The sequence below is a fragment of the Clinocottus analis genome, unplaced genomic scaffold, assembly GCF_023055335.1.
Source record: "Clinocottus analis isolate CAN_PGR_092001 unplaced genomic scaffold, fCliAna1.0.p SCAF_13, whole genome shotgun sequence".
Taxonomy (NCBI): domain Eukaryota; kingdom Metazoa; phylum Chordata; class Actinopteri; order Perciformes; family Cottidae; genus Clinocottus; species Clinocottus analis.
In genome coordinates this window covers 2,347,296-2,406,071 of record NW_027175854.1, presented here as the reverse complement: position 1 = coordinate 2,406,071, position 58,776 = coordinate 2,347,296, and the positions used below count along the sequence as shown (strand labels likewise).

The 58,776-nt window shown below is 42.5% G+C and overlaps 5 protein-coding genes across 7 annotated transcripts; 3 read left to right on the top strand and 2 right to left on the bottom strand.

The window, feature by feature from the left end:
• Nucleotides 1–2,245: 2,245 nt before the first annotated feature.
• mtfp1 (mitochondrial fission process 1) lies at nucleotides 2,246–7,527 on the bottom strand. The gene is made up of 4 exons (XM_068574313.1): nucleotides 7,421–7,527; nucleotides 6,055–6,182; nucleotides 5,540–5,772; nucleotides 2,246–4,350 (listed from the first exon to the last, which is right to left on the bottom strand). The coding sequence occupies exons 1-4, from the start codon at nucleotides 7,488–7,490 to the stop codon at nucleotides 4,284–4,286; spliced, it is 498 nt and encodes a 165-aa protein (XP_068430414.1). The 5' UTR covers nucleotides 7,491–7,527; the 3' UTR covers nucleotides 2,246–4,283.
• A 919-nt stretch (nucleotides 7,528–8,446) lies between these two features.
• lman2la (lectin, mannose-binding 2-like a) lies at nucleotides 8,447–14,371 on the top strand. Its single transcript, XM_068573798.1, has 9 exons — nucleotides 8,447–8,636; nucleotides 9,313–9,431; nucleotides 10,248–10,365; nucleotides 10,442–10,524; nucleotides 10,662–10,694; nucleotides 11,139–11,300; nucleotides 11,800–11,914; nucleotides 12,089–12,214; nucleotides 12,382–14,371. The coding sequence occupies exons 1-9, from the start codon at nucleotides 8,447–8,449 to the stop codon at nucleotides 12,522–12,524; spliced, it is 1,089 nt and encodes a 362-aa protein (XP_068429899.1). The 3' UTR covers nucleotides 12,525–14,371.
• A 994-nt stretch (nucleotides 14,372–15,365) lies between these two features.
• wbp1 (WW domain binding protein 1) lies at nucleotides 15,366–21,812 on the bottom strand. Its single transcript, XM_068573799.1, has 4 exons — nucleotides 21,607–21,812; nucleotides 20,755–20,857; nucleotides 20,281–20,448; nucleotides 15,366–19,270 (listed from the first exon to the last, which is right to left on the bottom strand). Exons 1-4 carry the CDS (start codon nucleotides 21,667–21,669, stop codon nucleotides 18,714–18,716), a joined length of 891 nt encoding a protein of 296 aa, XP_068429900.1. The 5' UTR covers nucleotides 21,670–21,812; the 3' UTR covers nucleotides 15,366–18,713.
• A 661-nt stretch (nucleotides 21,813–22,473) lies between these two features.
• On the top strand, nucleotides 22,474–25,790 carry LOC137783854 (ADP-ribosylation factor-like protein 3). The gene is made up of 6 exons (XM_068574191.1): nucleotides 22,474–22,502; nucleotides 23,682–23,825; nucleotides 23,947–24,063; nucleotides 24,185–24,235; nucleotides 24,465–24,650; nucleotides 25,684–25,790. Exons 1-6 carry the CDS (start codon nucleotides 22,500–22,502, stop codon nucleotides 25,729–25,731), a joined length of 549 nt encoding a protein of 182 aa, XP_068430292.1. The 5' UTR covers nucleotides 22,474–22,499; the 3' UTR covers nucleotides 25,732–25,790.
• Nucleotides 25,791–43,006: 17,216 nt separating this feature from the next.
• pax8 (paired box 8) lies at nucleotides 43,007–52,379 on the top strand. Of its 3 annotated transcripts, none has more exons than XM_068573973.1 (11): nucleotides 43,007–43,028; nucleotides 45,998–46,163; nucleotides 46,293–46,490; nucleotides 46,712–46,788; nucleotides 47,007–47,132; nucleotides 47,790–47,965; nucleotides 48,216–48,336; nucleotides 48,573–48,830; nucleotides 49,177–49,278; nucleotides 50,560–50,646; nucleotides 51,625–52,379. In XM_068573973.1, exons 1-11 carry the CDS (start codon nucleotides 43,007–43,009, stop codon nucleotides 51,693–51,695), a joined length of 1,404 nt encoding a protein of 467 aa, XP_068430074.1. In that variant the 3' UTR covers nucleotides 51,696–52,379. The 3 variants fall into 3 exon arrangements, with proteins under 3 accessions (XP_068430074.1, XP_068430076.1, XP_068430075.1); XM_068573975.1 differs by having other exon boundaries at nucleotides 49,177–49,286; nucleotides 50,571–50,646; XM_068573974.1 differs by having other exon boundaries at nucleotides 48,573–48,839.
• Nucleotides 52,380–58,776: the final 6,397 nt, after the last annotated feature.

The window sequence follows — 58,776 nt, the reverse complement described above, 5'->3', positions numbered from 1 at the left end:
TCCATTTTCCAGCCCCCTGCGAACAGGCCCATCCATCACGGGAGGGGAGATTAATTCAATTCATCAGCTTTTTGTCTCCTTGGGCCCCCTAATGCCACCTGATATTGCTCAAGGGGGACTTATAAATGTTTGTGGATTTGATCTGCGCTTGCTTGCTCGACACTGGATTAAAACATTACTTTACTTTTCACAGTAACGGCTGGTTTGGCCAACAGCCTGGCTGCCAATCCTGATGATGAATTCTTCTGAAGAAAATGTTTGCCAAAGGCGGCGAACAGTAATGTAAACTCAACTTTGCAAAGTGAGAAGAGTTTCGGCTCGTGGGTGAAGAAAAAAACAAGCCGTATAAATGTTTCAAGAGAAAGGTCTTGCCTTGACAAAGCCACAACAACATAAAGGCACAAGACAGTGAGCAGCTTTAGGCCTGATACCATGAGACTGTCACAATGAGTGAACCGAGGCGGGGTCATGAACTTTGTGCTGGAGGCCAAAGTGAAGGATTCAATGAACCGGGGTCACGTTTTATTTTGAGTATGAACTTACTATCCTGAAACAGTTTAAGCTTGAGTTCTGTCTAGAGGACGAAGGCACAAATGTGATTTTAATGACCTCTAGTGGCCATTACTGAGCACAGGATGAGCCTGACAGATTGCTTTCAAGAGAAGCCTTCATACATTTAAGTGTTTCTGAATTTAAAACCAAAACATCCCTTTTATAAAAGTGCTTTATGCATTATGATAAACACTTGACATGCCATGTAAAGCGACAAAGAGGGCTGTCATGTAAAACATGCATTTGGGGTACTTAAAGAGGTTACAAGGACCCAAAAGGTAGAAGTTTGAACAGAGCGCAGGTAAAAGGGTTTTTTTTAACTAAAGGTGATACCAAGTTCAGAAGACACAATTCAAACCATTTATCATTATCTATAAAGAAAAGTAGGCTGCAGCTTTAGCCGGCTATTGTCTTGGCTGAGGACCAAAGAGCACATCAGTAAATATGTGCATTTGATTTACACTCGAATTGATAGCCTGACCAACAGGCAGCTGTTCTGCCTATAGCCATGAATCATCTCAGGATATGCTTATGCAGGCAAGTTGAACTTGTCATGCCCTTTTAAATGCAGTTGAAAAATGAGACTGACAATACTTGACATTATTCACTTTATTTTTTTTAAGCATAATCCGCCTTCTGAGGCTGATAGTGGATCCTGCCTCCTCTCCAGACACACATGTAATAGGCCACGCTCAGAGATCCCACTACAGACACCAGCAAGATGGCCACTACCAGGATGACTTTCCACACTCCCGATCCTTCTCCAGCAGCTGCATCTAACGGGAAAAAAATATAAAAAGAATCACCGAATAGTCTGTAATGAGCCGTTTCCAAAAAGGCACTCGGTCACTCTGGATTATAAATGCACTTCCGTCACCTTGTTCCAGCATAGAATATGGTTTTGGAGTCGTCGGCCAGTCCTGGTACTCCGCCGTCACCAGTTCAACAACTTCTGGTGTGCTGTCGGGCCACAGCCTCTCCTGGATGGTTAGAAACTGTCCATCGCCGTCGTCGTACAGTGGAGTCTCCTCTTTGATGACCCACTGGCCCTGGATGTATTGAGGGATGCCTGTGGGTGTGAAGGTCAGGAGTGCGGGAGACAAAGGAAACACTTTCAGCGAGATCCTTCAAAAGATAAAGTCAGATGATCAAATGACGAGAGGTATTAAAAGTTTCTTTTTACCTGCCCGAGCGGTCGACGACGCCAAAAGCGCAACAAACAGAAAATGAAGAAGCGACATGACTGTGCCTACAGCTGCTCGTGCTTCTTTAGCCCTTTAAGTGGGCTCTTCATTTCCTGAATTGGCATCAGCTGTGGCCTCCTGACTCAATCAAGTTAAATAAGTGCAACCAGCCTCTCAAATCACCGCTGGTCTGATGTGCCTTTGAGTGCTTCCATTTCATTGGTTCAAACAGCTCCTTGGATTGCGTCTCTTTCATCTGAATGTAACGGTTACTCAGGAAGTGGAAAGTGTGTCTGCACTCTGAGCAAGTTGCTGCGCTGCCACTTGAAATCACACTGTGGCAAGGAAATCTCAGAGGAAGGCCTTGAAGCAGACTGCGTGTAGATAACTGAACTGTCAACCATTACCTCTCAAATCTGCAGTGCCTCTGTATTTATTGTTGTCAATATTAAACACAGAGCCAATAGACTTTACAAGAACTCCACACTAAACTATATTATGGTGTTTTAAAGTTTGATTTATTTCAAGACAGATTTCTTTATGTCTCCAGTGTGTCAGAAGGTGTTACAGAGCAGGACTGCTGAATGTTGTCTATCCATTGTAATGAATGTAGCTTCAGCTTTCAACAGCTGCTTTCACATTTGAAAAAAAAAAGTATCACCACATTATTAGTGACCACGGAACAAAGTTTGAGGTTCGATCATTTCTTTCAGTCAAGACTGAAAATGTGACTCAAGAAACCCACTTCTGAAAAACAATGCCACATGAGAAAAACATTGAACCATGTTCAAAAGAAGAGAAACCGTTCATTTTCATTTTTGCGCATGTAACAATAGAAATCAAAGGAAGTCCTGTGTAAAAATTGAACATGAATATATAGTTTTTCACAAGGGATGCACCAATATGCTTATCAAAGTTACATGTAAGGGCACCTGACATGTTATGATACACACTGACTTCTTGGCTTAATGGGGAACTTAAAAAAACAAACATGTGCTTTCTCTGTCAAAATGCCTGACATAAAAAAATGCCTGTACCCTGACGCATACAGAAGGAAAACGTAAACTTGAGTCTTACGCAGACGCGTTACGATCAGTCAAAGCGGCAATACAACCAAAAACATTGTGCATTGTGTCCTAATGGTCAGTAAACATTATTGAACATCAGTAGGTCAAAACATTATCGGTGCACCCGTAGAACAGCAAACAGGATATTGTGGGACACAAAAAAGGTTATTGCTAGAGTTGTACATTGACAAATACAGCATTCCCAATACAGCATGCTCCTCTTTGTGTCATTTTCAAGTTACATTTCGTATCAGCGTTCCCTTCTTATTTCACATCATTGAAGCACATACCTTATTGTTAAAGGACAACAATCCCTGTCATGTGTGAAGCTCACATGTGTACACATCTTGCCAGCTTTCCTTTGCATAGTTCAGCGTGAGATACAGTATATGACTTGGCTCCTCAAATAAAAGCATTGGAAATAATAAATGCTTACAGAATCTGCATATTTCTAAAAGAATCCCTTAAACCCATTTCTGCATAGGCACTGACCTCCACGAGTATTTATAAAGTTCAACACTAAATGAATGTGAATGAATGAAAAAAACCTGTTCAGTCAAACTTACAGATGCTGAACATTTACTCACTAAAGAAGTTCCTGTATTGCACATCAACACAGTTTACATATTGGGGAGAAATAATTAAAATACATGAGGAGTTCTACGTCGTGTGACTACAAATATTTAAAGTTTAAGATAACCATATAGCATTTAGAATAATATAATTTGTAACTGAGGTGTAAAGAACGCTTCCAGTGCAAACATTGACTCCCATCACAATATAAGGTCAAATGAAACAAGGAAAAGTGCATAAGACACTTGAAACACGTATTCAAAGTAACAAGACACTTTGGTTTTCAGAAAGAAACCAGAAATGGTCAAAGACAAACTTTAAGGAAGTGAAGAATAAAAGGAGCATTAAAGCAAACTGGCTCTTTTTTTGGCCTGTCATTATAAAACTACTTAATCTGGCTAATAAACACAACACGTGTGGCTTTGTCTGTAATCTCCTCATCTGGATATGAAGTGAATTAATGACTCGAAACCACGAGGGCAACCTTGGAGGCTTTCTCGAAAAAGGAGGATCACAGGAATATAACAGCACACTGTGTCCCTGCCGAAGAATATTTTAAGAAGAAGGACTTCACTGTGAATATTTAAACATATTGCATACTGTAACATTCCTGTTTCAGCAATTCTTTTTGGTGTCGCTATCCAGATTGCCCTGAGAGGTTCAGATTAAGAATCCCGAGGAGATATTTCATGAAGCAGGAGTTCCCTTTCAACTTACTTACATAAATGACATAATGTTGTCGTAAAATCTATTTTATCATGTATTTGTGACCAACTGTGGAGTCTCGCTTCATGAAATACTTTACCATTTTTTAGGGCTTCACATTGGTGGACCACAAGAACAGATCCACGTCGACTGGAGTGGCGTCTAGCACCAGGACGCGACGCCTGTCCGGCATGATCCGTCCTTATTTATCCTTCTCTTCCTCGTGGTAGATCTTCCGGAGGCTCGAATCGAGCAGGTAATCCACCCCCCTGCAGCGTACGAAAAAGGGAAACGATGTCATGTTGGGACACTTATTAGAGCATTTCTGAATCCGTTCCATAAAAGCAGAAGCGTTCTATAAAAACGTCTTCTCACGCAACAAAAGCAACTGTAGCAATGCTTTTTTAAATGGGTAGAAAGTAACTACTACGTTGTTGTACTTAGTTTGTGGCTCCGTAACGCAGTCATGTGACTGTCACTGCCATTAATTTACTACATTAGAATGAAAAGAGAGGGGGAGTATAATAAAGTCTTTACACTTTCAAAGAGCTTTCTTTTGCTCTCTTTGGCGAGAAGCAGGATAGCAGGTGCGTTATTGGAGCTCACATCCCAGAGATCATAATGTCACCTTTTCCCTAAATGTCTGTAACACTGCAGATGCAAAACCTTCCATATGCAGCCGTAAGATCATTCACCATAGTGCAACCTCATTTGGCAATAGATTGCTACTTAAAAGACATTTACCCATTGAAAATCTTCATGTCTGCTCTTATTCTACATTTTTCTTATCGTCAACGTATTCCATGAAAGGACCAAAACACTCTCCTCAAACTGAGGCACTCAACCCCATTTTTTCCTACTTAAGACATAAAAATGTCTGACAAATACATAGTGTCAGTCATTTCTAAAAACAGCTAGGCACTACAGTTTTTTTTAGCAAACATCCCTCAAACAATATTTTCTGGTAGGCATCCATCAGCCCCACACAGAAATGAGTCATTAACAAGGGTGACGAGTCAGAAGCAAAATGATTGGTACTCAGCAGAAAAATCTGAACTGTACAACAAACGTTGTCAAAAGAAGGCAGAATCCTGGAGACGTGACAGTGAAGTCTTTCTTCCTCTTGCACTTGAATTTAAGTCCCTGCCTTTGCAAAAACTAACACATACTGTGGACATTATCTGCCATTTAACTCATATTGTAAACTTATAATTGTTTTACTTCATCTGCTCACCTTTTTACTGTGTTTTTACTATGTGTGTTTTAATATTGTCTCGCTTGCTCTGTGTTGTTGTTTTTGTTTGTCACTGTAACAATTAAACGTGAAAAAAAAGTAAATAGTGGGGACTATTTTCAGTGGCGGATTAATGCACATTCAGTGCTCTGGCGAGTGTTTTATGAGAAGCCATAACCATCAAAGGAAAATCAAACATGAATACAAAGGGTACTTGTGTGTACCTGTCTATCGGAGTAATGATGAAGGGGATTGTAGAGAGGCCTATAGCTGTTGTGGTCCACTTGCGGACAGGTAGGGGCCACTTTGTGGTTTTTCCCAGCAGGTGCAGTGACGCGGCGCACACTCGGTTAATGGTGAAGCCCGGTATGATGACAGAGGCGAGGGCCTGCCACACAAACGTGTCCACCACTGCCGCCGCTACCCGCGTTGTCTTCCCTGGGTTGTCGCCGTGGGCCTTGAGGAAGAGATGCAGGAGCAAAAGTTCAGCCCTCGCCACAACAATTGCAATGATGTTTTATACACAGTGTTTTCATGAAGTAATATCAAAATGTGTTCATAATTTGAATGTCTTGTTTCTCTGTTCCAGTGTCTATATCCAGGAACCCTGTTTCTATTTGATTATCTAAAACAATGGTTTCCCAATGTGTTTGTTTTGTGATCCCCAAATGTCCATTTGGAAACAAAGTGTGATTTTTCTAACTTAATTTGAATCAAACATACAAATGTTGACTCTTACCACAGCTGCCTTCTTCCCTTTGTCCACAGCATCAGCAGTAACGTACACGGTGGCCACAGCATAGCTGCCCCAGACAAAGCTCACTGGTACCAGAGCACGAAAAGCCTCCCCGACCTCATTGGCATAGCCTGTGGGCACACATGCACAAATGCCAATAAATGCTGCTTTGTTTTAATTATATGCTAAGGCAATAAAATCAAGATGAGATTTTGATTAGTCATTAATGGATTATTAGTGAAAAAGACAACTTTCTGGAGCTCGGCCAGAGCTCTGCTGCAAAGTACCTACTGAATCTGGAGCTTCAAAAGCACTTGTGAGTATAAGCTGATAAGAGCTTCTGGTATAATAAAACATAATAACAACAGCCCAGATAAGATTAGCTTTCAGCAAGGCCTTTGGTTATGAAAACAAAAAACGCCCTGCCCTGGCACAATAGGCTAGGGTCCAATTCTCACCTGATTCACTAGTTAAATGTCTGTGTCAGTGAATATATGGTCTGAGCCTAAAGACGGAGTTAGTTTATTTTAAATAATCCTTCTTTGCAAAATGTACACCGAGTACCAAAAGTAACAATTCCAAATTAGGGAAAAAAATATAATATGCGGTATTATATTAATGTTAAAAATCTCTAAAGTCTAATAATGCTGTGTGAAATGTGACAACTCCATGAATTGAACTATTATTTTCAAATGTCAATGTGCATGGCTCATGTCAACAAAGATGTCGAACTGCACAGACCGGATTAAAGATGTGAGCAAATAGATTATGATTTTATGATGGGGATAAACGTTGCTGGCCAATGTAAATTGCGGAAGAGCAGGAGATTAAAGCATGTTCACCAGGAGAACTGCTGCTGCAGTATTAATGACCTTCAGCTTCTCCTTCTTTGTTTTACTGTACCTGAGCTGTTCAGCTAACAGCTCATTGGATGACAATGGAACCAACGTAAGTAACGACCCCAGTGTTTCAACTAGAGAAGAACAGCCAGGAAAACAGGAAGTTGTACCTTCCACAGGAGTCTGGTCATGTCTACGGGCGTTTCTTTGTGTGAGTCACTTGTCTCAACTTGCGAAATAGCAACATTTACTGAGACAGACCTTTGTTATAGACTATAACGCCACAGATTACAGTTCACATCACGTATGGAAACAAGGCATTGCGTCCTGTGGGAATAAAATGACCGCGCTATAAATAGATTTTCAACAGAGGTTAAGCAGCTCTGCTAACTTCCAGCTAGCTCGCGTCTGACATGCAGCTCCAGGGTCATGACGACCCAAGTAAGTGCAGCGTTAACAGTCCTATACTGTTCATTACAGTCTGTTTACGGAAAGCAGGTGACACGTTATATAAATATACTACAACATACCTAGGAAGCGAACCCACGTATCACGGTATATGTCGACCGTTTTGCTCGTTTTTTCTTCAATGGGATCCATGCTTTCCTTCCTTCAATTCATCCCCCGGTGCTGTACAACATACAGTCGGCAAAAGCAGCGAGAAATCCGACACACGGCGGCGACCGTGAAGGGGGCGTGGTCTTAACTCTACACACACGGACACACCCACACACACAAACAGCATCCGACTGGCAGCGTACCACAAGGTGGCAGCAAAACTACTGCATTACTTTACTGCCCCTCATGGAAAAATGCCTCTATACACTGCAGTTATTACACGTATGTGTTTGGTGTTCTTGGATTGTATTGTATGTATTTATTATTTGATATGGACCCACGTGTCTGAAATAAAGTTGAATTTAAATTTGTTTTCAGTTTCTTTTAAAACACGCACAGTAGTTGAACATAACTACATTTAAAGCAATCTACTAATTTCAAGTGCTTTTACTTTAATCAAGCATTTATATTTTATATTTCTTTATACTACTACATTTCAGAGGGAAATATTCTTGACATATTAACAGCTGGAGACGTTAGTTACTTTACAGATCAAGATTTTTATAAACAAACAAAACACATATGATCAAATTTTGACAAACAGATGGATTATTAAGAGCTAAGAAAGATACATTTACCATGAAGTTATGCTTATTCAAATACTGTAGTGCAGTATAGTTCATGAATGTCCCAGGTATGTATATAAAGAAAGACTTTATTGGTTTCCCAAAGAAGTACCTGAATTGTTAATAAGATTACGATTAGCATAATGTATATTTATATAATTACCGCTGCCGTATACTTCCAATTTAAATAATTAATTGATTGATTAATTCTCACTATTGACACTATTATCTAAAACGACTATAGCACAGTACAGCCAATTAAAAGCGTGCATTTTGATTGAAACTCACACGGACCAATGGGGGCTCGCCATGCAACACAGTCAACCAATGGGAAGGAAGCTCACGAGTTAGTGGGCTTAGTTTTGACCTACGATGGCTACCGCCAGCAGTAGAAATAATTATTGGGAGCCGAAATCACCATTCAGACGGAAAATAATGTCTTTTAAATCATGCTGGACTTTCGCTTTCCTTATTTTTGCCACAAGCCGGTGTTTTGCCGACGATGACCATGAAATGGAAGAGTTTTTGAAGCGGGAGTACTCCCTTTCCAAGCCATACCAAGGTAACGCTATCTCACCCGTTATATATACCGCTCACGCGGGCAGGCTGAGGGACAGATGTTTCCAGAACAACTCATGACCATCTGACTAGCCGCATGTGTTTCTGTCTTTTATTCTGTAAATGTTATTCATTTGTTGTACAATGCTTTTCTTCCTCAGCGGAAGGTTCCTCAGAGGAACCTTGCTGCTGTTGCATTCAGCCTGTTATACTGTCAACACTGGTGTGTGTGTATATATGCATATATGTGTATATGTATATAATACAGCTAATATGTATTTACGTGTATGTATATCTCCATATATATATATATATATATATATATATATATATATATATATATATATATATATATATCGTTACATCTGTGCGTGTGTGTGTATACAGTATGTGTGTATAATATAGCGTTACATAACGTAAGTATGTATATATATATATATATATATATATATATATATATATATATATATATATATATATATATACACACACACACACTATATATAAAATATATTTCTTTTTTTTTCCTTTCATAAAGACCTTTTAGTTCTTACTTTCCTCCCTCAAACAAAAGTTTTAATTCATCACGGAGGGTCACTGATCTCTATTGTGCTGTGTCATCTGTGCTCACGCTATGTGCGTGTGTGTGTGTGTGCGTGTGCGTGTGTGTGTGCTCTCAGGTGTGGGATCCTTTGGCTCCTCGCACTGGGAGCTTATGGGGGATGCCATGGTAACCACAGAGCAGGTGCGGCTCACACCTGACATGCAGAGCCGGCAGGGGGCAGTGTGGAGCCGCCTGGTGAGTCTACACACTGTCTTGTGCTATGCAAGAGTTAAATTACATTCAGAGGCAGTAGACACAGGATGCAGATGAGAGGGAGAGTTAGAGCCCTCAAATACAAGAGGAAGTGAAACAGGCTTGTACACTCAATTGCCACTTTATTATTTGAAGCCAAACTAATGCAGTCTGATAAAACACCCCTGCAGTATATCTTACCCAGATAAAGGCTACACAATTATTTGTGATGCTGCTGAATTGTATTGTGGTAGTCAGAGAGGTGTTTCTAGTATTTAGTCTACCCATATCATGATAAATGCTGATAAACACGGTGCATACCATGCAGTTGTACAGCAGTGGTAGTACTGGCTATCAATGACTGTTAAATCATATTCACTGTATGCGTCACATTACATGTGTTATTATTCGCTAGTAAAAAACAGATTACGTTTGGGTTTGGTGTGGCAGGATGTTTCAGCAGCTGGTTAATGCTTTCAGACAATTTGACATCTTCCTCAATGATGTAACCTGGTTGGACCTCATCACAAAACCACAATAAATATTCTCGTCATCTGCTGACTGCGGTCGGGCGAACCAGCCTCATGTCTCTAATACGCCAACCTGAATGACACTGAACTCAACGTTAGTTTTGTGTTTCCTCTTTCCTCCTTGACCTCAACCCAACCAGGCTAAAGAAAAAACACAAATAAAAGTGATGCCAGGCTTCTATTTATGTTTTGGCCATCAGGTTGTTTTTGGTCTTGTATGTTTATTGCCGGGTCGTTAAACCGCCACCGTGTGTTTCAGAGGCTTTATTTTATCCGTGTGTGTTTCTAGCCTTGCCACCTGACGGACTGGGAGATGCAGGTGCACTTTAAGATTCACGGGAAAGGAAAGAAGAACCTGAATGGCGATGGGCTGGCCATTTGGTACACGAAGGAACGTGTGCAAAAAGGTAAGCGCTAAAGGAAATCTTACTTCATCTCCTTAAAATACTACTGTCAACACTCTGCCCTCTTATTGTTTTACAGGTCCTGTATTTGGAAACATGGACAACTTCACTGGCTTGGGCGTGTTTGTGGACACGTATCCCAATGAGGAGAAACACCTCGAGGTATGATGGAGTAGCACTGCTTATACCTTAGGTGTTGGGGGGAAGTTCGGGGTTGAGGGCAAGCCGTGCACACGTGTTCTTGAAAATGTGTGTAAAAGGGCTTTCTTTGTGTTCTTTTGTGCAACCACTTGAGTCAGGCGCAGAAGAAAAGATATACTCCTCGCACACAGGTAAGCATCTTTTCCATGATCCCACTCCTGTCTTACCTCTTTGTACAGCCTCTGTTGGTCCTTACGCATGCTTCTCTGACTTCAAATACACCCGTAATTTTAAACAAAACTGATATATTTTTGTTGTTGTTGTTGTTGTTTTGGTGCCTGCACATTTGCTGCGTCTTAATCAGAGTAATGTGTTCAAAAAAGGCTCATAAAATAACACAAAAATAATAAAACAAGTATTAAGGTCAGCCATATTAACGAGTAAAGCATGCAACTCCACGTCATTTAAGTAAAACAGCCAATGCAAGTTCTTCAACCTTAAAATAAGGTCGAGCCTCTTTTCTTCATTCAGTCTAAAGCCTGCACGCCGATGCACGTCAGCCTATGATGAGGGGCTAGTTTAAGGTGTTTCAGGAGTATTTCCTCATCTCTCTCTTCCCCTCCTTTGACCGCAAGAGGATCTTCCCCTTCGTACTGGCCATGGTCGGGAACGGCAGCATCAGCTACGACCACGAGCGGGACGGTCGGCCCTCAGAGCTGGGCGGCTGCAACGCCATGGTGCGCAACCTCAAACATGACTCCTTCCTCTTCATCCGATACGTCCGCCGCAGGCTCACGGTGAGAGACTCGGTCTGCAATTATCTTGACTCATGACAGTGCTGAGCACATGCAGAGACTTACTCATCACCACATCTATCCATCCATCCATCCATTACCAAACCGCTTATCCTGTTTAGGCTCGCAGGGCGCTGGAGCCGATCCCAGCTGTCAATGGGCGAAGGCAGGGTTCACCTTGGACAAGTCGCCAGTCCATCGCAGGGCAGACATAGAGACAGACAACCATTCACGCTCACATTCACACCTACGGGCAATTTAGAGTCCAATTAACCTAAACTGCATGTCTTTGGGCTGTCCAACTATTTAACCTGTTACTTGCAAACATTTTTATTGAAGCCACCATGTCCAAAGAGTTTCCTGGGTTTCTACGCTTCACTCACATAGTCATTCATATAACTCAGTAAACTTCATTTGGGGCGCAGAACTGAGATGAACCGGCCGCCCAGGTTTTTACATTCAGTGGCCTTCATGAAGTCACTGAGTCGCTTCTGTTGATCAGGTGATGATCGACATCGACGGACAACATGAGTGGAGGGACTGCCTTGACCTACCCGGGGTGCGACTTCCCCTCGGCTATTACTTTGGAGCTACAGCCGTCACAGGAGACCTCTCAGGTAATGTGTATGTATGTACTGTGGCTTGTCAGGCTGTGATTGACTCGTGAAATTACCGTTAAAACTCAGAGACTTGATCTTTTGAGTAATCAAAATATTACAAATTTGGCTGAAAAGTCACGTGAACTCACGTGATGCTTTTATTTTTTTCTCCCTGTGATTCTCAATGTACAGATAACCATGATATCATTTCCCTGAAACTCTACCAACTGACGGTATTGCGGAGTCCAAAGGAGGACGAGGAGGAGGACGAAGAGGAGATCACTATACCCAGCGTGGATAACATGGAGCTACTCCGATGTAAGAAAGATGCACACAATTACAAGAAGGCCACTCCCTCCCTCTCTACTTCTGTCTTCTTTCTGCTGCTGGTCACTCTCTCCATCTTTAATCACCTTCCTTCTCATCTCTCCATCCACCCGCTTTCACCCTTCCTTCCTTTTGAACTGTCGTCCTCTCTCTTCCAGTGGGTCACGCTGAACAAGGGATGAGTGGAATCGCCATTTTCTTCACCGTGCTCTTCTCCATGCTGGGTTGTATCTTCCTCCTCGTCATCGGCCTGGTGGTTTACAGCCACTGGAACGAGAACCGCCGCAAGCGCTTCTACTGAGAGAGGACAAACAATTGAGGAAAAAAAAAAGATGGAGGAGGTGATTGTGATGACTGCTGTGGTTCGTGGACCCAACCCAGCGAGACAAAAAGAGAGACCCTGCTGTCGGTCAGTAGTTTTATCCTGAGGACACTTTCTTGACAGGAGACGGAGTCGACGCATCGCCTGCTACAAAAAGCCATTGTCCAACTTTGCCATTGGTCGTCACGATGCAGTAGGAGGACTTTCTCTTCGCCCGCAGCCCCTGCCTGACACACACCGACTCGGCCTTACCATCTCCACCTCTGTACTCGTTACACGGCAGACGTGCAGTTATGAGCAGCTACTTTATTCGGCACCGTTTTCTGCATTTGCTAAATGTAAAAAAAAAGAAGAAGAAATTATACAAATTCTCAGTTCACTGATGTTGATTTCATGGCTTTGATAAATATAAATATATAAGTATCCAGTGTTTTCCTATTCTACATTATGACTTTAAGCACTAACCAAAAAGCAGTAAAAACTAATAACGCCATCTTTACTGTTTGATCCTTAAAGATGCATCTTGACTCTTCTTTGCTTTAGAAAAAGCTGTGCTTTTTACCTACTCGTCATTTTGACTCCCGAGTATATTCTATATAGTATGTTGAATATTCTCACCCTCTAGCTGTAGTATGCATGATATTTGTTGAGATTATTGCTTCTCTGAATCGTCCAGGCTGCCGCCACGCTTGGTTTCCATGGAAAGCTGTCTCATTGATGCATGTGGCAACGATTTTGTGTTTCGGGAAATCTTTCAATTCAATCTGTCACTGTTCCCTTTCACCAGATTGTATGTGTGTATTTAAAAAAAAAAAAAATGTTGGATCAGTTTAAAACAAAAAATGCCAAGAATGAACTTTGCACTGAAGTAAATGACGGCTCATTTAGCGTCATAATTTTCCTTTTGCAGACTTTTGTTTTACTTTGCACATTGTACACTAAAATGACTTTTTGTTTGCGTTTCTTTTGTGTTGTAAAAACACCACCGCGGTGTTTGTGTGTCAGACGACGCACATGCTTTTGCAGAACTGAACAAGCTGCGTCCTTTGGATGGAGGTGTTGGCGAGCTGTGGCGGACCCACACCACTGGATTTGTTTCTGTTGTGGAAATGGTTACAGCCCTCATGTCAACAGATGTAGTTCGAGGTGGTGCTTTGTTTTCAATTGTGCAATGACCGAGGACTTCCTTTGTTTTCCCTGGAGCCTTTGACAAACGCCCAACTTTATTTATTTTCATATTCTGTATGTTTGTATGAAAACCGTGTGCCTCGTGTATCCATCCAGTGTCTTTGTCCGGAGTGATTTTTATTGCCTCATTAAAGACCAAACAAGACCAACATGGTTATTGTTTATCAAAGAAACTGTTTTTTTTTCTCCCTCCAGGCTTTAGAAATGTTTAAAACAACATACCAGGGTGGAACAAAAGGCTGCTTGGGAAAGGTTTTGAGTCAAGAAATGGCACACATTGATCAGTTGAGTGCCAAGCTTTGTTTTATTAAAAAAATAAAATACAAACGATGACCCAACGAGTACACAGCAGACTTCTTACTCATAGGATTTTAAAGCGTTCAGTGCTTTGAAAGGTTTCTCTTTTACCACTTTACTAACTTTAGTTTGTTTAAAAGGTATCAGCAAAACCATGTAGAAACAGTCTGTGTGTTTGTAATGTCCCGCTTCCTTCTCAAAGTAACATGTTTCTCATTTTGGCAAAATAAAAAAGCTCAACTATCCCGTTGGAATCAATCTACGGTTGAAAAAAATAAATTAAAGTTGTTTCGAAACAATGATTCAGAGTATGTCTGCATCATTCAAATGTGTCTAAATTGAAGCTGACTGTGTTCCATGTTGAGGTCTTTCATATGTATAATATATAAAAGTTTTGAAATTGATGGCGCTGTAACAACTGAGGATTAAAGGCGACAGTCCGTGAAAAAGAACAGAGCTGTTGCTTTTACTGAGAAAACCAACACATTGAATTAGTGCAACAAACATGAGGGATGGAAAAGTGATGAACAGATTACAGGTATCAAACATGAATTACTCCAAACAAAACACTCACAATTCCCCTCAGGTTTAAATATCTTAATGTGGTTCATCCAGAAGTCAGGGGTAGAAAGTATTAGTGGTTGAGGATGCAAGCAGAAAAAAAAAATATACAAACAAGAATGGCTTCTTCTCTCGAGGCCCCTCAGCGGACACTGAACCCACGTTCTCACGTCAACGCAGGTAGCATTACAAGTTGTTTCTACAAGTTTTCTTAAACAAATACAAGTACGCACACCAACCAAAGTAGATTACAGTACAGTGCAGTGTCACAAGAACTCCGTTGTATTGCTTGTACTGGAGACCACAGACAAATGACACAGTGAGAGAGAAAGGGGTCGCAGCATATATAACCGTAACTTTATGTTTTTGCATAGCCTAGTTGAGTAAAGTACAATAGACTACAGAGACGTGTGATGCAGAAATAAAAAGCAGACGACTGTGGGGAGAGGGGAAGAACTGCTTTGGCTTTACGAGACTGGTGGGTCAAAAAAAAGGTGTCGATTTAGACCTCGAGCACTGCTCGTTAAAAGATAACCCTGAGAGCGGGGTACCGTCTTGACAAACACACACACACACACACACAGTGACGATCTGTGCGGCGTGGAGATAGCAGACACATCTGCGTGGGTGGATGTGCTCGGATGTTTCCAAGGGGTCCACATGCAGAGCAGTTGGCCGGGTGGAGGGTGAAGTCACTGTCAAGTAAAACTCTCATCACAACCACACATGCAGTTACATGAGAAAGGTTTGTTATTATTATTAAGGGAGGGAGGGGGGGTAGGGGGGGGGTACGCGGTCCTATACAATCAGCTATAGTTAAATATGAGCTCCACCAACAACAACATCAAAATAACATCCAAACCCCAAAAGCGGACCATGTTCAGATAGTGGATCTCGGCAACTGTGGCTTTTAGTGAACACAGAGGAGATGAATCACTCAGTGGAAGGGATGGATGATAAATGGATAGATGGATTTTTGTCAACACTTGATGACTGATATAGCCCTTAATCTCTGTAAACATGTGAAAACCAGAGAACACCAGAGGCATAGCAGTTGTTTGGCAATGAGAAAACTATGAATCTCCAGTTCCCTCATGCACAAAGAACCCCATATCCTCCCCACGCCCTTTATTGTGTCAACATGTGGATACAATTAAGTCAAATGCACCTTCGCAAGTAGGTTACAAAGCAATCTCATGTTGGAGTTCACTTTTGTCCTCCAAACACAAAGAAAGAATCACAACTAAAACATAGAAAACAAAACAAAGTTTCAAGCCAGTTAACATCACAGACCACCTGCGAAAAACAGGACGAGCGCAAACTCAAAAATTGGTCTTGACTAACTCCGTCAGTGCCACAACTAACTAAACACACACAGGAATTTAAGATCAACACAAAAAAAATGCGAATAAAACTCTTCATAACAGGACAGTTTCAATCTTGCGGCTTTCGGCGTTTTTGAAACCACATCCTCTCCTCTTGAAGCGAGCGCACGTTGTCAGAATAAGCTCGATGCACAGAAGCACTGCTCCGCTCTGAAGCAACCATGACGAGAACAACACAACTATCGCAGCTGAACAGAAACTACGCAGACACTAATAAGGCAGTAGCACGTTGTGTTGTGTAGTTCCAGACGCCAGACTTTTGCTCTGTAGAGGCAGCTTGAGGTGTGTTGGTCAAAAGAAATGTCTTATATTGCCTCTGCTAATGGGTGTGCAGTCATGCTCACAGTGTAACAGCTCCTCTGAAAAGGTCGTTGTCATGTTAGTTTGGCTTCATATATATAAGCACCTGCTCGACTACACAACACAAAGGGGCCGCTAACGGCATGTTGGATTAGACCCATTTAATGAACATGAAACTAAATCTTCTTTCATTTTGAGCCTTAGGCCGCCATGCATCTCAATTTTCTTTCACTCTCTATTAATATTTTGGTTGCACTCAGTGGCCCTTCTGTATTGTTTTCCACTTGTGCCACTGCAATACCTGAAGAAATTTATCTGGCTTGTATGTAATGGTGGAATTTCCTGGAAAAGTATGATGATTAGCTATATTTTAAGAAGTTTAAACCGCTTATTAAGCCAAGATACGGACTCCAGGACTTTTTTTTAAATATCTTTGATGGGTTTGTACACTGCAACAATGATGAAAGGCAATGAGGAGTGCTTTGTGAGCGTGTGTGGAGCAGACGCACTGACCCGAGTCTACACTGTGCCCATTTTGACACACAGTATCAGAGAGAGTAAAAGATGTTGGACATTGTTTCGAACAAAAATTTTCAAAGAAACATTCACCGACTTGTCAGTTACCGCTCGCCTCTTTTATCTTCAGACAAATCACAAGTTTTTTTTCGCGGCGGTTTTCCCGTCTCAACAAGCAGTCTGACTGCTTTCCTTTTGAATACATACCGTGCCATGTGTTGGGCAAGTGACATGCAACACAGCAGCATGCGGTTAGACACAATAGATTCTGCAGCTGTGCCAACGCTGACTGGATTGCAGAGCAGAGCCTGCGTTCACCTCGACCTCCCCCCGCCGCCAACGGAAAATACCACCGCAAATCCCCTCACGCCGAGAAGAGCGGGGTGGACGGAGAGACAGCAACAGCTTACCAACTACCAGCACAACAGCGTAGCGTGTCTCACACAGTCATGTGTCAATCAAACTTAACCCCACAGTCCATTACTTGACCGCAACATCTGGGTGCAGTTGTTCACTATCATTTTGATGAAAAAAAAAAAAACAGATGAGCAAAGCAAGTAGCTCAGCAACTAAAACATACTTATGAACTCAAATACAAAACACAAAAAAATTCATGCCTCATGCAAAAATACCAGTGCTTTTAATAGTTAATCCACCTCAGTGCTAAGCATGTACTACAACCAGATGCTGCAGCACTATAAAGATACAAAACGCACAAGACTCAACCCGTCCCTACTCCACTCATAGTACGCACCCTCGCAGCGCCCCAACAGGAGCTTTGTTGCAGCCTTTATTGATGCAAAGCTGATTATGAAATTTTAAAAAAGCAAGTCCATCCATTATGAACTATATACTACTATATACTATTTAATGCTGCCACTATACACTCTGACATACAACAGTAACTAAAACACAGAGCCACAAGGCTTATTATTGATTACTAAATGTGTCGCTTCTCTGTTTTAATGCAGTCAGACGCCGAAGTGGGGGCGATGAGGCACACACAATTATTAAATCACTAATCCTTCCTTACAGTCATGCTAAGTGGTGACCACAATATGGATATCAAAGAGAAAGAAAAGGGTTGGGGGAGGGGAGAGACATTTAAAACCTCAAAGACAAAACAGAACTCCTCCTTGAATCCTTCCTCTGCCATTTGTGGGTGAACAGTCTCCCCCACTCTCGATGCAAAAGAATCCCACAGACTTCACACCAGACGCTCATCGCAATGACCTCAGAGCTGACATCATCATGCCATGCAGCTGTGCCCTAGATTTCACAGCACACACACAGCTTTGGGTAAAAAAGAAAGAGTGTGCGCCAGTGGTTCCTGTTGTCAAGAAGTTTGTTTTGGACTCCTCTGCCTCAGTCATGGTGAAGATAGGGGAGAAATGTTGTTGACCGCGTTGGTATGCTCCTCGCTGACCGTCCCGCCGGAGGTAAAATGTCAAATGAAGGGATGGCCAGACATGTTATGACTAAGGATAGTGCCGAGACAGAAACAGAAACATGACCGCAGTGCCCAAGGAGAGTGGAGGAGAGTCAATTCTGGTTTCAGTCACAATCAATTGTTGTCGTCTCACGAACCGTGACACTCTCTAATTTATCACTAACAAAAAAAACAAAAAACATACCAAATGTGTTTGCTGGTTTCTCCACTAAAAGAAAAGCAGAAAAATGAAAAAGCAAAAGTTTGTCCGTTCAATGTTATTCATATTTCCTCGTCAGGAGCCATTAAAGATTAGTTATGATAATCTTAACAGCACTCCTGATTGTTAGTTCAAGGAATTCAAACACAAACAGTCTCTGTGATGATGGTGTGGATGATGATGATGATGATGATGATGATGATGATGATAACAATATCACCCTGCGTGAGGCAGAAAGCCACGCTGGTTGGCTGGTTTAGTTACGCTGATGCTCACACCATGTGATCTCCCGTGCTGGTGCTGGCAGTCTGGCTGGGCAGCTCAGAGGGCGGCTCCTTCGGTCTGAAGGTCTGCCGCTGGTGTCCGGAGCAGCAGTCCTGACCGGTGACCTTGCACATCCGGTGCTCCTCGTCGCTTTCCTCCTCAAGCCCCGAGCCCTCGTCCAGCTGGCAAACGCACACCTCAATCCCGGAGTCGCCAGTTACGTGGCGACGTCGAGTGACGAGCTCCTCATCCTCCTCCTCCTCCTCCTCATCCTCCTCTTCTTCCGCCGCAACCATCATTGAAGCCTCCACATTCTCCTCTGCCAGACATTGTGCTTGGATCGACATCGACACCGCTTCCTGGTCCGATGATGAGCCCGAGGCCCGACTGTCCACCCTCGAGTCGGCCTCGGGCAGGGGTCGTGGCACCGTGGCGTCCGGCTGACTCACTTGAGGGAGGAGGGCTGGAGTAGTCTCAAGGGGGTTTTCAGAGTAAGGAGGAGGTGGTGTCGGGGGGTGACCCACTACCTCTTCATAGTCAGGAAGCTTGCAGTCGTTCCAGAACCCTGAAAGTCCACAAATCAAACAGCTTTAAACAACAATCCTCCCCATAAAAAGGCAGTTGTACACCCATGAAGTGTGACAATATACATTTTTTTTAATTATAAATTAGTCAAATTAATAGAATTGACATTTTTGTAAGCTATAATGGCAAAGAAATTAACTGGTTCCAGCTTCTCAGGTGTTAATATTTGCCGTCTAGTCCTCTATGATACTGACTAATGACTATAATGGCTATAACCATGATGTCGTGAGGGAAGAGCTTCAACAGCAATGATAGAATAGCTGTGTGTGTCTCTGTCTGTGTAGAGTTGTGTTTAATTCTTCACATTAAGTCAAACATGTTCACTGTGGGCCTCAGACTCTGAACAAGAGAACGCCTTGTCCCACTCTGGTTTGTGATATGAGGGAACACAGTATCACTGTCCACTGACCTTAAGGTGGCATCTCTACTATCTGATGCCCTTCTGACAATATACAAATTATCTGCAGAGGAGTATTAGTTCGGGATGAAGATCAGCGCCTCCGATTATAAAAAAAAAAGATACGACTCTCTCTCTTTTCATTCAGGAAAATTAAGAAAACAGCTGCTCCGAGAAGTATATCGAGTGACAAAGATTGTGAGATTCACTGTGCATTGTATTGTACTTTGGGAGGTGGAGATCGGCAATTTCAAAGTCCTGACTCTTATGCGCTGCAAACATCAAGCATGTAGGATTGCGTCAATTTGTGAGATAGGCTAGCAGAGACATCAAAGACAACCATATTGTATAGCAACTACTATAGTCTCCTGAGACATCTCAGGGCAGACTTAGCCGTAATTGAATCTCCCAGCAGGACCATGAGCACATGTTGGAAATAGTTGCTGTAGAAAAGATTTTCTGGGTTTTATGCTTACACCACCACAACTCCTAGTCGGGATTAAACATGCATATTCAACATTTCCGCTAAGAGAGCCCTCCTTATCCAACGGTAAAACTGTTTAACGTCCACATAGCAAACAAAGACTACTCACTCAGATTGAGCGGCGGAGGGGAAATGAAGGAGCTGGAGGCTCCTTGGTAGGCCATGAGGCTGATCTCACGTTGGCGTTGCTCCTGCTGAAGGCGCATCTTAACCCTCCGATGCCGGTAGGCACAGCAGCAGCTCAGCATGATGATGAGGGTCCATACCAACCAGAACCCTATCAGGGGGGGACAGATCCTTAACTCTAGGCAACTTGTGAACCGAGCCAGGCTTCCGCTGACACGAAACAAGGCCAAGGACTATAAGTGCATTTGCATTCAAATGTCATTTTTGACTTTTCTGTATATTTTTTTGTGATAGTGAAACGAATCTGAGAATATCACAACACATATTTAGCAAATCAATGCACATTTTGAGAGATTAAACCTTCATTATCTGAATGAAATGGACAACAGGTTTGAGATACAAACAAAAACATGGGATTCATACGAATAACGAATTGGGGAAAGAAAGAGTAACTTACACCAGAGCTCATAGTAGTAGGTGCAGCATTCTGTCTCTCCGCAGCAGTACCCCATCTCACAGCGGTACTGCTCATTGTTTACCCCGAAACAGAACTCCTTCCCCTTAAATACACACGAGGGGTACACAAAGTTAAAGTCACACGAGGGGTACACAAAGTTAAAGCCAATCACACGAGTAAACAAGAAACCACTTCGCAAGCTGTTGATAGACTGACCTACTTCTCGAATCTATTTAGCCTTGGTATTTTAGTATGTTTGCACGTCCGTGTTAAGTTGCTGTACTGTAACGCTTGTGTATACATAGAAATATTTACATTCAGATATGTTATATTACAGAGGGATGTTGCCAATTATCGAGAACATCCTTTGCTTTTGAGAGTTTCCTGTATCAATAAACCAATGACGTCAATGCTGCTGCCAAACAAGGTCAACACGTCAACAATGTTGCAGATAAAATCAATGCAAATAAAATCAACCTCGTGAATTTACTTCGATTTAAAGTTTAAAACAGTGATTATTGTTGGGGATCAAGCTGGATAAACTGGGGATGACTGCCTGGTACCGGTTAGCAATGGCTAACGTTAATCTTGATACACTTGGTTTTCAAACTGTGAAAATAAGATAATAAAAACGCATTCGTGCATCTCGGAGCTACGACCTAAACATCGTCTAGCAAGTTAGCTGTCGAGATATAAACGAAAACTTTGACTCGGTGACGTCATACGCGAACCGTGCCCAGTTTCCTTTGTGGAGGAGACAAAAAGGATCGCAGAGGGCCTTCCCCCACCCCAGGAGCCGCGGCGTCGAGTGAGAGCGTCAGCCGACCCCGGGAGCGCTGGCGACGGGCTTACCTGCACTAGACAGGTCCCGGTACAAAGAAGACCTACAATGGATCCCAGTGCTTTCTGCGGCATCTTTCCGGGTTGTCGGCCGTTAACACGACGGGAATCATATAGCAGTCGGTCGAATCGTTGACTATCGAGGTTTTAACGAAGGAGGCTGTTGCAGGTTAACTGTTCAGCTTGCCGCACTCGGACATGTTTTTGTTGTTCCTTGACTCAGAAACAGTAGTAAGTAACACGAACCGCCGGCGCCTTTTCAACTCCAGGGGGCGCTGCGTGCGCGCCTGTGAAAACCTCTAATTTCACTTTTACAAATTAAATTCTTCCTGTTCTTTTAATGGCAAATTGCAACCGGAAGAAGCGTTATCGACTTGTAGTTAGTCATGGATCAAAAAGTGAAAACATTCAAGTTACTTAAAAACCGTGCTGCTAAAACAAAAATCGTATTTAATAATGTAATTACTTGTTATGTATTTACAATGTAGCTATCGTTTAGATTAGCACTTATCAACAGTGAAAGGTTCATTCTCAGTTTAGGTTTTCTCGAATCAACTGTCACATGGTAATGAGTCTATGCTGAATACAACTACCGGATGTGCACGTATATGAATAGTTAATAATCTATTAAACAATACATCAATAAAAATCAAGTATGTTCACAGTAAAAGAAAGACCAAATCAAAATGTACAGTAAATGTTGTTATTTTTGTATCTCTTATTTTGCATGGTGCATTTTTTGGTCCTCCGTTGTTTTTAGTTTTCCTGCGGAGCGATGCTGTCACGTTGTTTACGCTGACGTCACAGCAACAAGTTAACAGTTGTTTTACCAACAAGCATGGTTGCAAAGATGTTAATCCACGTAGTCGGAGCAAGCGGCCACAGTCACGACACCTGAAGAAAACATGGTGAGTTATAACGATTCAAAGCCGGGACTTTGGAATCCATTCATTCATTAAATAACTTGGACATTTCAGTTTGTATTTTCATTGGTCATAGTTGTTGTTTCAAGTCAAGACCTGTGTGTTACTGAAAACTGTTACAGCTACAGCTTGCTAGCATTGCATGACAGTGAATGTTGTGTTAAAATGCATATTAGTAGTATAGTTTAGTACGTTGAGACTTTGACAACAAGTAACATTTAATTGAATAGGGCACCTAGTTAGCGAGATAATTGGATAGAAAACTACTGCATTAGTTTTATTTATCACAGTGAAAGAATACCAACAATAGGTGAATACTGACGCTGTCAATGATAATGAGTTGTCACTGAAAAATAGCAATTTGAAAATTGTATTGGTTTCGATGTAAACAATGTTTGATTCTCCCTTTGGGATCATTCCCAACAATACAAATTTAACAGTAGTTAAATATATATATTATAAATGATATGAAGATATCTGGGGAACAGATCAGTAAATATATAAAAAGAAGACAACAAACCACAAATTCCAAAGTTGCAAAATAGATATCTGAAAAATGTGTGCAATGACGTGCTGAAATTATTACTTTAAGGGTCCATTTTTTATGGACAGAAAATTAGTTGAAAATTAGTTGTTTTATAATAATAATAATAATAATAATAATAATAATAATAATAATAATAATAATTTCAACTTATATAGTGCTTTTTAAGATACACAAAGACGCTTTTTACATTTGGCACAGCACATGTCACAGAGTTCAGAGACAACATTGTCATCTTAACAGAGCACACTACAAGATAAATGGCTTGAGCCAAATCCTTCCCCACCACCCTCTAGACACGACTCATCCACTGTCCTCATGCTTAATCTTGGCCAATGAGAGCTTTTGGCCCGATACATAGGTCTCTGCAAACGGCTAACAGCTAAGTCCTCACGCTCTAGAAGAAGGTTCTTGGCGTGAGGTGAGTGTTAAACCTCCTGTACACGCTGCGCATCCTCTGCCAACCCCTGACGCCATGCTGGCCTGCGAGGATTTCTGCTCTACCTGATACAGCTTAGGCCATGTTACAACATAATGAGAAAGTGCAAGCAGGTTTCCCGATGTCATCTTTGAACCCGCTGTTCCAATGAAGTCACAACACCTCTAATATGCACCCAAAGGGCCTGTTGTCCATTCTTCGGCGGCTGAAGCAGACTCCCGAACAGGAGGTGCGCTTACTGTTGCTTGGCTTGGACAATGCTGGAAAGACCACTCTGCTGAAACAGCTGGCAGCAGAAGATATCAGCCACATCACCCCCACACAAGTACAATTATACACACACACACACACATGTTCTCACATTGATACATTTATTAACTGTCACCCGATTTTGTAATCAGGCTTTAATTCACCTGTGTAAAACAATGCATGTCATCTTTCGACAGGGCTTCAATATTAAGAGTGTTCAATCAGCTGGTTTCAAGTTGAATGTTTGGGACATTGGAGGTCAGCGCAAGATCCGCCCCTACTGGAGGAATTATTTTGAGAACACCGATTTACTGGTAGATAGTCTTTGATGTAATTAAACTGGTTGTTCCAATAGCCAGAATTAAATCCATTCAACATCCGTCATCCAAGTTATTAACAATTGTGCTAATATATATATGACTGTGTTGTTTGCAGATCTATGTGATTGACAGCTCGGACAAGAAAAGGTTTGATGAGACAAGCCTGGTGAGATCTCCAATACAGTTTTATTTTAAAGTGCAATGATAAAAATATTTTGTGTGTGATTTATTAAGGAAAATATGCTCATTGTAGGAGTGCAGACTCTTATTCAAACATATCTTCTGATGGAGTTGAGTGCAATTAAAGCCAAAAAGTAAATTTCATAATTCATTTTGTCTCCAATACACATATGTCCCACATATCACGGACAACCCTTGTGTGTCTGTTCCTCCAGGAGCTGTCTGAGCTGCTGGATGAGGACAAGCTCGCTGCTGTCCCACTGCTAATATTTGCCAACAAGCAGGACCTGATGACAGCCACCCCAGCATCTGAGCTGGCAGAGAGTCTCCATCTGCACACCATCCGGGATCGAATGTGGCAGGTCCAGGCCTGCTCAGCAGTCACTTCTGAGGGGGTGCAGGTAAATATCGTGCACACCGTCTGCAAACACAGCAAGGATTGAGACAGCATGGGCTGCAGAGTGGCAATCAGTTTTGAGAACTGACAGGACCAAGCGAACATGTGATTTTCTATTTATTTTTTAGTTAGTTTGATTATATTCAGAGGCAGCAGCGAAAGGTAAGCTAATAAACACAACTTCAGAAGGAATTTAGGATGTACAATAGGACGACAGCTCCACCGACGACAAAATGGTAATATTGTTAATATTGCTTTAAAACGTCCGGTAACACTTTTTTAATATCTGCACGCTATGAAGCATTAAGTATGAGTAAGCACTTAATTCATAATTTATCAAGTATTCTTCCACACTTTAAAAATGATGGATTCCCCATTTGTAAATTAGGTATTATATAATGCTTCTTTGCGTGCAGTTATTATAAAGTGTTTAGTGTTATTGTTGTGAGTCTCTGTAATATTTGGTCGTGTTAGAGGCAGCAGTGGCCTCAATATAACACTTTATCATAACTGAACGCTATGAAGCATTATATACTTCATTTACAAATGGTGAATCCATCATTTATATAAAGTGTGGTACAATGCTTTACAAATGATGAATTAAGTGTTTACTCATACTTAACTAATGTTTCATAGTGTGCAGTTATTATAAAGTGTTACCATCCAGCAGCAACTCTGCAGTTAGGATCTGTTCAGCCTGTGGGTGTAGAACTGAGGACAGGACGTCTCCCGACTCAACCGATACATGCTATTTATAAGATTGTCTGGATTAAAGGTCCCAAGTTAAGCATGTTTCTAACAAGCAAAGAGGCTTTGCTGTTGTGTCTCTACCATATGTAGAAATGGATCCTATGAGAATGTCCTCACCAGCCGCAATAGGAAAACAAGTTGAGTTGTTAAATTGGTTACAGTCCTATCTCCTGACTAATTATAGTGGCATTAAACCCTGTCCTGTAAACATATTTTAAAGCTGTGGCTTACATGGATTACATCTCACTAATTTTAACACCACGAACAAATTGTGTGCTTCTTTACAGGATGGCATGACCTGGGTTTGCAAAAATATAAGGTTTGGAAGGAAATAATTAATAATAAACAACTGCAGTTGCACTTTGTATTTGACTTTTGCTATCAATGACACTAATGTTTTTTGTTTTTTTATTAGAACCACTTTTGTCAGTCTGTCTTCACCTGGCAGAATAAAAACTAAGTATAGGTTTTTAACACAATGATGATAACATCTAAACTGTCAATGCATATCTTGTAATGTATATATTGTAAAAAAGTTTGACTCTGACTTGTTGTGCAGACAGTTATTTTTGTAATGTGGTACTTGGTATGTATACATGAATACAATTTTGTATTTTGTATGCTGGATTCATGATGTCATATGACTGTGAGTCTCTGTATTTAAAGCTAGAGGGCGGCCTTGCGCTAGTGTTGTCTCTCAAAACTAAATGCCTAATTATTAAATCTACTACTTGCCATGGACGTCGTGGCATCCCGTGTCATATTTGATTTGATCATTTGATAATCGCCAATCCTTTCTCCAGTCTATATAGTATGCTCCATTGCTAACCCCAAAGTCTAATCTTGAGGTATAAGGCCATAAACAAGCCAGGCCATCATCATTTATAATATATATAATTCATTTAGGGATGCTTCAACATTTTGCCAATTTACACCTTCACAGAGCTGCTTATGGCCTCACTTCTGTTCTGCTTAGGTCCAGAAAAGATCTGTACCATGAAGAAAATGACCATAAAGCATGGACACTTACAAATGCACACAGGTAACAGACCTCCATGCATCTCTCTTGCATACACAATAAACCCTACAGAAACACCTTGGTCATTCAATTACTCAGCTGCTCACCTTGTTCACCATGATTTACCACAAGGCAATTGCATATTCTGTCTATTCTTTCTGTTTTGTCTTTTGCAGCACTTTTGCCACAAAGCCCACTAATCTGAACTGGCCGAGTGCGCCGCTGTGGTCCTATAGGGCATTTACATACAAACCTTTTCCAGGACTAATAGCTCTCCAATACAATTTGCATTTATATAGCCCCCTTCATACCAACATGATTTGGCGCCTTTACCCATGATAAAAAATAAACCTCCTCCTTTGGCCTTGAGTTACCGCCCTGCTGCCGCTGGTGAGTGTGTTCGTGTGCGTCCCTCTATGTATGTTGGGTTGGTTGATTTTAATATGTCAGAGTTGCTTGATCCTCCGATGGAGACTGAAATAAGTGTGGAATGCCTCACGATGATTCAACGTGGGCTTCGCTCTCGTTTGGTAGTGTGTTATCAGCAATGCAGTGCACTTGAATATTGTTGATACAGCCGTGTCAAACATTTGACCAGGCTCAAGAGCCACAAGCTAAATATTAAGCCACAACAGATTTTCATACCGACCGTTATCCAGTTGAAGCTACTTTCAATTTGCTCGTGCAAATGCATCCAACACTTTTACAAGGCTCTATGGAGCATACACCAAAAGAGAGAAGAGGGAAAAAAAGTAATGAATAAGGAAATGAAACCCTACCATGTGAGACTGAGAATAAAATGCCCCGTCTCTTCCTTTGGAGTGCTTAATCATTAACATCTAATCCGTGTGATTATCGCTCAGCCTGTAAGAAATATACCCAATTACACATAGAAGTACTCTGATAAATCTTTCCAATTTTATCTACCAATAGTGTGTGCATCACATGGCAAACGGTGTGAAGTGCCTTTAAATCCCAAATGAATAAAATTGGATTTAGCAAATAGAAGAGTGGATTGGAGCAACCAGTCCTCGTTACCTCTGGCTCTATCATGAACGAGGTGAGGGGCAGTGAGGCCTGCAAAGGCCATAAATCATGGGACTTTCCCAGCTACTCAGGCCCACACACCGGCCTCCCACACAGGGGAAACGAAGGGCAGAGAGTCTGATTGACTCTCAGGGCCAGAGAGAGAGAGAGAGAAGGGGGGCGAGATCCTGTGACTTAATTAAAGTGTTGTGTGTCTCACACACTGTAACTACAGCTCAGTCACTTTGGTGCTACAGCAGCAGGGTGGGATACATCCTCAACCACACCTCAAGAAACATGCAGAGGTGCTTTTAGGTAGTGTGAAGCTGATGTCATAAAAGAACTACATATTTTGAGACCGGTAGTTAACCAAAGCATGTACATAAACTTTATGTGTCCTCTCATATAGTTGACTCGTGATTCCAATGGTAATGCATCAAAGGTGATTCTGTGATACGATATATTACAAGGCAGACATCTACAATACAAACATGTACTACTGAGGAGAAAAACCTACTCTAAAGATGAAATGCTTCTAAAACAGGATTACATTTTGCATTATTTGAGTGTTTCAGTTCTCCGCTAATTTCACAGGGCCACACACTATGCATGTATGTATTTGAAGTCGACACAGCTAATGTAAATTTAAAAAAATAATTTCTATAAAATAATATCTGTAATAAAAGGGAAATATATGGGTCTAGCATTTCTAATATGAAGATGTGCTGCTTTTCTTTCTCTCATTTGATTTCATTGAAAATCTTTTGGAAGAGAATTTGTGAGGGACATGTTTTCTTTTATATTTAAAAGACCATACAATTATTGCATTAATCAAGAAGATAATGGGCAGATCAATCAATAATAGAAATAATTAGTTCCTTCCAGGATGTATTGATAATGTATCATAATATTGTTAACTCTGCATCAATAATGTCTTGCAAGAGAACAAAGACCACTAAATATTTATTCCACTCATGTTCAACCCAATAAAAAGGGAACCGATTATCTTAACTGTAATGTTAAGGAGCAGATATGGTGGAACAACTGCAGCTGAATCACTCAGAAGCATCTTTACCGTAACAGCAACAGTTTGTCCTCTGCCTGGACTTGTAATGTAAGTGTTCTTCTGCTGCCCCCTCAAATTAAACTCCCATGTACCTTGTAAGCTACAACAACCAAAATGAATCTGGCTCATCCCTCCAGTAACAATTACAGTGTTGAGGAGAGTTTGTCCGGCCAGCACAGCGTCCCTCCTGCCTCATTCCCAGGCCAATCCTTTATGATTAAGCAGATAAGTGCTGGTACTGGATGATAAAACAAACGACAAATGTCCACATTCCTCTCATAGCTCCTTTGATGTGTGTGTGTGTGTGTGTGTGTGTGTGTGTGTGTGTGTGTGTGTGTGTGTGTGTGTGCCTCTCTGGGGCTCTTACCTCTTTAAGCCCCCTTTGCTTTAATCAAACTGCAGAGTCATAAACAGCGAGGGATGGGGACTATAAAAATGATCGGGAGGCTCTATCAGCTGGGGGACGGAGGTTCACACCTCAGAGCGGGTCAGACGCAGAGCGCGAGGGGGTCGGCCCGGTAGGGGGTCCAGGGCTCCGTTTGATGAGACAGGAAGCAGAAAGGGAGCGATGTCAGGGTGAAGCAAGAGCTTGTGTGGTAATGCAGAGACACGCTATCATTTTGACTGACTTGCCATTTAGCTAATTTAGCAGGTAGAGCGCTGGAGGATCGGATTGTGCGTCTGCACTTTTATTTCAGAATTTGTACGATCAAATCTGCAAGTGCATACTTTATGCTTTATGCTTGTGTTTTTTTTTAATGTTCAAAACAGGTGAAAGTGTGATATTCATGATGTAAAGAGAAATTAGTTTGCATTAGGATGATTTCCCATATCTTTTAAAGAAAAAAATCGTTGTACTCACTAATCAACTCCTTGTCACTGCTTTTGTGTTAAAGTAGTTTCTCTACAAATCACTGCAATTGGAAAGCAATCATGTTCAATAGATAATAACATGGCTTAACTGTAAGGGCCATAAATCAATATCTGACTGACAAGTGTCTCACTCTTCGCTATAGCACGAGGTCAGAGGTCATGCTCTTGACCCCTCACCGACCCTTGACTCCAACTGCACTGGGAGGAAATAACACTTTTTCGTCGTCCGAAACGTTCACAGATTGACTGATTGCTCTTATCATTTGACGGATCTGGTCCAATTCTCTTTTCTCTGTTTCTCCCCCACTCTCCTTGTCCCTCCCCGGCACTCATAATAACACTTTTTATCACCTCTCGCTGAAACAGAGACCCAGCGCCATCCGTCATTACAGCGCACACTGACAGCTCCTCACACATGCATGGATTTTTACATTTGACTCAATCCAGGGGCTTACTTTACTGTAACCGATTCAATATTCCTCAAATGAGCCGACCGATCTATATACACGCCACAGTGGATGGGATGATCTATTGCACAGCCTTAATAGATTTCCCAGGCTTCAGAGACTGGCTAGTTTAGGAGACAGGGCATAATTTGTGCAATAAAAACATAATTATTCATTTGACTTGCTTGATAATTTATGTTCTTAGGCATTGCAGCTAAAATGTGTGTGTGTGTGTGTGTGTGTGTGTGTGTGTGTGTGTGTGTGTGTGTGTGTGTGTGTGTGTGTGTGTGTAGTGTGGGCTCAGGATTGGGCAGCACCATATTGATGAATCCATTCTTAAGTTTGTGCTTTCTTAAATTCTTAAATACTACCTTGTTTCAATCTAGTGATTACGAAATTGAGTTAACCACCATTAAATAATAAGTATTTGCAAATTCTGCAACCCCGCCCAATACAAAGCTACATAACTGCCAAGAATAACAGTTGTTGTGGGTTTTACAATATATTTGACCAACCAGACCATCCTTTATTCACGCAGGTCTGAATGTGTTTTGTTTATACGTGCACACACACACATATGTGTGTGTGAGTCGGTAAATTCATGAGATTCAGAGTGACAGGAAGATATCCGTTTAAGATAACGCTAACATAACGTTTAGTCCAATGCTGCCATTGGAACAACATCTTCATCAAGCAACGTCCTTTAAATCCTTCAGGACGAGCCAGCAGAGTTCATGTGGTTAGTTTTTAGAGTGATAGGGGAATATCTTATTAAGCTAATGTTATCTTATTAAGCTGTAAAAATTGTAATCTATGAGAGGTTTTTGTAAGCTTACATCCTTATTAACAGCATTTTGATGATAGTATTCATGGAGGTATTCATGGAGTTAGCTGACGATATTTGGCCATTTAAGCTAACGATGACATCACATTTTCTACTTGTTCACTAGGTATTTGAAATTGTACATCATCATAAAACAGCATTTTGATTAAGTCTTATCAGTCTTATCGTCCATAGCACCTTTTTCACTCGTCTAAACGTGCTAAAGTAGGAAGCTAACATACGTTTCTGAGTTGTTTCAGTTACACAACATATTGCAGTAACAACTGATCTCTATGTGAGAACTAGTTTGTTTGGTTGAACCTTCTTAAAATGTAATGAAAAAAGTAAATAGCTAGAGCCACCAGCTCGAGGACTAGATGTAGTTTAACAAACTGAGAAGACACTCAGAGATATCACAGTAACAACACTAACAGCTTAAGTGTTACCTCATCTTTAAATAAAAATAATCTGTATAGCCTGCGGCAGTATAAATAAATGTCCACGTTTATGTTGCTTAAATAAATTACAGCGGAACAGCGGTGTGTATTTGTGCACAAATCTCTGCACTGTTGTGTCCGACAAACAGTGTGTGTGCGTGTGTGCGTGTGTGTACGTGTGTCATCACAGAGGCAATAGAGAAAAGGGAAATACTGTTTGTTTTTATTTTGTTTATATCTCCCTGCCTTTTATGGCCTACGCCGAAGCTTTGCGAGTGCCAGAGAGGGTAAAAGAGAGGGAGAGAAAGAGAGTATTCTCAATTTCCTTCTAAAAAGAAAATTCATTTGCAGTTGCTAATGTAATGTCACCGTTGTGTTTACTGAGCGTGGATGATGTATAGGGGATGTTGCATTGAGTGAGACTGCTTAATGATGCATAGAATTAAGTCTGTGGCTTTCAGCTGAGCTCCCCTCTCTCTCTCATGCTCTCTCTCTTCCTCCCTCCCCTTCTCTCTCTCACTCTCACTCAGACTCCCCATTCCCTTCCTCCTCTCTTCCCTCCCTTTTACCTCTCTCTTCGTTTAATCCCCACCCTCCTCCTCCTCCTCCTCCTCCTCACCACCACACCAACCTCTCTCTCTTTCCCTCTCAGATGCAGGCTGTCTTGGACTGTTGGCCACACGTTGCTCTGTGCTCCGTTGCCTTACTCCATCAATCACTGCGAAGGGGAGAGGAGAGTGTGAGGAGGGAGGGTGGGAGGAGAAAAAAAAAAGAATAGAAATAAGATATGGTTGGGAAAAAAATGAGCGGGATGAAAACACACACATAGGGTATAGACATCGCACAGTTTTAAAAAGCTGGAGGGAAGGAAGCAAACGAGTGGGAAGAACACCTCTTCCATTTAATGATCTGCTGTGCACGATGGCAGTCCAAATAACATCCTGAAGACTGTGTGAATATGTGCTGTGTGACTGTACGCAATTGTGTTATTACTGGCTCTCACTATGATCGTAAGTGTATTGGGTCCAGGGGACGATGATGATAATGATGATGATCATGATGATGTGATTTTAGTGCTCATGCTAACGATTATTACCTGAGCGAGATGACTATCTGAGTGGGATGAGAGTTGAGTGGGAGGAGTGAGCTGCAAGAGAAAGAATAAAGATGGGTTTGTTTTTAGGATACGTTGGAGATTGGCATTCCTTAATTCATACATCGGGAGGTGATGTGACTGAGATACACCTGTTTCCTTTTGTTGTCCTCATATCAACGTCCGGTGAGGCTACTGCTTAAAACGACTGATTTCCCTGCTTTACAAAAACTGAAATGTTGTTCATAGGAAATAGCTTTGGTTGATTCTGTGTTCACTAAAAAGCAACAACCTGTTATGAAAAGTTGTATTTAAAGGACATCTCTGAGAGTCCATAGATATTCAGATAACAGGGCCGATAGTGGTGAGACAAGTCACCTGTAATGCTAAACGTGAAGTACTGAGTGTATTTTCACATCCTCGATTTAGCCAACAGACAATACCAAAATATGAAGTGTGAGTTCATATTTTTAGGGATAATATTTTTGTGTACAAATACAATTCAACCAATCCCTGTATGAAGCTCTTCCTCCTTTTTAAGAATAGTTAATAATAATATTGCTTTAATCAGGAGACATTCAATTTATATTGGATACTTTTAAAAAAAAGGAAATAAACTATGTATTTATGCAGTTTAATCATAATACTTACATTTTATATACTACTTCTTTTAGTATGATGCTTAAAAATAGGCTCACTTGTTTGTGTCCCTATACTTTAATGTACTTTGGCTGTTTTTCATGGTCTTAGTTCGGCTCATTAGTTCCTCTTTTGGATCATAGTGCTAAAATATATACGGATATTTTGGACAAAAGTGTGCCTCCAACTTTTCGCAACACTTTTGGGGAAATTTATGTTCTGATTCTGTTTCTCCGGGTCCATCGGAAATATTTTTCCAATTTGATGTGGGAGAACTTGAACTTTATCCGTCACCTCTGAGATGAATCTGCACTAATGCTCCTCATGGCTCAATGTGATAATCCTCTCAGTGGAGAAAAAGCAACCATAGCAGCGTATTAATGGTTTCTGAGTGAGATGTCCAACAGACCCAAACAGATACAGGCCTAACATTCAGGTGTTTGATTTGACCAATTGAGACCGCACAGGATCAAAGTTGTCCTGCGACAAAACGCACAAAACCAGCCGTCTGACAGTGTTTTGTTTGCGTGTTGATTTTACAGTTTCTCCCTCACATCCTACCGCTTCACCTCTCTCTCTCTCCCTCTCTCTCACTCACTCCATTGCTCCGTTGTGATCTAGCTGTCCACCCCATTCATCATCCCGCCACTCTCCCTCGCACAGAATTATTATTTCTTTGATGTGTTACTAGTTGAAAACAAATCCATTTTTCTGGCCATCAATTTATCATTTGGAATGGGGAGTCACACTTGAGTTGTAGGGGCAACCCCATTTTCCCAATTCCAACTTGCGCTGTGTGTGTGTGCGTGTTTGTGTGTGTGTGTGTTTTGACGCGGTGCCTGTGTTTGTGTACATGTGTGAGTGTTTATCTCTCCATGTGGAATGCATGTATCATGTTTAGATGAGAGCTTTCTCCACACGTGAGATGCAGGAATCAGAGGTAAATAGGAGTGATGGGAGGAAGCAGTTTGGGAATGTGAGTGAGAGGATGAGAGGAAGGAGTGTGTGTGTGAGAGAGAGAGAGAGAGAGAGAGAGAGAGAGAGAGAGAGAGAGAGAGAGAGAGAGAGAGAGAGAGAGAGAGAGAGAAGAGAGAGAGGGCTTCCCTCTTCCTCCAGTCACCCTCCTTCACCTAACGTCTGTGATAATTTATCACTCCTCCTAGCTTGGCTGACAAACTATTTGCAGGAAAATGAGTTTTTCCGCCACGGATTTGTCCTCTGGGAATAGAAAGGGGAGCTGCTGTGTTTTTATTCCACCACACACACACACACACACACACACCCACACACACGCACGCACATACAGATATATGGTTGTTCTCGCGCACTCGTGCGTGCACACAAACACACACGCACGCACACACAAACACACTAACACACCCACACACACACATGGATTGAGGTCTCCAGTATTTATTGGGGAGAGGGGGAGGTGGTTAAGATAAATGAGGTAAATTAATAGAGTTACTGAGGGAAAAGATCTGCTTCCGCACCAGCAGATCTGCAACTGACACACAAGAGATGAGCACACACACCCACTTCCTCTCCTCCCCCTCACTCGCCCCCCTGTATTCCTCCCTCCTTTACCTGCCAGGCCATCTCTACCTCCCTCTCTCACTTTGCTCCCCGGTCCTCCTGATCCCTCTTTTGCCCTCCTGCAGATGACGAATGTAACACTCAGACAAACAGCGATCAGGGCCATACAGCATAATGTCAGCTTAGATCAACACTGGGGCAAAAGCAAATATCACAGCATCAACACTGCATTACAAGCGCTGTGCCTGTGCGTGTGTGTTTGTGTGTGTGTGCGTCTGTATGTTTAAATGTGTGTGCGCCAGTAATACGCCGGCTGACCCGGGTCACTGGATTCCAATCTCACTTTCAACCTCATCAACCAAGCTATTGACAATGTGCTTGACGGAGAATTACACGACAGTAAAGGCCTAATTACATTGCTATTACCCAGGGCTGTCCATAATCGTCAACTCGACGCATCAGTGGGACATCACAGCAGTAAATCTGCAGGCGCTCGCTCCCTCTCTGCGTCTCTCTTAATGCCTGTTACCAGTACAGTGGTAACATTTCTTTCCACTTCATCGTCTGGTGACAGCAGAGACAGCCAAATATACTGAAGCCAGTCACAGTTGCAATCAGGCTAATAAATATGAAATGAAATGTGTGAAAATAGATGCGTGCCTAACTATCTGCTTTTATTCTACACACCTCTCTAGCTTGACAATAAAAACGTTGAGATTGTAGCAGCCATACGTGTGTCTTTACTTAGGCTCAGAGGTGCTTGGAGCAAATTGGGAACATACTGCCAATGCTAAGGCTAATATGCTAATGTGTAGCAGATATAGTGTTAATCATGAGATCTTGGTTTGCATGTGACAGTTAGCGCTGAAACACAATGCCGTAAGTTTTAAAGGTGGTCAAAAAAGTATTGAACAAATTAAAGTTTGGACCTGACGACGGCGCTATAGTTCTTACAATTCTGTCTCTTCAGCAAGTTAATGTGAGGTTTTGGTTTCCTTCTGACTTTCGGTTTGACATTTTCTGCACTACAGCTTACATGCTGTTTGGATAAAGAGGCTCTTGTACCATCCACTTGATTAACTCGGTGCTCTCGGCTTGTGAGACTCCACCTGAGGTTCTCATGAGGACTTTCATCTCCACACGCCTCAAAAAACATCCCAGCCAACACTCATGTGATGCCCGTCTCCCCGGAGACCGACTCTGACTGACAGGCATGAGGACGAGGTCCACTCTGACGGACCGCTCTGATCATCAAAGTCCACTGCAATCACTAGTGTGTGTCGATGGGGGTGCGTGGGTGTGTGCGTGCGTGCGTGCTTGCGTGTGTGAGTGTGTGTGTGTGGGTGTGTGTGGCCTCTATCACCCACACTGAATTAATTCATATAGGAGAGGTTAGGAAGTGAGAGGGTCAGTAACAGACCAACAGGAACTGAGATTGAGCAGATTAACATTTTTGATTGAAGAGTTCACATCTGAGCGTGCACCAGTCCAAATTGCATGTGGGCTAAACACAACTAAACACAGCTCACAGGTCGAGCCCCGCTGTTGCTAATGGCCATTACTGCCTGTATGCCATTGTAGGCCTCACAATAGCAATCACGCTGGGATTTTGTGTGGAGCTTGCTGGCAACAGTTATTAGCCCCCCACACCCCCCAAAAAAAACTTAAAGGGGAAGCAGTCAAGAGAAGAACAAGAAGATTTGGGGTCCTGCACAGGGGGGAACGTCAGCAGGAGGGACATTGGGGGGGACAGGCTGTGGGGTCAGAGGGCAACACCAAAGCGGAAATGGGAGGCACGGGGGGAACAATGGACGGGGCAGGACTAAGACAGACAAAGCTGGAGGGATGCACAAAACACAGGAAGATGAGGAGAAAAAGATGAGGGCACAGAATGGAGAGAAGCCAAAACAGATGGTAGAGCCTGGTCGCAGAGAAAGAGGGCGGCACTGAAAGGATGAAGGTGGAACAAGCTGAAAAGCTATTGGCAACACATGCATCATGACAGTAACACCTAGACGTGACTGAACCCCATATGGTAACAAATAGGCAACACATATATAGACCACCATGTATGCAGAAGTGAAACAAAAGTCATCATATCACCTTACCCTTCACTTATTATCAAGTTAGTAGTATTACAGACTTAATTTAAGGATGTTGTGTTGTGTCCCAGTTCTCATGGTGACACACTGGGACACTCAAAAAGCCCTTAACAGAATACAATATGTCATTAAACACATAAATAAAGTCTGAAGACATTTCAGTGAATACACATAAAGTAGACTTGGCATTCCCCCTTATATATTTGCAAAAATAATATGATTGTGAATGTGTAAATTAACCAGGAACAGGGCAGAAGATGTATATGTTTCACTTGTGAGCTGCAGCTCATCGCCCCATAATGGGATCATCAATAGTGAGGTGTTTCTGCAGCTATTATGACCTAATTACGGGCTCATCTCGACTCGCTGACCACAGAGGAGACGTGCGCTCGCTTAGCTAGATTTATAAAAGTTGTCATTAAGTGGGTGATTTTCCCCGGGAAGCATTCATCTTTACGGGAGCGCGCATGGGTGCGGGGGGAGCAGGAGGCGATGCATCAGCGCGGGAGCGCGCACCGCGAGTCCGACAGTCACACCTCTCTTACTTTGAGTGAGGGATGCAGGATGAGAGAGGATGCTGGTGAACACAGAAGGACAAATCGGACTTTTATGAAACCCTCGGAGGGTTTTTATGTGTGTGTCAGTCCACGCGGGCTTCATAGTTTATCTCCACGGGTTCTCTATAATAACCCGCGGGTGCACAACCCGAAACTTGTTCATGAGGGCTGTAGACCCTAATACTTGTTTTGTTATTCTATGGTTGTTGTATATTTATTTTGTGTGGCCTGTAAAGTGTAGTATAGTTTCTGCTATAACATCACTGTCCTGGAATATAAACCTGTAGAATTATCTTTAAGCTGTAACTCGTTTTTTTCTTTTGCAGAAGTCAAAATACAGAAAATGTAAGATATATGTGTCCAGTGTATTTTGTGCTGTGGCATCCGAGCAGTTCCCTTTAGCAACACATCGACCACCATAGTTATGCACGTCTTATCTCTGCAGTCGGAAGTGTTCGGCCTGACCTTTTACCCTCACCTCTTGTTGCCACCTGTCGCCGCAGGTCACGCTGCTGCTTTTTCTTTTTGCGGACACACACACACGCACGCACACACACACACACGCACACACACATACACACACTTTGCTCGGGGAAGTAAATCCGGAGCTACTCCCGTCAACAAGACACACCCGGAGACAAGAAAGAAAAAGGGAAGAAACATTGCATATTTCCTCGAAGTGTTCTTTTCATCTGAGGTCACCTTGTGTCCGTAACTTCCGGGAGGAACATCTGATTGAGGAAGCAACCGCAGCTGTTGTTCCACTCACATGAGTATATATATGGGAACTTCTAACAACGCAGTTTCCACATGGAAATTCAGCCGACAGCCTTAAAACAGTTTGATAGAAAATCAGCAGGAAAAATGACGAGACTGTAGATTTGAATCAGAGAGCGAGCTAAAGGTTTTATGAAGTCTGGCCTTCTTTTATGGTTCTTTCTGACACATAATTGTAACTCTGTTGCGGGTTGTACTGACACGATGCGTTGCAGAAAGCATCAAATCACTTGCACCATCATGTCTGACGAGGTATGGATGTTTAGGGAATTGTCACCGTCATTTTGCATTGAGTTGAAACACATTAAATATGATGTGGCAGCTTGTGCACATGCGAAAGACATTTTAAAACAGCACTTTCCCAACTTGCACCTTGTCAGCGTTAACGCGGCATTTTATGGATCGCTTCTTTTTCACGTCGACTTACTATTTAATATCTCAAAAAAGTATCTCTTTATTAAGACAAATATGGGAAAGTTGATATTTGCACACACACACAAAAATCGCTATGCAGTTTCTTTATTAAACTGTGCAATGGCTTTAGTTTTAAATCAATACACGGTGTGATGTTTTTGCGCATTTGTTTCGTTCGATAAATAACTACAAAGCCAAGAATAACGTTATTTGTAACGAATGTGTGTTTGTCTTCTCGCATTTCTCTGAGTGTATTTCTACAGTCAAACAATCTCTATTATGATCAGCACTTTATTTCTCTCCTTTCACTGTCGACGTCAGTGGCGAACTGGCGGCATTTAACACGAAGAATGTCTCTGAATTAACGACCTCTTTCCTCAATAAACGCAACATGATACCTGACAGTATCATCACGGGTTGAGGGGAATACGAAGATGCTTCATTTGGAGATTTTTCTAAATATCGGCCTGTGTGCGTTATGAAAGTCCCGATTTTGGGCGTGTGTGACTCCTGCCCCTTGGCAAGTGGACCCATATAATTACGCGCTATTTTAATGCACAGTATCATCCCGATAGATACAAATCTCTGAGTTTTAATCCCTTGTTAAACTCTCGGTAACCTCTTTCTTCTGCCACTTCTCCCCTCCGGGCTCTTGTCGTTTCTCTCTGGTCACTTTACAGAGGACTGTCTCTGCTTCCATCTCAGGTTATGATTCCCTTTAGTCTCCTGTCGGTTGTATTTATTGAAAAACAGTCGCCCCATTGTCCTGCAGAGGCTCTGAGCTTTTTAAAGACAAGCACTGACGGACTTCAATCACAGGCTGACGCGATAAGGACTGAAGTTGTATTGTGGTTCTCTTTTCTTATTGTAAACCATGTCGTTAATAAACGGAATTAATGTGTGTAAAAAACGATTTAATTCTCACAGATCAGTTGTTACTCCAACATCAATAATTTACTTTAATGTGCCTCGTTTTCTCTCGCGACAACTCCTCCATATGGCGGAATAAAGCAGCTTTCCCATCAGACAACACGGTGCCACGGTCGGCTGTCATTAGAGGTGTCGTGTTTGTTTTACAGGCTCGTGAGAGACAACATTAACAGCGTTTTAACTCAGGGGGTCCTGGCATGCTGGTGTGACATCACGCGGGTTCGAGCCCGGCTTCAGAAAGTCAAATCCTCTCACTTCCCTGAAGCTTCAAGTCGTTTCCATATAACGCAGCAACTCTGCAAACATGCACATGAATCTATATGCAGCGAGCCTCAGGGAGCGTCACCTGTGTCGTATGTTTGAAATGTGTATTTTATTGCTCGTTTTATTCGGTCAAATAGATGCAGAGAGGCTCAACCTCTCGGTTGTGCTTTGATCTCATTTATTTGGAGATGGATTTCAGGAGAAGAGCTTCGAGACGGCCCAATTTAAATGTGATCCATGGACTTGTATGTTGCTATTTATGTCGCAGTGTCATTATAATCTGCATTAGGATATAATTAAACCCACAGTGCACAAAAAAAGATGCATATGTGAAAGAACAATCACCTAATCTGAGAATGAGCTGTTTCATGATTTAAGTTTTTATATATGTTATGTTTAAATTGAAATGAAAATGTGTTCCGCATTTTTACAGGACAAATAAATACACGGATAACAGAATATAATGAGACTTTATGAGGAAAATTCCCCAACTAATGAAAAGCCTACAAAGCTTGAACAGGAGCACCTGCACGGCGCTATTAACCACAATAGTGATTTGGACCAACATCTGTTTTTAAATCTTTCTACTTCCAATTTTCTTGTACGAAATAGTCCCTAACGGGTGTTCAAGCAGACGTCTTGGAATCGATTTGGGGCGAAAGAGCCGGTCTGTTCTCAGTCAAGTGCAGTTTACCTGTCAGGAACAATCTGTGACTGATTGCAGAAGATCCGGCACTAAATTGTGTGTGAAAGATGCCGGCACCGTCTAATTAAAGCGGCGCTGTCGCTGGAGGTGAATGGAAAACAAGCCGTCTCCTTGACAAGTGTCCCCGTACAGTCACTCTGTGGGTGTAATGCCATCAAAACACAGGGTCAGTCATCCTGCCTTTTTTTTTTTTTTTTTTTTTTTAGGGTGGGAGCTTCTCACTTTTCCCATAAAACCACGCCTCCACCTTCCTCTCCCCTCCTCTTCCTCCTCCAATGGCTGCAGGGCTCCGTCCTGTGCGCAGCCCCGGTTGGATAAAACCTGGCTGAGTGTTGGCTGCACACACACAACACAACAGCAGCCCTGCCTCCTCCAGCACAGCCCCGGACACACACCGTCATCTCTATTACACCACCGGAGTCCTCATCGTTTTGGATAATATCACAATATCGGGGGACATTTTTTTTTTTTTACTTTGAGCTGCGTCGCAGAAAGGTAAGCTCCCACTCCAGTGTGTCACTGTTGCGTTGTGTGATGTCTGGATGGATGTATCCCTCCGCAGTCCCCACAACACGGAGCGGAGATGCTTCAATGATCCCCCCCGAAAAAACACACACGAGACGCTGTCGACTAACTGTCGCTCTGCTTTTGGGGATTCGTAGAAAAGAAACGAGTTTATTTCACGAGCGGGAAGTTTTTTAAAGAGATAAATTCAGATTTCTGCTCCTATGCGTTGCTGTTATTGCACAAAAGAGCTGAACAATTGTGGTATTCAGGAGTGAATCGCAGCTTGTGTTTTCTTTCTCTCCATAAAGCTTCACGCATCACCCGAAAAGAAAAATAACGGTGAGCTCAAGTTAGGAGCTAAAGTATTAATATAGTATTTAGTACTAATATAGTATTTAGTACTAATATTGTTTCTGTCATCTGTTGCAGGCAAGTTAAACTGTACACCGGGATAAAATAAAATAAAAGTCTAAAAGTGTAAATCACTGGGGAAAAAATCAGATAACATTCTTTAAAAGAACCTTTTAATTAATTATTTAATTAATTAATGCAAGTATAAATAATTAAGAGAAGAGAAAACACAAAAACGAGCTATACATATTTTAAAACTGAATCAGATAAAATGACATGAGGTGCTGAATGTTGAAAAATAATGGTTGTTAAAATGTCCATGTTAACTTGCAGGTTAAAAACCATTAATTATGATTGTTAACAGGAACAATTAAAATCAGTTGTTATAAACTAGTATTAACAGTATAAATGTTACATCGTTACACAGTTACATTTAGTCAGATTTGTCCTTGTTTTGTGTTCCAAAAACTGATTTCATGAATTGTGATTTATTATATATATATATATATATATATATATATATATATATATATATATATATATATATATATATATATATATATATATATATATAGTTTTGTTATCATGGTTTCTATATTTTTTTATTTCAGACAATCAAAAATGAAATTCATTACGTAACCCACATTTTAAATAATGTGGCATTTCTCAACATGACACCAACCAGCTGCTTTTATTTTTGTGTCTTACCAATGAAGTTTGGAATTATTCTTGCATTTCTACCTCAACTTTCAATCTGCATGCTCAAGTAAAAAAACACAAACAAAAGAAGTTCAACTTAATTTCCAAATACTTTCAAAATAAACACATCTTTACTGTCAAACAACAGAAAGTAAATGAACATGGCAATGCACGGCAGGAAACCAAAATAAGTTTGACTTAACTTACTGATGTCGTCAATCATCACATCAAATCTAACAGCGTGTGACAGTCTGCTAATTATTTGGTTAATTTTAAAGTGTCCACCCAGCAGGACATGACAACACCTGACACGCCCTAATGGCATTAAAACTGCTCCTCGCAGCAACATTAACAACCATTTTCACACAGTTATCTTCCACATGTCCTCACATTTTTACTCTTGTTATTCCAATAATTGCAGTTGATACAGCAGCTGAGTCTGTGTAGAAAAGAAGTGTTTATCACCCTTCTTTTCTTTCATTGTTTTTTTATCGTGGAGCTGGAAGTTGCTTCAGCAGAGTGAGAGGTGCAGCAGATGGAGCCTCATGTGGGGAAGAAAACTACTGCCAGCGACCACATTTACAGCAGATTTAGCCTCTTTTACTTAAGAGCTGGGTTCCTAAAATATTGTCACATCTCTGAAGTCCTTCTGTGTTGCTATGAACAAATCAGAGATGAAGCAGCCACTTGATATCTTTAAGAAAAGTATTTTTATTCATGATCACTTGATCATAGTGATTGAATTGAGGTTAATTTCATTTGAGTATTGATGTTTTTTTCAAAAGGTTAAATAATCTGTCATATCAACACACTGCAGCGAGTCTTTCTCCTCAAACTTAAGTTGCATTCACTTACAACTTCACATCATGAAACATACATTACCCAACATAAAATACACTCACAAGCTGATTAATGCAAGCAGTCATGGCTGATTACGACACTTTATGTCTAACAGGAGCCGTCTGGTTGACCGAAGGGGCAGAGGGTCACAAACTGGTTATTAAACTCTAATATTTTTACCCAAATGCAGGTACACATGGGGCCTGTTCTCGCCTGAAAGTAAAATATACAGGAACATGATGATCTGAGTACAAGAATCTTAGCTGTATTTCTTCTTAGAGACACACAGAGTGCCACCAGCTGAGTATTTGAGCTCAGAGGCATCCCACATGACAAACAGCCAGTTTGATAAACCCCTGTCCTCCTGCAGCGTGTGGTCGACAGTGCGCTCAGGAGCACACTCATGCCAGACGAGGCAGGACGGGGAGTAAAAACACTTTAACTGGGACAGCGTGGAGCCGACCGACACGTTCAGCTGGTGGAGCAAGGACCAAAAACTCAGGGATATGTCCAACTACGCTGGAAGAGGTAAATACACAACACAAGTTGGCCTCTCGGACTCCTGTGAACAGTTTAGCTGAACACATTTGGCATTTGCTCGCATGACTTTCCCCTTTTATTTCCCCTTCAACTTGAAGTTTGGAAAGAAATTATTCTCCTAAATCCCCTTTCACATATAACACAACAGTAAATGGTTCACATCCCACCCACACAGACATTGTCATACAAGTTTATTTGTCAACAACTTGAACTCCTTCTGTGGATTTGTATCCATACATTGAGGCTGCTGTCCAGACAGATAATACAGGACAATAGTCCAAAATCTTCAGATAACTGTTGACGGTATAAATGAACGTCTTTACACTTACAACTGCATACAAACCATTTATTAAATGTTTACGTGAATGCAAAATAGAGGGACTTAAAGTCACTAACTCAGCTTGTTCCAGCTCTTTATTGAACCTATATGATGTTTACGTGGTTATGCATCATCTTTTTCTGGGATCTAGAGTTTAAAATAAAGTCATGGGTTTGAACCCTGTTTGGCTGTATAGCATGACGTCAGTAACATTCCTTTTTTGGAGAATATCAGCCTCCAATGGGATTCAGAAAGATGTCTCGTCTGCTCACTGTAATTCCTGTCATCTGCTCATTGTGCAGGATATTGAGGTTGTTAACTAGTTGGCACTTTATGTTGTCAGATATCAATTTAGAATAATCCTCCCATCTATCTATCTATCTATCTATCTATCTATCTATCTATCTATCTATCTATCTATCTATCTATCTATCTATCTATCTATCTATCTATCTATCTATCTATCTATCTGTATGTCTATGTATCTCTCTCTCTCTCTCTCTCTCTATCTATCTATCTATCTATCTATCTATCTATCTATCTATCTATCTATCTATCTATCTATCTATCTATCTATCTATCTGTATGTCTATGTATCTCTCTCTCTCTCTCTCTCTCTCTATCTATCTATCTATCTATCTATCTATCTATCTATCTATCTATCTATCTATCTATCTATCTATCTATCTATCTAAGTTTTCTCCTAATAAATACGCGCTTTGTTTTTCGGTGTGCTCGCGCTGTCTGTGCTCCGTGCGCGTGCACGCGTGCGTGCTCGCCGCCCCCCGGGTCTGCTCGACTTTAATATCCTGCAGGTTGATGAAGCTTGGCGGGGAGATTTTTTTCCACACTCCGCTGGCAGCGTTAATAGAGCCCCCCCCCCCCCCCCCCATCTCCCCTCCTCTCTCCTCCCTCCCTCCCTCCTCACTCCCTCCCTCCTCACTCCCTCCCTCCTTCCCCCCCTTCCTCGGCCTCGTCCGGACGCCGTTTGATGTGGAAATGAAAGCTGGGAAAAGGCTGAGAGAAAAAAGGAGCGTTTCAATGGGTTAAATTAAAAGCAATGGTGTTCTTGCAGAGTCACCACCGTGCAGTCCATAGAGGAGATAGAGGAGGCTGCTGAGAGCCAGCGCGCGCTTTGTCTGCTGTTTACCGGGGAAACCGGTTCTGCTGTTGGACCGAATTCTGCAGGAGACACATCGGAAATGGTTTATTTAGAACAATGCACGTGCAATATATTTGATATTTATGAGAATTGTCATTTTTTTGTTGTTGTTTTTTTGCAGTAATTCAGTGATCTGACAGCATTTGCACAAATCAATACTATCAAAACCACAAAGTACTAGCTTTACATTTAATTAATCATATGAATATATCTAAATAGGAACTATGATATATTACATTTGGAAAAAGCATGTGAACACAAACAAAACAATATCACAGTTTTATTTTATTCCGGTAAAAAGATCAAGTATAATAATTAGTATTGTTTTGTTATAATTATAGACTGGATTCTTTACTAAATCTCATGTTTCCAAAATAATTCCCAATAATGACAGTCAACTTCACCAAGCCTCATGTTACAGCCCTCAAAACAAATTAGTGGCTATATAAATGAGAATTGTGAGAATAAGCCTGCAGGTATTGTTATTTATAAGAAGGTGATTAACCCGCAATTAACCAAACAATAATGCATTTAAAAGAATAGCTCTGCTGCTGGGTGAAATTAAATAGGAGCATAATGAAATAATCAAAAGCACTAATAATATTTCCATAATTAATATTTGATAGAACAGTTTTTTAAAACCCAAGTAAAAAAAAAATCAATGTGTTGATAATAGACTTCTCAAAACTTAAACTGGATCCAACTTTATTGATCCATTCCCCTTAAATCTCTCCTTTTTAAAACACAAGTGAATGAATCAACCCTGAAACATGAACGTCCACCATTACTCACCGCCGCCTTGTTGGCTCACTGAAGGTTTGTTTCTCCTTCATCTCCTCTGTGTCCTCCACTTTTAAACACAAAACTTCATTATGCACCTGACACAGTTATTTATGACACGCGTCTCATCGTCTGCTTGTTAAAGAATGATTGATAAATGTTGCAGGACATCGCAAACCAGCAACAACATAATATTTAAGAAAATAAGATGCCATGATTTTTAATTGTTTATGATCAAATCCTTGAAGTCCAACACTAAGATTTAATCTGCTTTTTTATTATATGTTTTTTCAACAGCTTCCCTTACATTATTACTTGCAACATTACGTTAGTTCATGACTTGAACTTGCATCTCAAATAGACAAAAGCATCTGTATGTTTGTGTACTTGAGCATTGGAGGAGTCTCTGTGTAGTGTGTTTGTGTATTTGAGCAGCGAGGAGTGTGTAATGTGTGTGTACTTGTGAATTATTCATCGTCAATGAATGTGGAGATGATTGTGACCACGGGGACAACTTTGAGGGATCTAAATAATAATTAATGAATTGCTCAAATATTTTCTGATGTAGGTCTCGGTCCGCAGTGTGAGTGTGTGTGTGTGTGTGTGTGTGTGTGTGTGTGACTTTACAGTGCAGTGACGATGGCGTGTGTCAAGTTCCAAGACATTTATGAGTGTTCATCCCCCCTCCTCCCCCAGGTCATGGGGGTCTTAACCAACTAGGTGGAATGTTTGTTAATGGCCGTCCACTTCCGGAGGTGATCCGGCAACGCATCGTGGACATGGCCCACCAGGGGGTCCGGCCCTGTGACATCTCCCGGCAACTCCGAGTCAGCCACGGCTGCGTGAGCAAGATCCTGGGCCGGTGAGCGAGCGCCGCGCTCCACTTCCTGTTACTGTTAATCCGCCTGGTTGTGTTCTCTAACGCCGCGAGAGGCGGTTTACTGATCAGCAACACTAAAGGAGTGACTGAAAGCCTCGCTCTTCTTTCCAGTTACTACGAGACCGGAAGCATCAAACCCGGCGTGATCGGCGGCTCCAAGCCCAAGGTGGCCACCCCGAAGGTCGTGGATAAAATAGCAGACTACAAGAGGCAGAATCCCACCATGTTCGCCTGGGAAATCAGGGACAGACTGCTGGCGGAGGGAGTGTGTGACAGCGACACGGTGCCCAGCGTGAGCTCCATTAACAGGTGACAAACTGAATTATGAATGAAATCCTGTTAGAGGAACAGATATGAGATGTGTCCCGGCGGCTGGTGGATATCTAGAAGAACTCGTGCTACTGAAGGTCTCCTTTCAACCATTATGTGCTGTCAATACGGCAACGCTTACACACACCAAACAACGTGTACACACAGTGTTGAATGCGAAATGATTGCTCACTTAGTTGCGTTTCTTCTTTTTGTTTCAGAATAATTCGAACAAAGGTCCAACAGCCGTTCAATCTGCCTCTGGATGGAAAAGGCCTGAGTCCAGGACACACCTTAAGTAAGTCTTTAGCATTTACACACACACACACACATAAGCACAATGCACATATCACCGAGCATTATCCCGTGATGGTGAAGGATTAAGGTTGAAGAGTGCGCTCATTGTTGTGTAGGATTAAGCTGCTGACCTTCGTGGCTGCAGGACTAGTGAGATGTACAGTATCGTTTCCGCTGTCCGTCTCAAGTCTGTCTGTCTTGGTTTTTCTCCCCCGTCAGTCCCGAGTTCAGCCGTCACCCCTCCCGAGTCTCCACATTCAGACTCTTTGGGCTCCACCTACTCCATCAGTGGCTTGTTGGGTATCCCCCAACCCAGCGCCGAGGGCAAGAGGAGCCACGATGACAGTAAGAATTAGATCAAATGAAGGAGACACCACACAATTGGCACCATTTTGCCATCAGCCGTGGGGAAGGGGGACGAAAACAACAACTATCTGATAGTTTTGGAGCGACACACTGGAGGGATTTCCAAATTCAAACACTGATATTTAACTTTTTTAAGTTTAGTTTGTGACTAGATCTGTTGCACACAGTGTATTATTATTTTGCCTGAAGTCATTCACTCGGACATATCATGTCTCAACAAGCTGAGAAACACCATTCACTCTTCAAATTGCTTTATTTAATAACTCATTTGACCTTTATTTTACCTGGAATTCATTAAGAACAAGTTTTTTTTCTGTCTCATGGAAGAATGATCCACGAGGCCCAAAACAAAGAGCGATGAAGTGTTTAATACAAATTCTGTTAGATTGAATTTAAAATACTCCACTCGTCGCTTAAAGGGCAATTTGAGGCGTGCTGGTGTTGCAAGAAGAAAAGAAAACACATGAACAATTTATTCACACACTTAAAAGATTAACCTCATTTTCTACATTGCATTTAAATAATGAAATTGTTCCATTTCAACAAATAATTCCTTATATTTTGTATGTCTTGCCAGAATAATTTGAGACCACACACATCACATGTAAACATATCCGTCCTCCTCGTGTCGCTCAGGTGATCAGGAGAGTTGCCGGCACAGCGTGGACTCTCAGGGCAGCGGAGGCGTCCCGAGGAAACAGATGAGAGTGGATCACTTCTCGGCCGCCTCGCAACATCTGGACTGTGGGTTTGATCGTCACCACTATCCCCCGGACTCATTCGGCTCCGCCTCCAGCAGCAAGACGGAGCAGGTGCGAAGCTTTTACGCTCGATATGCCCACATGTGTATGAGGAATGTTGAAGTGCGACTGCAAAGGAAACACAGTCATTCACAGATATATTTACTTATACTTTCAGATTCATTCGGAACCGCAATGTGAAAATATAAAATCCTGCCTTTATTTTGTTTCCTTATCATTTGGGTCAATATTTGCATATTTGCCTCTACTCATGCACGCGCACACTTTACACCAATAGCTAATCCCTGTTCGTCATCCTCAGACTTTGTACCCGCTGTCGCTCATCAATGGCAGCCTAGACGAGGCCAAGACCAGCCTCTCGACATCCGGCTCCGCCATTGGACGGAATCTGGCGGCGCATCAGAGCTACACCATGGTGACCGGTGAGACGCTTAACGTTAGACGCTTGACCTTTGACCTGCGCCGAGCACCAAGTTGAAGCCCTCAACACGCTGACTCTTACCATCGGCGTCTGTTGGGCCGTCGCACGGCAGCGTCCTGAAACCGCTCACGCTCTGTTTGTTCTGGACATGTCACTCTTTAAGTTTGTGGTTCCACTCATGTTCACCATTCGCTTTCATTTTCTCACCCACCCGCTCACCGGCCGTCGCCGCCTCAGAGTCCCTACAGCCGCTGCCGCTCTGTCTAAAACAGGAAATGTCCCCAGAAGTGACGAGCACGAGCCCCTCCCCGAACATGGCGTTGTCCAACCTGGCGTTCGTGGAGCTGCAGGCGCTGCAGAAGCCCGTTTCTGTCAGCAGCAGCAGCAGCAGCAGCAGCAGCTGCGGCAACGCCAACCATTTCCCCAACGCCTTCAACTCATTCTCCCATCATGCACCACTGTACGGGCAGTTCAGCAGTCAGTCTATCATCTCAGGTAATGAAAGCATCCATTTCATTCGTGTTCACACTCATCTGGGGCTGTACAACAAGGGTCAGTTATATTTTATTTATCGATTAATCTGCTATTTATTTGACGCTGAACCCATCCTCATTAAATATCTTGATGTGTGAAGAATTAAAAAAAAAACCTTAATTTACCCTCATACAAAACAAAGAAAACGACTGTCATCAAAATCACTGAACCCGGTTGGTTTGGAGCATTTTTTCCCAAAAGAAATAACTTACACGTTTAACCGTTTGTACCATCTTGAGCTCTTACAAACAGTAAAATAATAGCTGACCTCCATGTTAAAGGTGTGTGTTTTTGTGTGTGTTTCTAGGGCGTGACATGGTGAGCTCCACCCTGCCGGGCTACCCGCCACACATCCCCTCCCCAGCTCAGTCAGGATACTCCTCCTCTGCCATCACGGGGATGGTAGCAGGTAATGAAATAGAAATGAAGCTTGTTTTCCCTTTTTCCTACAATTAAAAAGTCCCATTGAGAAAAAAAAGAGGAAAAGCAACCAACAAAAAAAAAGCAGGAGGCAGGTAGAGAGAAAGCCAAGGAAAGGTGATGAAGGCAGGACAAGAAGGAGCCAACGGAGGCTTGCAGATTAACAGGAAGACAGGCTGAGTCAATGAGTAGTCTGCCCAGTGTGTGTGTGTGTGTGTGTGTGTGTGTGCATGTGGGCCCAGGGGGTATACAGGGAACAGGCTGGGGGTTCCACCCTGCTGCCCACACCCCCCACCCAGACACCTCTGACCACACATCGCCATGGGAACCAGGGGGCCCAGGAGGGAGATGCAGGGTGGGCGGTGGTGGAGGGAGGAGGGGGGAGGGGGGGGAGTAAAGTCTGGGCATGAGCGAAGAGGAGGAGGTCTTTGTGGTGTGTGTGTGTGTGTGTGTGTGTGTGTGTGTGTGTGTGTGTGTGTGTGCACGTTAGTGTGTGTCTACGTCAGGATGCCTGCATACGACCAGTGTGTGTGTGTGTGTGTGTGTGTGTGTGTGTGTGTGTGTGTGTGTGTGTGTGTGTGTGTGTGTGTGTGTGTGATGTGCCTTTTTTATTTGAAGTCTGCCCTACGAAGCGCGAAATGAGAGGGTCTGATTTATTATTTTTCTGGTGGGCTCGCTGTGAGGAAGCGTTGATACACAATTACTGAGTGAAAGGGGAGGGGGGGGTTAGGGCAGGAGGAGGTGGAGAGGAGGTGGTGAGGAGGAGGCGGTGGAGGGGGGGGGGGGTGTAGGGATTCATTCCAGCCAACATAATTACCAATTAGATATTAAAAAAGAGAAAAGAAAGAAAGAGGAGTGCCAGAGAGGCTCAAGCAGGAAGTGCAGGATGCAGAGCGGAGGAAGAGAAGGAGGAGGAGGAGGAGGAGGAGGAGGAGGAGGAGGAGGAGGAGGAGGAGGAGGAGGAGGAGCGATGATGCAAAGGGCCGAGTGCTGAGCGGAGAGAGGGCGGCGAGGCGATAGCTGCATGCACCACTGGGTCGAGGGATTTCACCCTCAGCCATCCACCTGCACCGCAGATTAATGGTTTACAGGCTGCACTAACTGTTGGTGAATTATGAGCTAAGCCTGAGCGGACTCTGGCGGCGCGCACACAAACAACCCGACCCCGCTGAGCCCTCGGCGACATCTTAGCTTTGCCCCTTTTAATAACGATCTTTGTTGTATCGATGCGTTTTATCTGGTGTTTGATGACGTTCTGTTGGTCTCGCAGCGGGCACAGACTACGCGGGTCAGACCTACAGCCATTCGCCCTACACCTACAGTGAAGCCTGGAGGTTCACCAACTCCAGCATCCTGGGTATGTGTGTTCACTGCTGACGAGCTCATGTACCTGCACGTTACCTCTAAATGTATTGACTCTTACTACAAGGCAACCATTTTGGCCTCCACAATAACAGACAAACTATTTAATTAACTTTTAAATGCATGGAGAACAAACATTAGGTTTTAAAAAAAAAGGTTGTATAAGAGGAGAGACTCACCAGAAAGTGATGTTCAAACTGTCACCTTAAGGCGTAATACCTCAATTTCTGTGTTATTTTCCTTTATTCAACTCATATTTAAGAAGGGAAGTTCCATTAATACGTTTGGAAACATCTTTTACAGCCTGCAGGCAGAAATCAGGCCAAAGATTAAAACAAAAAGGGCTGAAATAAACAGTCACAGGAGTCATGTAACTTCCTTTTACATGACTACTCCAGAACATATGAAGGTGTTTCTTCCCATCAAACATTTGCACGTCACTACGTTGACCTTAATTTATTTGTCAGACCCTTTTGTCCAAAACAATACCAATCAGGTGCGATCCAGATGACATTCAGAAGACATTTCTGACGTTAGGAACACAAATCAGTTATTGTGTCTTGTAGGCGGAGATTGTGAAGATCAAGTTTCTACAGTTAACAAAATGTTTGCTCTGACAATGTAGATGATGAATTGGCAAGCTGTAAATAAGCCGAGGAGCTCTTTTTCAGACGTACAGAGGTACGTCAGTCAGGGTTTTCGAGGGTAAATCTCCTCCATTGCATCACCAATCAACCTGCTAAGAAAAGCAAAGTCCTGCATCTCTCTTATCTCTTTGATTATTGCTCGAGACCCAAGAAAAAAGGGTTTAACCCTCAACCCAGTCTCGCAGGACAAACAGTCCAAGCAGCTCAGACTTTCGGCTCAACCATCTGCTGTGAAACCTCAGATAAGATGGATAAAGAAAGTCCGATCGACCGACACCGGCGCCTCCCAGTTTTGAAGGCCTCCATCTGTGTCCCCCCCCCTACAGGTTCGCCCTATTACTACAGCACCGCCTCCCGCACCGCTCCACCGTCTTCAGCCGCCTACGACCACCTCTAGTCCCCTCGCCGGCCTCCACCTGGACCGAGACTGGAGAGCTTCGCCGTCAGCTGACACTTCTGAGGCATGACAGTCGTAGCAGGAAGTGAACTTGAGACTCTGCTGATGGACCAGCACACACGTGTTATTTTACCACACCTCCTCATATGTTATTTATTTGTCTTTATTGACGACGTTGCTGACTCACGCACGTTTACACGTCGCCCAAACTCCTCCCGCGCGGGGCCTGTTTTTCAGAGACTCGGCCTGCCGTCTCACACCCAGGTGCATATTTTCAGTTCAGAGCTCTTTAATGCTGTTTTTTGGCCAAAGACTTTGTTTTCCTCGCACATCTGCAACCCGACACCACGGATATGCAACGTCTTTATACTGAACTATGCCTGCTTTTGTTTACAATGCTTCCTGTCCTCTTTTCACAAATTGATTCCTTTTCTTGATCTGCGTCTGCTTGCAAAAATAAAATGTTATGACTTGTTTTCACCCTCAATTGAGATCTCAAGAGCTTTTCCTGCAGTGAAAATAGACTAAAAGGTGACACGTTAAATCACAATTACAACAAAATGCCCACATATGCCCCTGAAAGACAATTAATATATTTGTCTATCGCAATATGTATATATTGTAAATGATGAATTACTCACAGGGAAGTGATGCAATTTTGCTCAGAGAATGACTGATGAGGAGGAGGAGGATGGTGATTTGGCTACAAAAACCAACAAGGCTTGAAATACATTTGTTTTGCTTGGAATACATTTAGTTTGCTGTCATGCTGATGTTCTGATGTTTGGTAAGAACTGTGACTATTTTTTCTTATACTGTTATTAATATTATTGCAGATGTAAATAATGAATTTCTAAAGAATTATTTTAATTAAAGCATGACAAATTTACTGTTTTTTACTGTGGTCTTTTTTAAAGGGTGCTTTTGATTTCACAAACTGTTAGATGGTGATAAACGAATTATATCTTCTGAAATTAATACTTTGTAGGTGTAAAGCTAACAGTGCTGAGTTGTTTAGAGCGCTGAAGTTGACTTTACTTACAAAAGCATTTGATTATAAATATTACATTTGTATTATTATTATTATTGTTATTATTACTTGTATTATTTGTAGTAATACTGGTATACTTACTTAAAAACCGCTTAAAATGTTGCTTTAATCTTTTTTTTTTTTGCACCTCTCAGCATTTGTAAAAGGACGAAAGCAACGATCCTGCAAACACGCGCATCTGTTTAATTTCTTTTTTTATTTTCTGCATCATGTAGTTTTATTTGCAATTATTTCGTCCCTCTTTGCGGCCTCATAATTGCGGCGCGTTAACGACGCCACGGTTCGGCGGTGCCGCGGCCCACCTGGTGCCGCCGCGTGGGACGGCGCGAGGATGATGGAGAGGGAGGGAGAGGCCGCGCGCGCGCGCGCTCTTTCTCTCTCTCTCTCTTCATCTCCGAGACCTGCAGCACGTGAGACTGGGAGTTTAGGAGCGCGCGCTCAGACAGTCAGCGTGACACACATGCAGCGTTTGAGTTTCGAGTTTATTAATATTTGTATTGTTAAAATCAAAGGAATTAGCCTTTGTGAAAACAGAGATGATTAATTAATATTGCGAAAAAACAAATCTAAACCTGAGAGTTTATTATGGTTTCATATGAATAGTGGACAAACAATCTCGCCATAAAGATCATTGTGTCTGCGGTTCTGGAGCTTTCATCATCTTCATGGCATTTTAAATGTGTCATTCAGTAATTATAACACATCTGATGTGTGTGTAATACTAAACAGTTTGAATAACATAAAATATATTTATATACGTGAAAATATATACAGATGTTTTAGCATAGTTGTTGTTTTTGACCAAATATTTACCAATATAACGCAGCTATTATTTACTAATGCAAAGTCATATTTACTTTACTATGTGTTTGTGTTCATTTTCGTTTTTGTTTACTTCTTTACTTTCTTGTAGCCTAAAAAAAAAAGCTTTTTGTTTTCTTTTATCCGTTTATTTTTTGTACATTTTAAAAGGAAACCAGTAACTTTAGCATTTCCATCCTGGAGGAACGGAGAGCTTCAACTTGCTCCAGTTTCAGTGTTTTATTCCATTTAGTCTCATTAGACCACTGCAACCTCTAACCTAATTCTCAGTTCAAGAACTCCTGTGTGGTTCATGGCCTAATTCACCATTAAAGAAACCCTCAAGCCTAATTACATAACTCTTGAATGACGTTTTTTGTCTGACTTCTGAGACAATCACTTAAAGTCCTCAATATCAGTTCAGTCGTAGCGGTATCCGTCCGCTGATGGAGATCGGCCCTGACGTCTTTCTGTTTACAGTATGCACTTCTCTTTCTCTTCGGCCCTCCGAGCCTCCCCTCTCCTCACATTTCACCATTTTCCCGACTCACCTCTTTACACCCCTCTCTTTGTATCCCTCTCCTGCAGCCGCACTACTGTACACACCCTGTAAACTTTAAACAATAGCTGCACTTCATCCCATTGTTGTCCAAGTGGCCTGCCCCACTCCAGTCAGCCCATCAACTGACTGGACACTCTTTCATTCTTTCCAGTTCCCTGCTCAGGCATGCAGAAACACACACACAGACACACTCACACACACACATCCATACACTCATACATACAGAGGAGCTTTCAAGTTGATGCGCCTCGCAGGGACGAAGGTAAACCTTTACACAAAACCTAATTTCAAATTCCTCGTCCAAGCTGACGGCCGGCCGGAGAAATAACAGCAGTTAACGTTAAACATTAACAGTCTCACTGCCAGAGGAGTAAAAAACAAAAGCATCACACTGCTACACATGAGCCACAGCAGAAATAACTCTTCTCTGTCTCTCTCCGGGCCTATTAGCAATGAGGTTTCGGGCCACAGTGCTTCTGGTAATGAGCCCGGCAGCACAATACAGGCACCGGGCCGGAACAGCTGAGGGCAGACAAAGCTGGCAGGACGGGGACTTACTACATTTAACACAGAGCCATACTAACGCTGTGTCCGTGTGTGTGTGTGTGTGTGTGTGTGTGTGTGTGTGTGTGTAGGACGGAGGAGAAGGCATGTGTCCCATCACCATTATGGGGACAAACTCAAAGACAGAATGGGGGCCTCTGGAGAAATTGCTGCCAAAAAGGCAGCAGAGGAGTGTGTGGCAATCAGTGGGCTGACGGGTCGGGGTTGTCCTGCGCCAGTCATCTGGAAAGTTCTCCACTTATCTCTGGGCTCGAGACACTGGGCCAACCAACTCAGCCTGGCAAATAAGCATTATGCAGGCCGACAGAGTTTGTCCGTCCAAATGAGCTGCAGAACACGCTGTTGTTTTAAACTTTGAATGGCAGCGCTGCTGTGTGGGCCCCGCCCGGTTCAGGCTTCTTTGTGGCCCTCCGGAAAAACCCAAACTGCGCGGGTGAACCCATCACCTTGTCTGGTAATTGTTTCGCCGCAGCCTGGCTGATTGTTGTCAACCCTTTGTCATCTTTTTTGTTGTTGCTGCATTAAACCATCCTCTCTGTCTTTGGATATTCAGCAGGCCTTTCAGAGGGTGAGATTCTCATTTTTTTGCGTTAACTTTGCCAACACTGGCGTCTCGTCCTCCTTTGCTTTCATGCACTTAACAGGACGGACAGTGTCCGTAGTACTTCTTTCTGACTGCTGGACCTGTGGGAGTCGTGTCCCAAACCAACCGTCTGATAATCTCGCCCAGTTTACGCAACAATAAGTTTTGCAGGTATTTGTCATTAAAACAAAAGACAAAGTGTTTGACACAATTTCTGACCTTATATTGGACGTGAGATGTGAGAATTCATCTGGTGGATATAAATACCTGCTAAATCTATTTGCGACCTTTCTCAGTTGAAAGCATCGTTAACACTCATCCTTTTTCTGTTTTTGAAGACTAATACTAACCTCCAAACTAAATGAACTATTAATACAACAACCCAAAGGGTTTTCCTCGTGGTGCTGCTATCAACAGGATTCATCCACTATGAACCATTAATGACAAAAGAAAAGTTTGTGCTTATCCAGCCAAGAAACATTTCTCTGAGTAATTGAAACACTTCATGGTGGTGCTAAGAAAGTCAAAGATGAAATGAATTCAAAAGGATTCACAAATGTCCGTGCAAAATGTCTTGAAAATCCATCAAACGGTTGTTAAGATATTCAGTCTGGACCAAAGTGGTCGACCGACCGAACATCGGTACGAGAGACAAAGAGGCCTCCGAACACCTGAGCGGACTTCAAATGACAGCATCTTCCTCAAATTTCAAGAAGCTATCTAATCTCCTCCACCTTTAACCGTAATGCACCTGGAACAAATGTGCCAGTCAAACAGAGCAAAGTGGGGAAACAGAGGGTGTTTCTGTTTGGGAGCAGAAGGAGAGAGGAAACACAGGTGCCCTGTGTCCGACCAGCCTATTAAACAACACACAGGCCCTGAAGGCAGGAAGCTGCTATTGACTGGAAGACATCAAGAAAAACGCACCTTTCAAGGCACACACACACACACATTCAACACTATACACACACATGGAGGTGGATAAAATCTGCCAGGTATCAGGTACTGCCCTGAGGGAGCGGGCTGACCTGTGGAGGCCGGGGGAGTCAAACGCGGCTCACTCAACGCCGCAAACACATCCCGATCATGCTGTTTCATCCCTGAATTAAACTGTAGGCTCAAGATCGTGAATCAGAGACAGAACGAACGCAAACGTGAATTTGATTCAAGTTAAAAAAGAGCCCTGTTTCGAGTTGAAAGATGAAGTGAGATAAGATGGAGGAGATAACTTCGCTAACATTCTTGCTACGTTGCATTAACCTATGGAGCGCCGGCCGGTGTGTTTGTCCTGTATCTTGAAAGCCAGAGTCTGTGCCCGAGGAGTGTTGTCAGAGGCCGGGGTGTGTGTGAGTGTGTGTGTGGAAGAGGAGAGGGCAAAAAGAGGTCATGCGTTTCAATGCCCTTAAGCAAGGCACTTGCCTCAACTCTCTCAATGAGAGGCTCCGTTGCTACAAAAAGCCAGCATTTGTATAAGCGCTATGGAGGGTCGGCTCTGATGAAATCTAAAGAGTGATGCATGTTTGGGTCTGATAGGCAAATAAAATGAAAATGTCTGGCCATGGGAGACGCAATACTAATGAGTGCAAAAGGCAGGGGAGATGTTTTTCTCCAGTGCCTCCCATTTCTTTCACATCAAGTTACAGCGATAAAAGAATATCACTTCCCACTGGAAATTACACTCACATGGAAGCCAAATATATTGACTGCGTTTGCACAAAAGTGCAGGAGAGGTCTGGTACAAGTGGAGGCTGGGAGAGAATAAGAAGAGCGTTATTAGTTAATGTCTCAGTGAAAGAGGCGAGTAGCGTCTGAGTGGAAAAACAAAACCCCTGAAAGGACCGCAGAGAGGCTTCGAGGGCTCTAGACGAGGAAATCACAAGGACGGAGGGCAGAGGGGGGGGGGGACACTAAGAGTGAGACAAAAAAAGGGATTTTTTTTTGTTTTCAATAGCAAGAGTGGAAGAAATCAAGGGTGCAGATAAGAGATCAAAAGTAACAAGTAGAGCGTGCGAGGCGTCGGTAGCAGATGGAGAATGTGCGTCAGGAGCATTGAGGCAGGAAAGAATTTAAAAAAAACAAAACAGGGATGAATGTGAGTGTTTACAGCACGGTTTATGTTTGCTGGCATTGTTTGCAGGTGCCAATATTTACAGAGCATTACAGCGTCACTGAGAATGTTGAGCAATGTTCAAAGCTGAGGAGGAGGAGGAGGAAAACGGAAAAAGAAGGCTGACCTGACGTGTCGGGGTCTTTTTTTGGAGCCCATGCTGGACAAGCCCCTAATGATCACAACTTGAGCTCTTGCCTTTTTAATTACCCACCCAGGCCTGACTGAGTCGCACAAAGCTTGAGAATGGAGTGGCGCAGATGGAACAAAAACAGGCCAATTCCTTGGGAAGGATGCCCTCTGAACCCAGCAGCTAATGCAGCCCCTGCTGCTGCAGCCGGTCATTATTGTTGTTAGAGAGGAGAAGAGAGATGGCACTCCAAAACAAGGCCACCACCGCCGCTCAAGTCATGGTCCACAGGCCATGTGAGAAGAAGCTTTTGCTCGAGAGCTCCTGTGTGACGCCAGCGCACAACGAGAAAAAAAAAACCTCCAGCGCAGACTGCGCATCCCAGTCGGAGCATAACCGATTATTAAACATTTCAATTTGATCTGAAGAACAACGGGCGCTAATGGCTGCCTCTCACTGTAGCACTTCGTCACAGGCCCGAGAGCATTTAGGTTAGCCAAGATGGCGTCGCCTCGCGGCGTCGCCTCCCGCCCCTCTCAAGGTGCGATGGCGGCCCCGAGCGCCTGTCACTCACGTGGCCCATCAGTCACCCTCATCTTCTGAATCTGACTTTATCTTAATGAGCTGTTGTTATTCCTGTGAATGAAGGGAGACGGCTTCCTGTCATCGGACAAGAGGTTGAGCTTTATCACGTTAACTAAGCACCGCACATGATCCGTCAGAGGTTCACCTGTGTGTGCAGGATGAAAAAGTCTTGAATAAATATGAACAAGGAGCTTCGGCTTTAAGGAAATGTCCGCTTGTCGAGTGCCTTGATCCAATTCAGACTCCGAACAGTCCCTGTCTGTATTGTCTGTGTTCTTCATTGCGTTTCCTATTGTCACATCACATTCCTGTGTGTGTGTGTGTGTGTGTGTGTGTGTGTGTGTGTGTGTGTGTGTGTGTGTGTGTGTGTGTGTGTGTGTAGCAGGGGGGGCTTAATTCCAGACATCCTGCTCTTATTGTTGACCGCCCCAGGTTGACTGCTGCTCAACATGTCAGGCTGAAAGAGAACAAAATGGGGCCCGTGCCACTGAGAGCGATTACACACACTCACACACACACACACACACACACACACACACACACACACACACACACACACACACACACTTTGTCGTTTTTGTAGTTGAGGTGACAGAATAATTCTAAATTACACCTGCATTATTTGGAGAAAGTGACTGCAAAGTCATTTTTATGGTAGTTAATATTTGTTTGATCGGTCTCACACTGTGGCCTCGTGA

Bases quoted from the DNA above. Each gene is read 5' to 3' on its own strand.
- mtfp1 (XM_068574313.1), bottom strand. From the start codon at position 7,490: ATGGATCCCATTGAAGAAAAAACGAGCAAAACGGTCGACATATACCGT. The intron at 6,183-7,420 runs GTATGTTGTAGT...GTGTGCCCACAG, and splicing joins TACGTGGGTTCGCTTCCTAG to GCTATGCCAATGAGGTCGGG. The intron at 5,773-6,054 runs GTAAGAGTCAAC...CTCTTCCTCAAG, and splicing joins AAGGGAAGAAGGCAGCTGTG to GCCCACGGCGACAACCCAGG.
- lman2la (XM_068573798.1), top strand. From the start codon at position 8,447: ATGGCTACCGCCAGCAGTAGAAATAATTATTGGGAGCCGAAATCACCA. The intron at 10,695-11,138 runs GTAAGCATCTTT...TTTGACCGCAAG, and splicing joins GATATACTCCTCGCACACAG to AGGATCTTCCCCTTCGTACT. The intron at 11,915-12,088 runs GTAATGTGTATG...CTCAATGTACAG, and splicing joins CGTCACAGGAGACCTCTCAG to ATAACCATGATATCATTTCC.
- wbp1 (XM_068573799.1), bottom strand. From the start codon at position 21,669: ATGCCGCAGAAAGCACTGGGATCCATTGTAGGTCTTCTTTGTACCGGG. The intron at 20,858-21,606 runs GTAAGCCCGTCG...TGTGTATTTAAG, and splicing joins CCGGGACCTGTCTAGTGCAG to GGGAAGGAGTTCTGTTTCGG. The intron at 20,449-20,754 runs GTAAGTTACTCT...CCCCCCTGATAG, and splicing joins CTACTACTATGAGCTCTGGT to GGTTCTGGTTGGTATGGACC.
- LOC137783854 (XM_068574191.1), top strand. The intron at 24,236-24,464 runs GTGAGATCTCCA...CTGTTCCTCCAG, and splicing joins GGTTTGATGAGACAAGCCTG to GAGCTGTCTGAGCTGCTGGA. The intron at 24,651-25,683 runs GTAAATATCGTG...GCTTCTTTACAG, and splicing joins TCACTTCTGAGGGGGTGCAG to GATGGCATGACCTGGGTTTG.
- pax8 (XM_068573974.1), top strand. From the start codon at position 43,007: ATGTCCAACTACGCTGGAAGAG. The intron at 47,133-47,789 runs GTAAGAATTAGA...CGTGTCGCTCAG, and splicing joins CAAGAGGAGCCACGATGACA to GTGATCAGGAGAGTTGCCGG. The intron at 48,337-48,572 runs GTGAGACGCTTA...TCGCCGCCTCAG, and splicing joins GAGCTACACCATGGTGACCG to AGTCCCTACAGCCGCTGCCG.